Genomic DNA, 53,775 nt, shown 5'->3' on the forward strand with positions numbered 1-53,775 from the left:
ATAGTGCTTCCTCATCTTGCACAATTCACAATATAAATGTTAGAGGAATTGTGAAGGAATGGACAGTTGTAGAATGGGGTGAGCCACAAAAGATGTTGTATCAAGCGAAATTGCCAGCAAAACTTTTCTTTCCGTTGCCTCTGCAATCTTCCAGCCCTGACTACGTCACTGCTTCTTATCGTCTGTACCTTAAAGCTAAAAATAAATTTTTAAAAATGGGCGTTTCCATATTTTACCAGTGACCTGAAGGGTATGACACCAAAATTAGTATCTAACACCCCCCAATCAATGCTTAAATCCGCCCCTTTTAATAAACTACAAAATCGATGCCACACAATGTCTACCCCACCGCCAATACGGAAAGTTAAACTATAACACACATTAATGAATTTTGTTATAAAAATTGGTTTTGCAATATTCAAATTAAGTTATGAGCCTTTGCACTTTAGAACTAACCAGGGACTGCAGGGACGATATTGTGCCGAATGTGAGTCGAAGAATTTGCCCTGCGGAGGAGAATTTGTTTGAAAAAATTTGGGAGGGCAACGGAACTAGAGAGGATGAAAAGCGAGGGAAAGAAAATTGCGAACGTGGGAACCATTATAAACAAAATATTGCCTTACAATTCATAGCTATGAAGTGGATGGGAGGATATTGTACTTGTTTAATGGCTGTGCATCATTCGGACTATAGTTTGTTTTATACCGTGGAATTCGCTCGCATGTGAGGAAGATCTTTGATGATGGAGTTGATCGGGCCTTTTGTTTACTTTTGTAATGTCGTTGCTGTAATTCTGTTACAGAACAAATTGTTAGTTTCCGGAGATTTATGATATATTTTGTAGCAGTAATTATTTTGATTCTTGTCAGATGCCTTGACTATTGTGTCTTTAGACGAAGATGCAGGGCAGAGATGTTGATTCCTTTTTTACAAATGATCCTATTCATATGTCAAATATTTTGAAAATATCTGTGAGAAAAGGAAAAGATGGCTACGGATTCGTGCTTTCCAACCAAGCACCGTGTGTTGTGAGCAGTATTACGAAAGGAGGGCCTGCAGATATTGCTAAATTGAGAATTGGGGATGAAATCCTCGAAGTAAACAATCAAAATGTCTCCACCTCATCTCATCAGCAAGTTGTTAGACTCATCCTAAGGCGAAACTACAATTTACTGGCTCTGACAATTCGTCGACTTTCAGAAACACACACAGCATTAAAAAGTGCTGGAGACCTCCACAGTGAAAAAGAGGATTTTCATAAAAGTGTGCTTGAAACTGTTCATAAAGTTGTTGGGGATCTGACATCAGGGAATCATTTCAAGGATAATGAGGACTACAGGGAGAAGAAACCTCATTATCAGAAGCGAAGATCAAAACCTCATCTACATGAACTCCTCTTTGAGGACCATGTTCCAAGGCTCCCTTTTGAATTTTCAAAAACAGAAATGTCTTTAAGGGAGCACAGATTGGCAGGTGATCACACAAAGAAGAGCCAAGATTTTAGCTCACCTTTGTCAAATGACTTTGCTCAAGAGACCCCTCTTTCAGATTATAGAGTTGTTGTTGGGTATCTGAGGACAGTTGAACTTCCTGACTCAAAAAATTTATCATTGGCAAGTCAAAATGCTCTGAGTAGTTGTAAACGGTCATTGCATGTTACATCTAAGAAAGTAACTAAGCACTTTTTAATGACCATATCAAGAAATGGAATAAAATTGAGCAGTTCACACTCAGAAAACTATGCAACATATCCACTGAAACTCATTAGCTATACTTGTTCCTGTCCAGAAGATGATAAATTATTTGGCATTGTTACAAGAAAGGAACTAAACTATGACAATTTATCATCTAGTCCTTATGAATCTAGGAACAAAGGGCAAATGTATGGAGATGTGTGCTCATGTCATATTTTTATGCTTGATCCGATGCTAAGTTCTCATTCTGCACATAAGACTGAAGCTAAGAAATTTGGATTTTCCTGTCACCAGATAACCAGAGATGGATTATGTGAAGAATTCCCTTTAAATTCATTGATCATTCTGGAGGAAATAAATTCATTATTTCAAGAGATGTCTTTTGATGATGTTTCATATGACTCACCAGATACGCTTTCCCCTGTCCAAATGAAATCTAACATCAATGAGGATTTTAATGGACTTGAAGGTCTTACATTAAATGAAGACTTGCCGCAATGGAGTCCTAAGTATATTGAGCATAACATGGAAATAAAGCATTTTGCAAGATCGCCATTTAGACAAAGAAAACCAATTTCAGAAAATCTTTTTGACAATCCAATGGAGCAAATTTGTGTAAAGGCAGATAGAGAGTTTCATTCAGGACCAGATTCCTTGGCATCTGTAAGTATATGTTTTAATAACTCCTTTTTAAGTTTTTTAATAGCAACTCAAGATGAAGGGTCATACTGCATCAGGTTTGGCAATAAAAATTTCAACAGGGGAGCAGAAAACAGCTCTTCTAGTCATTTCAAGGTGAGTTATTGGAAGGTAAATATGAATAGAAACAAAGGACAATTTATTTCAAGGAGAGCAAATTAGGAGAGCAAAGAGGGAGGTGCTTTTGTTTTGCAAATAGTGAATGTAGCATTATTGAAGGTTACATCCCTGGACCCATATAACCAGGAATTAAATGAAGAATGTGGACAGATGACAACAAGGAATGGGCAAATGTTAAATAACAAAAGTATATAATGCTAGCTAGTGATACTCTGCTAAAAGCCTCAACTTGGAAAACTAAATGCATTTGGTGTCTGGTAAATGTCCAGCTTTGGTAGTTAGATAAACCATGATTCTGATAAACTTTGAGCCAGGTATTTTGATACTGTGTTTTTTGATACAGAAATTGGGAGATGGCACAAAATAGTGGAAATAATGATCGAATAATAACCAAAATTGACCTCAGACATAATGACCGAAAGCAAGCAGAAAATTTCTATCCAGATGTGGATTGAAAACAATGTGAACATGGAAGAGAGACTACTTAAGACAGAAAGAGTTCTTTTTTCTCTTAGACTTTTCATCTAGGTGAGAAGTTAGGGGTCAGTACTTGGTGAAAAACTAAAAGAACCAACCAACCGATCTCACTGGGGGATTGTTAATAACACAGGGGATTTGTTGAGCCAAGAATTTTTTCTATGCTTCTCTGATATTACAATATAATTTAATACAGTGTTGTCCCCATTTAAATCTTCTCATTCAGTACACTGTTATGAAGGAAATGTGCTACAGTTTGACAATTTTTGGGGGACTCCAGCCTCCACCTGTAATAAAAATGATAAAATATTTTGATATAATATTATAAAAAATAATCATGTTATTAAATTTAATATAATATAAAATATTATAATAAATATAGTATAATATAATATAATATTATATAATATAATTAATATAATATAATATAATATAATATAATATAATATAATATAATATAATATAATATAATATAATATAATGTAATGTAATGTAATGTAATGTAATGTAATGTAATGTAATGTAATGTAATGTAATGTAATGTAATGTAATGTAATGTAATATAATGTAATATAATATAATATAATATAACGTTATAAAATAATGTAATATGATATATGATAATATGCTTGTTCTGGAACATGTACAAAATATTCCTTGCAGTCATTTTCTTGAAGTCGTTAAAACATTAATACTTGCTATTAGTATTTAGACCCCCCAGACCTCGGGGCCCTGGGGAATAAGCCTCCCTGGCCCCCTTCTCGGCGGCGTTGCGTATCATATGATATAATGCCATATCCAACAATATCATATAATTTCATATCTATAATTTCAAACCGTGAAGTATAATTCAACGACACTGTACAACGCCTTATTTTTTTTTTAAAATCAACGACACTGTACCAGGGGTGGGTGGTCTTTACAATGCGAGCAAGAATGCGAATTCAGCTAAATCTAAGAGAAAAAGAATAAAACAAAGATGAAAAATGAACAGTTAAAGGATGACCGAGCGACAACAAAACGAATTTTAAAAGTGGAATTATCCGACATGATTTAATGATGATCTACTTGAGGCTTGATAACTTACTACTAATTAAATTCTAGTGTGGAGTTCACACCTACAGTATGTTTGGTCAATAAAACCAGCCATAAGTTCAAATGTCTTCAGGGAAAAGATTTATGGTCTCAAACTAGAGCTTAATTTCATTTGTTTCTCCAAAGGAAAGGCAGTATGTGGTGGAAGTTGTGTTGTTAGTTCGTTTTTGTGTTTTTTTTGTAAAGCTTCTTGATGCAGCAGTGTAAATATGGATATCAAAACATTTATCTCATCTGCTTTGTGTGCTTAGTGGGAATGCTGGTAGAAGTACGGTTGTTGTTTTAGTAGGGTCCGGCCACTTGTGACTGAAACCTCGTGAAATCTGAATGCAAGTGATATAGGAAGTCACCTGTCCCATAAAATCAAGCTTCATTCCTGGCTTTGAAGCACTTTATGGGTAACATCGAGGATGCCTTGGCCGAGGTAAGGTTGCGTCATTTGCCAACGACAGGAAAACTTGGGATATGCCTTTGAAGGTTTTGTCTTAGAGCTCGCACACAACCCAACTTGCATTTTACTTCTCGTTCCAAGGTTGGCAATATATTTTCTGATTCTCTTGGTAATCATTTTAATCGCATACTATGAGGCATTGATGCTATCAATCTTCTATTCGTTAATACATGTTCCAATTTTTATTCAGATCGCAACAGTTCCAAATATATCGTTTACAGACTGATTCTGCTAAAAACTAGAAATCAATGTAATCTATTCAATGTCTATATGAACCTGTAAACTTTTTGAAGACATCATATCTGCTTAGCAGCCATCCTTTGGCATCAACCCTTTATCAGCAGAAAGATGAAGAATATGAACTGTGAAATTACACTTCTGTTTGGAAATTAGGCAAATAAATAAAAAATGGAAACTGGTGTTCAGTACCCAATATTGCTTGCACTAGCACCCGAATTTATGCCACACCCCCCCCCCAACACAATAACCTATCTTCTTAGATTTTATTAACCCTGATGGCACTATTAAAACAACTCCTAAGCACGTTGTGTTAAAATTGCTACTCATAGTTCTTCCAAAAAATTGCTACTCATAGTTCTTCCAAAAATTTATCTTGCTTATTCAAATAATCTTATTTAAAACCATAAATATACTATATTGCGTGCGGTACAATATAAAGCTATGATAACGATCAATGTAAATAAATTGTACCAGGAAAATTTTTTTAAATAAATTTTATTTAAACAAGTTTTCCTGGTACAATTTACTTACATTGGTCGTTATTATTTAAAACCACACGACACACGAGTTTAGATTGAAGAAAGTTTTGACTGTTGAAAGAGATTTTCAGCGTTGGTTGATAAAGTTGTTTCCTAGAAGACAAATTCAAGTGTTAGAATGAAGTTGTTATGCAGAAAAATTTCTACCTGTTTGAAAGAGAGATTCCAGCGTTGGGTGATGGTGTTATGAAGAAAGTTTCGCCTACATAGTTTGTGAGGATTCTGGTTGATCGAAAAATATGGCACGTTTTGTTGCGGAAAATTTTAAAGTTTAGAGAGAATCATAACTCCTTGATTCCAGAAATCTACATTCAGTTTTGTTTAGAGCTTAAGCAGAATTAGATCCTTAGTTTGTAATCTTTGTATATTGAGTCCTGATTTCTCCATGCAGAAGAATTTCGAAAACTTGAGGAAAATTTGAAGAAAAAGAATGTTTAGACGAATAAGTCAAGAACTTGGATGTTTGATACTTAGATTGGACAATTCTCTTTTATGGAGATCTTACGGATTACAAGTATTGTTTGAAAAGTTTGTAGAGTGACCAGGGTATGAGAACCCATCCGACCATGCGACCGGGTGGTCGCAGGAAATCATTCATGACTAAAGTTCTGCAGAAAATCTTTTTAAAAATATACCTTTTTGCAAGAAGCACCTTCGTTTCTTTCGTATTCTTATGCATGATTTTGGTCCGGTTGCAGGAAGGATAGGTTTTTTAATGCCCTGTTGTAGACATTAAATTTGCAGAACCTTCATAGTTAGATATTCGCTAAAATTGTGAAGGAAGCTGTGTCTTAGGCCGCTGGAAAGAAAACCAATGCAGTTCAATGTTTTCATGCGGTGTATTGCATCTCGTGCTAATCGGCTGATCTCCACAGGGAATAACGCTCAAATGGACTGAGGTACAACAGCGACCGGGGGCGGCCTAGGGCTAATCACTCCTAATCCAACAACGCTGTTCAGGTCATTTAACTGAAAATCTGAATAAATTAGGTATAATTTGTATAACGAGTGCAAAAGACAACTTTTCAGGATACCCGCGAATAGACTCCTAGCTTTTGCTATCCACTATTCTAACTTGTAATCTGCCTAATTGTCTGTCCAAAAATATTTCTCCTTTAGAGTTCAAGTTGAGGCAGATGGTGAGCAGTTTAATTTTCGTGTCTAAAATTCTAAAACATGGGCTGCACCAGAGGGCTTCAGCCCTCCACTCTTTTGCAGAAAGTTTTCTTGAGAAACTAAAAAGGAAAGTGAAAGAAAAGGAATAGAAGTAAAAACTAATGCGATCCTGTAATTGCTTAATTTCCAAGGCCTAAGAGGTCTATGGGGCATTTATGAAGTAATGAATTTCATTTTAAGACTGGAAGTAATGAAACGTACTAAAAGCATGCCTTGAAAATAGCAAATGTTTTAAACAATTGCAAGAAAATGACTTCTGAAATATTCTGAAATGTATTTTAAGCTTATCTAAAGAGCATGGCCGCGAGGAAGCCTCTTCTTCCAGAAATACCTAGGTCCCGAAAATATCTCGCCGACCCTTCCAATGTATTGCAAGCATAACGATCGCCCCATAAAATCAAAGGCATATAAAATATTGTGAGCGGATCCGTTTGGGTTCGTTCCCAAACTGGTACGGATAAGCCTTCCGTGTACACGAGAAAACTTCTATACGAGCTAGTCTGGGTCTGTTATCCGTACCAGTGGAAAAGTTCGTTGGTACATGGTGTTTTGGTGCCTCTTTCTTCAAAGTGCTAACCAATATCGTCATTTCAATTTGCTGCTAACTGTTCTTAGCGCTACCTGTCAGCTGAACTGTTCTTAGTGCTGCACAGTGACTGCTGTTTTAGAATGGATGCACACTAGACAATGCATGTTGTAAAGTCATGTCAGTCTGCTCCTTCTCATTCAACTCCATCTTCTAGATCAAAGGTTGATCTAGGTGAGCAGCGATAGTCAGTAGTCTAGAAATATTGGCGGTGTCACAGCAAACCACTGTGACAATACTTCACCATATTAAAAATCAGATCAACGGATCAGATAAAAGGATCAGAATTATAGCATACTAATGTTCCTCATAGTATAATCGTCGGATTGGTAAATGGTGGAACATTTTTGCATAACCATCTATCAACCTGCCTTAGCGAATTTGAACGTTAAAATCATGGAAGTAAAGGCCATTGATCATTGTAAGCCTTCTTTCGAAAATTCTTGCAAATGACAAAAGTTACGTTACCGGGAACGTGAAAGATACTCGTTCAGAAAAATACTGAAAAATTTCGACATTCAAATTTCCAAATTGACGATACCACGTGATAATTGAGATGGAAAGGGAAGCAAAATTGAATAAAAATTACATTTCGGTTAAGCAGGCTGCTAGATGGTAATGCAAAATTATCTTGGCACATTTTATCTATCTGGTTTTGCACTTTAGTTTTCCCTGGAAAATTAAGGCATAGATATTCGTGGTTCTTTTCTTTTAATATGAATTTTTAGTAGAAGAACACAATATGTGTTGGCAGTCAGTGTGCCATGTTTTCATATCAAATTTGGATGCTGTTTACATCACGTGTTTTGCTTTGAAACCTCGACTTGAAGACGAGATCCATATTTGGTGCCTAATGTACCAGCGGCTATTACAATGTTCTTTCAGCATTTTTGTATGTGTCGAGTCGATGTTGAGTGCCCCTCAGTCCTTGTTGAATGGTGTTTGATCGTGATAGAAAAGTCACTGGGTTGTTCTAGGCCATGTTGAGCGTTCAATTTATGCTGGGTTCGAGTGGCCACCAACGTTAAGCGCATGCGTCTTGTCGATTTAGCACCATACAGTACCGTTTTGTATTTTGATCCCGTTGACGCCAAAATTTAACTTTAGGACCCTGCTGGAGCAACACCAAACACCATTAGACAAAAATATCCTGTGTTGTATGCTGCTCAGTCGATAGCGCAATTAACAATTCTACCTGTGGGCAGAGACCGTTAATTGGCATCAAGATGTTTCCACCTCCGCTTCTTCGGCCTAAGAGAACAGCCCTCTTGTATTCTTTACTATGCTCTTGTACTAACAACCTTTGTTGAGGTTCGTTCCTGATTATATTTCCTACACAAATCACCCTCGGAAACTCCATTTTCACCTCCTCCGTGTCTGCCATTAGGTTTCTTTCAAGACAACACTTATCTAGTATATTGTCGTATTTGGCTCTTATCTTTTCCCAGTCGCCACCATTCCAGAAGGTTTCAAGGTGTATGCAGCAGTAAAGCGTATTTCTTTCCTTTTCTGCATTTTGGAGCAACTCCCATTTTGCTCGGTATATCAGTTTCTCAGCTTCCAAGTCTCTAGTATGGTGTGAACGGTCTTCCTTTCTGGCAGAGGTCTCCACAACGTGCTGCGGCGATCGCTGTTCGGGATAGGGCAAATTTATTCATATTTCATATTTGATTCTTTTAAGGGGCTGTCCTTTCAGCATATGCTGATTTTCAAGGGTCCGCCGATTAAATCATTAACTACAATACGATCTGTAAAAATAAATAGACGATCTATAAACAAAAATAAATATTTATAAAAAAAGAATTTCTGTAACCGAGACACAGGAGAACATACAACATTATCATATTATAAAGCCCTCTACGATCTTCCATGCCAACCCGTCAATTAGAGGTCTGCCCGGGTTTGTAGTTTTTGCAACCGCTTTATTTCAGTTAAACCAGCACAGCTCCAGAAAGAGCAGCAGTATCGACAATACCTGTATAGAGAGTTTACCGAGTTTGTTTGTAGTTTATTCTCTTCCAATGTTTATTTGGTAGATAAGACTTTGGAAGAAGGCATGCTATAGAAACCCGTAAACAGACCCTCAACCACTTAACATTGACCTAGGCCATTCTATTTTCATGCTTTCAAAATTATAAAAAATGTACCCCATCAACAGTTGTTTGCATAACTTTTCCCTCAGCTTTGAAGGGGCCTTACTGAATCATTGCCTTCCGTGTGAATCGGTTAGTAAGCATTCTAAGGCTGGTATTTGAACGTTTTTTGAGCCGTATCAATTCCTTTTTATGCAGCTTTCTGCCTTGGTAAATAACAGAGCAAAAAATTCGTCTATATATCTAGAATAGAGTTCTGTTGGTGATATCTCCTCTACCACTATGTGGGAGTGTTATATTTCCTTTTCTATTTACAGAGCAAACAATTATCTGTATTCTTAAAAAAGAGTTCTTTTTGTGATGACCTTTTCACCTCTACGTGGGTACGTAATACAATCTTTTGTAAATCACGGGACAATTCCTCTGTATATCTAGCCATATCATTTAGCAGGGAGTTTTTTTGTGATTGCTCGGCTATTTATATGTGGGTGTGTTGATATATCATTTATAAATGATAGTGTTTACCCACCAGACACATGTTTCTCAAGCCTCAATGCCGATAGAAAACTTTCAAGATCAAACAAGAGAACTAGTTCTCCTATTTATCTTGATACTTTTTATAGCTACCAAAAATCTGATAATGTTGAATATTCTCGAGTCTCGGTTACAGAAATTCTTTTTTTAAGAATATTCATTTTTGGGACTCTGGCACCCAGGGTATTTTTAAGTAAATACCAGCCAAAAACTAGCGCATTTGAGAATTGATTTGAACTTATTTGCTTGCTTTCAATGTCTTAAAAAACTATGCAGAACCTGTTTGGTTGATTTCCATTTAGAAAAAGTCCTTATATGTAATTTTTTTGCCAAAAACATTGTCGCACCTTAAGCTAAAGTCGAAAAAGAATCAGGCCTTGCTTGAGCAACGAGAGCGTATTTTCTAAGGGTAGATTGAACCCGGTACCGGTTCATTCATTATTTACGCGACACTTAACCTAGGCTCGCGACCTGATGCTTACAACAAGCCCTGCCAATTTGCCATCTTTGAAAACAAGGGATAGCCCTCTTCTTGATTAGCCTCAGAACTGAGAGAGCTCCTCCTTAAAAAAGTCCCCTGCACACAGGGGGTGCCGGAAGCATGGGGGCAGCAACTCAAAAAGGGCAGATTATCAATGACTAATAATAAAATTTATAATAGAATCATCGTCATCAACCCGTGGTCTCACGACCGTAAGGGCATATAGATGCTTTCCTCACAACCAGCCTCCACTGCTTTCTATCTCTGGCTTTCTTCATAATTTCACCAATATCCAGCACTGTCCACTCTTTTCTGTTATTTATCCACTGTTTCTCTGGTCTGCCTCTTCTTCTTTTTCCTTTTACCATACAATATAACATGAAATTAAATACAATAGAATTTATATTAAACCAGAACAGAAATATGACATAACTTAATACTTTGGTTCGGATAAAGCGTTTCATTTCAAAGGTCTACAATTGTCGAAGATATTCTTGTCGTCATTCGGATCTTGCAAAGAATCCACTTTCAGCTTTCTCTGTACAAATACCGTCCATACGGTCGTTGTGTAAACATTGTTTTTTAAGCTGTTGCCTGTCAAGTTTGACCTCAACCATGACTTAACACGCTACATTGTGCTAAAGGCACGACCTGTAGTTGGAGATGAAAGTGCAAAAGAATAATACAATTGTAATAATTTGTGTGGCTCTAGCAGGCATTCTTTATCGCCCTCCTCGAAGCCACGATTAAACAAAACCTTGTTACCTTTCTTATTGTTTCTACCTTTGTTACCTTTCTTATTGGTTTAGCAACCTCTTTATTACCAATTTTTATGTATGTGGGTAGCTCTTTTAGTTCTTCTGTCAAAGTAGGCAGTTCGATGAGGTTGGATATACAGGCCAACTTGTCCTTGATGGCCCTTGATATTCTATACGGCTTTTCAAGCAATCATGCACTTTTTTATGTTGATAATATTTCTAACATCTTCCTGGTCAATGCAGTTCTTGGCTTACTTGGCTTATCGCATCGACCACTTCATAAAATTTTGTGGGAAAAGCATTCAGTTCACCGTAATTTGACACAAAGTCTACAAGGCAATTTGGTGCTGTTCGCTTTCTCTTAGCAGCGCTCGCTTTGTCGAGACCTTTTACAACTGGTAAAAATGTGCATTTTTTTCACCTGACGGCAAAATTCTTCATCTGAGCGAACTTCATGCTTATCAATGCTGACAAGGGCTTGTTCTGCTGTCAGGGCTTAGCTCTGGAATGACTTAGAGTTATTTTCAAGCAGCTGGGCCAATTCTTGCGTAGCTACAAGGAAGAACATTTCTGAACATGATTGTGTTTTTGCTAGCAGTCTTTGATTTGCAAACAGCTCTCATCTTTTCAGTGAACGCTGACCTTTCTGAAGCTCAATGTGAATTTTGAAAGTAACAATTGCTGCTGCTTCTCTGGTGGTCCACCAAGATCAAGCAATGAGATGAATACAGTATGACTCAATTCTAAACTAAATTGTACAAAGAAACATTCTTGATATGAAAATCTGTTTATTCGCTTCAAACATGTCATAGTTTGGTTTCATAGACAAGAGCCATAAAACACTTCAAAGGATTAAAGAAGAACATAACAAGCCCCCGAATTTTCATATTTATTTGTTCAAATATGTCACAGCTCATTTTATAGTAATTTCCTTCATTTGCATATTTGCTGATGAATCCATAAAAGAGGCACCCAAGGATTATTTTTGTTCGTAACAGCAACATTGTTTTATTCTACTCGCATAAATACAGTGAAATTTTCACAAGGGTACAATGCTGCCCCCGCGGCCGCCACTGCCCCCCGCTGCCCCCGTGCTTCCGGCGCCCCTGCCTGCACACCAAAGCCTTCAGCGAGTCTCATTTTGAAAGTTTTTTATTATGCCATTTTTGATAGACTGATGTGGCTTGTTTGCTTGTATCGCTTTTTGCTTGTTATTCCATGTTTTTGCCATGGTTCACGTGTTAATATAAAAAGAACCCATAATTCTATATTTAACATAAAAAGAAAATTCTAAAACTAGCCCCTCCTATTACCAAATACCTATGAATTATTTTCGATTGTAACCTTTCATGTCATGTAGAAGAAAAACCATGCTGCTCGGGAGATGGCAGTTGCCCCTCCAACCCCAGTTACCTTTCATTGTTTGAAGGAATAGGCTATGATCCTCCTCTTTATTAAATAAAGGCTGCCCCAGCTGATTTCCTTTTTTTTAAATTCCGTTTGTTCATCGGTATTCATTTCTGTAACTAGATGAGGAAATTCGCTATTCTGCCCTCACAAAGCTCTGTCTTTGCACGACCTTCTTTCTATGCACACCTGGTTTCATTTAGCACAAAGGATATCTAACCGTTTTTCGTATTATCTCTAGACGCTTGATCGAATCGTTTTGTATTTTCGATTGTTAAGCTGCTCCCAATGACAATCTTCTTGTTTTCTTTCAGCCAACCATTGAAAATCCGTTTGAGGGTAAGCCTAGTTTTGTTTTTTGTTTCCTTGTCGTTGTAAATTCATTCGGTGTCATCTCGCACCACAACCAGCAGTTTTAAATGTGCAAAGCAATACAGTACCAGTGAGGGTCTCGTTCTGATCAAACACGCGACCGTAACATAAACATGTGGGTCCGTAACATTAAAAATTTGAAATATTCCACCGCTGACAGTTGTCAAAAATATCCATGATTTGATGCAGAGTGAACATTTATAAATGGCCTTCGATTTTAATAACAAGGGATTGTGGAAAGTTGGTAAGTTGAACTTTGTTTACCACAAGTTTTTCGTGACATCGTATTATTTAAGTGTCTAGGCCATTGGTTTCTATTCTCGAAACTTTTCCTATACAACCTGCGTCTGTTTCTGTTTTAACCTTGAGCGCCTGGCGCCAATTCCTTTGATATCCTGGTCCTAAGAATTACCATGTTATTAAAAGAGAGCGAAACAGTCATACTTCGGATAACTGTCACTTGTTTGGCCTACTTATCTTGCGAATTCAGAATGTTTTTGTCATTTGTTTTGCTAGTGATTTTTGCCATTTCAAATCATTTAGTTTTAGAAGATTTTCATAACCCGTTTTCAAAGTCTATGTTTGTTTTGTAAATGTCTGACATTTTTCAAAAGTAATTTCCAGCTGGTCCCTAAATTGTTGGATATTTGCTCGTGAATTCCCGATTATTTAACAAGGTCGTTTTGAATTTCGATACTGTATTATTCTCCAGAAACCCGGAAATCAATAGCGCTTATCACATGTCCCATCACAAAATGCCGGGTTGAATGCATATTTTTATCGGAAAGAATGCATTTTGGAAATGAAACAAATTATGAACGAAATATATGCAAATCGGTTATTTATTGTGAGAATAATTATCTCATTAGGGAAGAATTTGTTTTGTGACAACTGTGTGACTTTAAGGGACGCATGGCCTAAAAGGCTGGCCTGGGAAAAAAAGATATAATTACCAATGCAATATGATATATTACCAGTGCTCTAGAGAGAAATAACGCGGACAGAGATGGGCAACACCGAGGGGCGATTCACTCTTGCTGGGGATTTTCGGAAAAGGATTTCTGGGGATTTTCAGAAAAAACAATAGGATTTTCCCAAAAGCTGTACGAGATTTTCTTAGAGTGATTTGCCCCTCGGGCAACACTGCTCCCTGGCAGCAAATAGGAAAACTGATCAGGAAAAAAAAACAGGAAAGCAACTTTTGGGGGTGGGGGAAGGACTCTAGGCAAATTGGTAAACTTTTATGGTATTTTTTCACCATTATCTTTGATATCACACTTCAGCAAAAAATGCGGGGACTACAGCCCCAGCCCCCCTTTCACCGGCTCCGACGTGCCTTGAAAGGACGCTGCATATAAGCTACAGCAAGACTGGAAGAGATGAAGGAAAATGGCACCAAAGTTTGAGCAACAACAACCTTATCACGAGCTATCAAACTGTACACAACATTTTGAATCAATGTTTTCACTCAAAAGCCTACTTTCAATGGGTCTTAAAGTGTCTGTTTCAGTGTTATTGAACTCAGGTATCTCGATTGTCTTCCATCTTTGCATCAAAGCTGTTTTGTCACGTGATCAGTCTACGACCCTTTGGTTTTTTTCTGTCTTGTATCCGCTATTTGCCTTCAAACAACGTTCAGATTTCACATGGCAAGATGGTATCGCGGGCATTCAAGGTATCCATTGGATACCCTAAGATTTTCAGGGAAAAATTTAAAATATATTATAAAATTGCAATTATTATATTGTTATAGGAATCGTTGATTATTGGTGTCATATTAATTCAAAATAACACTAAATTAATGCCGAGGCTCGAACTACTTCATGAGGGTTGAAGGTCGGTCACGAAGACGCAGTGAATACCCTGCAGGCTATTTCCACCAATTAAAATGCTTCTTTTCATGCATAATTTCCCTCGTTAATGAGCGAAAATAATGATCAGGTACCCTGTGCAGCATCCAGCCTCTGAATTGCTTTCATGCGAGTCTCGTTTTGAGGTCAAGCAAAAACATTGGAGCTGTTGCAGCGATAAAGCCCCATGAAATAGACAGATAGGCTTGCATTATTTTAACGATGGTTTCTGCAGTTTCTCTTTCTTTTGTATGAGCGTGTGAAGTGATTGTGTTCCTAGTTAGTTCTTCTTTACGTCAGAACATGAGCTAGGCAATCCAAAAAAAGCTTTCACGTTTAGGTGAATGCTTTGTTTGTGAAAAGCCCTTTAAAACTTTTTACCCAGCATTTTCTCTCCAAGCCACATCCAGCCTTACCTTACTCTTTCGACGAGCATACCGAGATGAAAAATTCACACGATGCCATTGAACCACATAAACAAGGTTTGTAGGAAGATTTGAGCCAAAATTAAGAAATTTTGCTTATGAAAAAACAAGGAAAAATTAATCACTACTAATACAAAGAACCATTAAATTATGTCAACTGTATGCAGGTGGTGAGGTTCAATTTCTGAAATAATGAAAGAAGAAAAATACTGTCGATAAAGGGGAAGAAGAAATTCTATGAGGAATTATTTATAGCGGACAGAAAAACTGTCATTAGAAGTGCAGCGATAACCACAGAACAGATATTCTGCACAAGGCAGAAATTTTCACAAATGCTTAGGATTGAAATGGACGAACAGACGTATCAAAATATTAGAATCAGGGGTTGGAAGTAAAGTGAAATTATGATTGGCTCTTGGTATGAAACCCTTCCTTCCTCGTATGATTGATATGTATAGAAGAGTGGTTTGGTTAAAAAAATTGAGTTATCCCAAGGACCACCAAAGAAACATCAAGAAAACATGATGGTTTTACTAGTGCGATACTCCATATCCAAAGCAAAATTAGATTGCAAAAACGTGGCTTATTAAATTGGAAGTGAAAACGCAAGATAGAAGCTACTGAATGGCTCTTTTGAGGAAAAAAACTGTGAAGGATGAGGTAATATCATTTACTTCAGAAACCAATACCAAATGAAAAATAGTAATTAAGACATAGCTACGAACAAGGAACAACGAGCTATTGTCAGCTGTGCGAAGTACACGCAACCGAGGCTGTGTGATAGAATGTGACACGTTTCGATCGTAGCAAATTACTTCGATGAAGTTGCTGTGGCGCAGAACTGGTTGCTTGTAGCTTAAGGGTAATGGAAGTACATGTTTTGGTTGCCGTAAATTTAGCAGTGCAAAATTAAGCTCATAGCAATAATTTTACTCCCAGAATGTTACTTTTAAATACACATGTAAAGGAAAATAGATAACGTTTTATAAAGATTTCAAAGCCAGGTTAAGGCCTAATACATATGTAAAATCAAGTAAATGATATGAAGATCCAAATTTTGACAGAATACCTTCCTGCTGTTTTCAATAATTTTACTTTTCGTTTCAAGAAAGCAGTTTAGGGGCACAGATTTCAGGTTTTGAGGAAGGTCAACAACTTTCCGAGACTCTGACATGGGCCATGAAAATTATTTCTACACGTTAATGTGAGTTGTTCGTGAATTACATCGTTTGACCAAGTACAGGCGTGTTTAGGCGAAGCAACGTTGATTTTTTGCAGCGCCTTGAATATTAATTTGATTAATCATTGTTTAAAACGGGTGTTACAGTGCCGAGGTCGCGCCACACCATAAACCGCAATGCATTCGATAAGATACTGCGGACTTTTGTCTCGGCTTTGAGGAGGACGCTGAAAAGTTTAGAAGAGGCGCAACATGCTCAAAACCATGATAAAGATGATTCCGGTACGGTTCTAACTATATTTTTCGAATTTTTGGGGTGCTAAGCCCCCTCAGCTCCTCCCTCCGCTTCTGTGGTCTCTAGTGCTGATAGATAAATGTAATAAACGTGATGAACACCGTACAAGACTGCTCTAACGTGCAACTAATATATTTTGAGTTATCTTAAAGGAAATTTTTATAGCTGATTTGTCGTTCGTAACTAGGCCGTAGTTGCAACGCGGGTTCTATTTCTATGGGGTATAAACAACTCAGCAGTTGGATTTCGCAGCTGCGCAGGTGACCATCACCTGGTTGATGATATAAGAATCAAAGTGTAGAAATGATAAGAGGCTTGGCGGAAACGAGGTTAACAGGAAACTGTCCCGATCTAAATACGATGCTTGTGACAGGATCGCACACCATCTTTTTCTTTTCTCAAGGCTGCATTAGACGTTGTTTTGTTTCCATAAAGTATGTTCTGGCAATGTTAAATGCCTCAATGTTTGTAAATGACATACATTTGCGTACTAGTAAAGTTTCGTAGAACTGCTTCACTTCCTCTATATACATCATAAATAATCATATTCAGTCTATAAGGTACACAGCGCTGCTGGTACAAATCTTTAAAATCGTGCGCCGAGCACGTTACCAACAGTACTGTTCACACTTCTCTCTCAATTGACTAGTTAATTTTTCTGCACCGCATTGATCCTTCTTAGAAACACTAAAACATTGTTTTGCTATATCTTTGTCACGCTTTTGAAGCATATAAACTAGCTAAGCAGATTTTATTCCAATTAATTTGTTTATGGGAAACCTTTATACGCAGTCCTGTATTATCAATACCTTTTCACATACGGTGAAATGCATTGGAGAGCGAATGCTTTTGTATGGCAGGAAGTTAAAATGCTCTCCCTTTATCTCTATTTTCACCAGCAAATTTACAATTGTGAGTTTAAAAGATTTGTGATGTCGATAGCTTTGAATGAAGACAGCTTTTCCTTCATTGCAGATTATTTAAATAAGGTAAAGTTAATAGTTAAATACAATAATAGTTTTTCAAAACTGCTCTGCTCAGAGAAAAATTAACTCTAAAATATGCAATGCAAATAAAAATTTCAGGGAGTAGAATGATTTCCTGGAATCAAAAAACGGCTCGTTCATGCTGTCGAGTTTCAAGACAGAATTTCAATTCTTTGAAGGTGTTCATTGGCTTTGATTTACATCGAGGCCATTCCATATTTTCGCCTCACTAAAAGAAAATCATTTTCTGACACATGTTCAATAATTGTGACTGACCTCGTGATTGTCTTCTGATTTTCACATTTCATTTTTAATTTTCAAAGCATAGATATATTTCATCTAGTTTGATTTAAATGGCTGCCTTTGCTGTTAGAGAACTTTTATCCCTTTCTTCAAATGAGCCGCTGTAAGAAACATTATCATAATACGCGCTGGCGAGGTTGGGTAGCAGGTGAAAACCTTTGCATAAATACCTCAGATTCACCTGTTGGATTTAGTTCTGTGGTGTCGCAAGTCATGGCCGAGATTTATTGAAATAAATGAGCTAGTTTCTGTTCACGGTTCAAATCGCTTCAAGTTGCTCGTCAGCAAAAGCCATACAGGGTAAGAGTTGCAAATAGTTGTTAGGAGATGTCTTCTTAGAGCGAACAAGATATTTTTATGCTAAATAAACAAACTATGGAGAAATAATATCTTTAAAACATATAGAAATTGCTATCTAGTGTTATTTCTTTTATGCTTTTTCCGTCATCTGTTGCGTTATTTTAAACGACCTGCTATTGCACAATCCTTGATATAATACTAAAATTGAACATGCCTGCCCTTCTCTTCACTTTTTTCTGTGAGCGCATTGGCCAACCAGCGCATTGTTTGTTATTCTATATTTTCGAAATCTTATTGTGCTCTTTGCTCTGCCATTTAAATTTATATCTTAACTCTAATAAAAGTAATAGCAATTTTACTTGTCAAAGGTTGTAGCCCATTTATTAATGCTGATTTGCAAGGGCTCGCCTCACTATTTTTCAAATGACACCTTTAATTTTTTCGCTGTTGATATGATCTCAGCTAATCGGTCAGGTGCTTAGTTCTTTTCAGATGACACTGTTATTTTTCCATCAGTTTAACGAACTTGGGAGCTTGCTTTCATACCTTGCTGAACTATCAACCACACTGAACAAACCGAAGCTAGCAAGTGATTCTGTGCAAAAAAGCATGCTCCCACCAGCAAAGTCTTCATTGCTAATTCCAAAGTCCTTTCATTGATTGATACAGAGAACTTTGTCAATTCGAACCTTCTCTGAGATCGTAAATAAGTTCGAATCGCAAAATTTTCGGATTATGCATGTCTTTCTAGGTTTTGCCTCACTAATCCCGAATCCTTGTTTTGTACTCTCTATCTACATTATCTGAGCCGCAGAACAGATATTTCTTATCTCATTTCGCTGCCATTTTTGAGAAACAGGTTGGGCTGATGCAGGATTTCAACTGCCCGTGCAAGTTTCGATGATTGCAGTACTGATTGAATGACTTAAAAATAGCTGAAAACTACAAAACAGGTTTAGGCAAAATTTGATAAAAAACGCAATTGAGTCATCGGTTTTAATGGGAGAGGCTTTTTCTCAGTCAAGTCTTGTTCAATAACAGAAAGCTCGACTCGATAGATATTCGAATTATAGAGGTTTGTAAAAGGTTTTATTCGGAGATTTTCAGTATAAGCGTTGACTTTGCAACAAACCCAGGCTCGTAAACTCAAACTGTGCGTTTTCTATCGAAGTCTGGCTTTTAACTAACCCGGATTCGGACAGAAACGTGTCCGGTTTGGACCGGTTTACGGCGCAAGCGTTGAAAATACTTGTAGTATTTAATTCCGCATAATTACAGGAGTTGTTTAAGTCATCATTGCAGTTAATTTACTAGAGAGTTTTTTGCTTGTTTCAATTAGGAAAATGATGAAAAAATGGGCAAGATCGTGACATCATTTGAAGTGTTGATGTGGCGCTGCAAAATATTAGATGTTTCGAAATATTAGACGCTTCAAAATATAAGACGCTTCAAAATATTAGATGTTTCAAAAAATTAGCTGTTTCAAAATATTAGATGCTTAAAATATACTAGACGCTACAAAATATTAGACGCTTCAAAATATTAGATGTTTCAAAATATTAGCTGTTTCAAGATATTAGATGCTTAAAATATACTAGACGCTACAAAATATAAGACGCTTCAAAATATTAGATGTTTCACAATATTAGCTGTTTCAAAATACTAGATGCTTAAAATATACTAGACGCTACAAAATATTAGACGCTTCAAAATATTAGATGTTTCAAAATATTAGCTGTTTCAAAATATTAGATGCTTAAAATATACTAGACTTTACAAAATATTAGACGCTTCAAAATATTAGGCGCTTCAAAATATTGGACGCTTCAAAATAATAGTAGCTTCAAAATATTTGACGCTTAAAAATATTAGACGCTTCAATATATTTGACGCTGCAAAATGCTTCTTTGTTTGATGCAAAATTGCCATTAAAGAAATGTTATATCGATCAAGTTTATGCATCGGATATAAGCATCTTCTAAGCTGGAAATAAATAGCTTGAAAAAAATTGAATTCTTGAAGAAAATAACCGTTAACAGTGCTCGATGCCATATAAAGAGTGTTGTGCAGGCTTTTGTGTATAGAAGAGAGCAGCTCCGAGTTTCACGGTTAACGCGATCATCGAAATCCTTAAACATGATAAATTTCTTGCATATTGTCAATGTTGTTTTTATGAAGTTGGATGTAGCACACCAATCTGACTGAATTGATCCAGATTAAAGAGTTTTCCAAAAATGCTGGATTCGACAGTTTTGTTTTTTCGTTGATTTTCAATATGAAAGGAAGACCTTTTTATTTTGGTTTCGAGATGAGCTTCCTTTTCTAGATAAGAAAAAAGGGGGAGTAATGTAGTACTTTCTGAGCACTTCTTGCCAAGTTATACGATGTAAAAATATTTTACTTTTTAGGAGGAGTTGTATGCGTGCTCCGCCCACATGCATTCTGTCTGGTACATGAGTGCCATAAGATAATCCTTGTTTATTCGGTTTCTTCGCCATTTATTAATCAACCATTGGCAAGGCGCCAGTTTGGTGGTTTTGGTTGTTTTGGCGCAGAGATCAGTTAAAAATAAGCCTGCGGTGGGTGCTATGCCGGTTCGAATGTTTTTCGATTTTGTTATTTAAACTGATCTCTGTATTGAAAACTGATAGGGAAATTTCATTGGTGATGCTCAAAGAGACCTGAACAGAAGCAGCCTGTAAGGTTCCTAGACGTATTCAACCATGCAAATTCATTCATATAAATTTATCTGCCTTGTCTTAAAATTTCAAGGTCGTGTTCATATCAGAGAAAAAGGAAAGTAAACGGCCTATTGTCATTTTTAGCCTTCATAGCGTCATGATATAACATCTTTTTGGCGGACGAGAAGCAGTAAAATGATTTGGTATGACATTGTCATACCTTAGCTTATGAAAAACTTTTTCACGGAATAGAAAATACGATGGTTATGTAGAATGTCTTAGGGGATGAGCCTTGCCAAGTATTGGGTCGAGGTGTTTCAAAGTTATTGTGCAACAGATACCTTGCCAGTCTGGATATTTTGTTTCTTGGCAATGAAGAGGCCGGCAGCGCAAGAATGAAGAATGCCTGCACACGAACGGTTTTCTGGACCTTCTTATGCCCTGTGTAAAATTTGTCGTCACTATTTTGGTAACCTGTATCTAAGTATAAAAGCTACTTGTGACCTTCGGTGGACTCTAGGGGCAAAGGGGTGCGGTTGGTGGTTGCACACAACAGCTGGGTGAATTTGGGTTTAGTAAATGGAAAAACCAAATGTTTATGTTAATCTCAAATTTTTCTAATAATTCACAAGCTGTATCTTTTACCCTCACGTTCATGGTTGTGTTTGTTTCAATACGCCCCCTTTTTCAGTTGTTGTTGTTTTTGTCTTAATTCTTGATGTTTTGTGGCTATATTTGAGTCACTTCTGTTTTTTAGTCGTGCAAGATCCTATTGCCGTCATGCTGCCACACAGTGCCAACGAAAGCAGCGGAGGGAATGACAAAGGGAAAGAGACAGAACCGTCGTTAGAGCTGTTGCTGAAGTGTCCTGCCGGTCTGCAGAGTTTTGAAGTAAGATATTTCCTACATCGGTCACTTACTAAAGAGTCTTCTTTTGTAAATTTTCATGTTGTCTCTTTTAAGTAAAACTGCAATGAGCCGGACAATATATTGGACCGAAGTATCAGCTCGCTATATGGAGATGTCCGTTATCGGGTGTCCAGTTTTTAGTTGTCTTAATGCTGGTTGGAGGTGCCGGTTAATGGAGATTTTACTATAATGCCTTACTTTGCATTCACATGTTTTACCTGCACAGAAATGCAACACTTTACCCGCTCCCATTTTCCCAGTTTCATGTTACGAAAACAGATTTATGACTTCATTATGTAGTAGGTACAGAACCTAGAACACGAATTAGTAGTGCTCTCATTGCACTGCTAAGTCTCATTTTCTTCGAAAATCTCTAGCAGTATAGTTTCCTAAAAAGTACAAAACATAAAATTTTATTAATTAACTGTTAACAACTAACCACTAACAAAATTGTGCATAATACCCATTATTGGGTCTTTGTACATTATCCGTTAGATGTATAGATAGAGGAATCCAATACCTATAGAACAAATCCTTGCAAAAGAAAGAAGTTCCGCAGAACCTGTATACATTTTAAGATAGATTTCTTCTCATGATTTTAGAAAATCTGTCATTGTTGTGTAGCAAAAATATAATCTCTTTCTTCGACCTGTTACTTGTTCTATTCCCTCTCTCACTCTCGACTCCCAACACACAACCACGTTTTCGCATAATCTGTTTTTAAATTGATTTTGAAACATATCAACTTGCTCTTTTTAACTTGACAGTGAATACCTTTTGTTATATTTTAAGGATTTTCTAAAAAAAGAACACAGTGAAGAGAATATTATGTTTTGGAAAGATGTTGAAAATTTTCGGCTCATTGATGATTCAGGAAAGGTACACTTCTTCATGTTTACTTTCTTCGATCCTTCTTCATAAAAAGAAAAACTATCATCACGTCTATTATTTATATTTTCTACTTTGCTTTCCAGGTATTTGGCAGCTGATAGATACGAAGAGCTTATTTTTGATCAATGAAATTTCAAGAAGTTTTTAAAACTCTTCCCTAGTCAATCATTGTGCTCAATAATTGTGCTCATTTCAAGTAACCATGCTTGATTCTACCTGCTGTCCAGTGGCCCCTCGTTCATTTTATAGATATCTTTAAAACCCTTGCCAAATTATGTCTTTAAGGATTAACCATTTTTATGTCAAAAACCTCGTTTCTCTTTCTCAAAAAGATTTTCTCTATACCTTGAAGTAGGGTTTTTCTCAGTTTGGGCGCAGTAACCGTAAGGATAATTTTTTGCAGATTTTTTATTTCCACTCAGCCATTCAGCTCAGCAGTCCTTCATATAGAATGCATACCGTATTTTCTCTTAGCCAAAATCGATATTGTCTGTTGATCCGTCAGAAAAAGGTTTTGAGAGTTGTGAGAATAGAACACTGAAGTATAGAAACCAAAACGATTTCTTTAACTCTTGTTAGTCCTCCAATCTCATCTAGAAAAGGTTCTTGCTTTTCAGAAAAATCTTGTCAGGGTGTTGTCAGGGTGTTGTCAGAGTGTAGTCCTCGTGTATCATTCGTAGCATTTTGATTAAATCTGATATCTCATTTTTTGATAGCTGCGAAGGCGTGCTAATGAGATCTATCACACTTACCTTGCTGGAGGAGCACCAGGTCTTGTCAATGTTGATCAAAAAGCCGTGAAAAAGGCGGAAGAAAAGCTGATTAACCCGGACGCAAATATGTTCGATTTGCAGCAACAGCAGGTTAGAAATACGATTTGCCTCGTTATGAAATCCCCTATTTTCATCGAATTCGTAGTTAGTCTCGTTCTTGATCAGTTCGAGATAATTTTGTTTTTCGTAGCTATCTACACAAACGGAGGACATGGTAGGCCAACAATTGTTACCTGAATGTGCTCAAAATAATTAGGTTTCATTCTGCTATTCTACTTAATTATTCTTAAACTCTTAATCTCATCAAATTCTTAATTTATTATTCTAAAACTTGAAAATGGCTTTGAAAAAAGCAAACATTCAAAGCCATTTTCAAGTTATGTACCGCCAAAAAATTGTTCATATTCTAAAATTTGTAAGAATTGAGAAGCAATTAGGTGTGAGGATGGCTCAGTTGTTAGAGGCGCTGACTACAGACCCAAGGGTCCGTGTTTCGAGTCTCTGGCATGATTAAACCTTCACCCAGAGTAAGGAGAGTGGCCAGCTCGCTGAAATTCCAGGCAAAGGAATTACGAGGTGTGGTCACATCGAGAGGAAGGACCAGGACACTGCTCGATAAGCATAAGCCTCTCAGTGTCCTAAAAACTACCTTCGGATGTTAGTTAGAAACAAATACAAATACGTTTAATTATTATTTGATGTTTATCAGCAAAACGAAAACTCGCTTCTTTTTTATTTGTGATTTAAACAGCTGCCGTTTTCGCAACTTGCCATTGCTTTGCTTTTGTATTACACTACTGTGAATGAGTCTATTGTGATTGCTTGCAGATTTTCATGTTGATGAAATACGATTGCTTTCCGCGCTTCCTCAAATCAGAATTTTACAAGCGAACGCCATTAATACCAAATTTCCAAGAACTTGACGAAGATATGGAAAATAAGGATAACAGAAAACGGAAGGTAGGCCTTTTTCAGTAAAGATTCTGTGTAGACCTCCTCTACAAGTAATAAAAATTGTGAATCTTAAGAAACCCTTCGTTCATTGATTCTAGATATTTCTACCACAAAACCTTGCCTTTTTGGGCTGGAAAAAGTGCCCAAAAACAGCACTTATCAAAAATGTACAAAAGAATATAACAAGGAAATGACTTGATTTATTGAAAATGAATATAGCACGTAAATAATTTAGTATTACTAAATTCAAAATATTAAAAGTATAACTAATGCATTTGCCTTTTTAATCTATCTTTATTTTTGTTTCAAGATAAGAAAAGCTAGCAAAAGGCTTTTTAATCAAATATTTTACTTAGACCAATTGCTGAATCACTTTGTTTTGTCAAGAGCTCTATCTGCAGCTGACGTGTTTCGTAATTCAAACTTTCAAAGAACCCAGGATATACTGATGATTAACGTATCCATCTTTCTCTCTTATATCTATATGTCTGACTCTTAACGGTAGCCGACAGATACTAAACAATATATTGATATATAATATATAATAAACAATGCTGACGCCATCTGTCAACCAGTTTTAACCAATCAAAAAGCATGTGAATGATAAAACGCCCACTGATTGGCCAATTATTGATTTGCTGATGAATTAAGCCAGTTTAGGATCTATCGATTGCATTTAACAACTTCTTTCAGTCAGCTTTCTTTATTTATCTCGGTATTAATAACTGCCTGACACTTTTCCTCTCTACTATTTTAATATATTTTGATCAGAGATTTCATTTCAACGCCTTTCTTTTTATTGACCTTGCTGTATTCTCGACAGAATTTTCTGCAAATGTTTTATGTTTGATGCGAATGTTTTATGCAACGCTATATTTGCTTGTTTTGTTTTTGTGTTCGAATTAATCCTCTTTCAAAAGCCCCATTGTCATCTCACTTTCGTCAAGCATAAACCACATACCCAAACAGCCACTGCCCAGAACCAATATCTGGAAAAAAGTCTGGAACGGCTGTCTGGAATCGTAATAGCGGTTTTGATCCTGTTTTAGCCTAGATGTTATTGAAGGGCTGCTTATAAGGAGCAGGGGCGTCGAAAGGCAGCTCGGGCCCAGGGGTGATCCACAAAGCTGGACCCCCGCAAGAAAGTTTCTGTGACCACGCCCTTCAGTCTCCCAGAGAAAATGGAAAAGGCCCTTTTTAGCTACAATTGTTGAACAAGTTTTTTACGGATTTTTACAAGAATGTGCAAAAACATTTTATATAAATCAAGGACATGTGAACTTTTCTTTGCAATAAACTTACAGGCGTTAGTTACATTTAAGTACTGAAATAGTAGTTATTTTGCATTTTAAATAGGTCTTGCCACCATATTACGGGCCCCATCGGAGCACGGGTCCCGGACCTTTTGCCCCTCCTAACCCCCCTCTCGACGTCCCTGATAAGGAGTTAGGGTAACCCCACAGCTTTGCAATAGTGCCTATGAATGCTTAATTGCCTTTTCATAAAATAATGCAAAGAGGCAAGTTTAAGTTGACTAGTGGATGTTGTCTCTTTTGTTTGGGCTGCAATGGTAACCCTACCTCTCAACAAGAGAACCTCTTTACTTAGCTTTACCCTGGAATGCTTGTAAACGTGATAATGAAATTTTGTAAACGCGATGAAAATGTATGAACCTGGTTCTACTAAAGTTACATTTCTGCTAGGTTGGCCTATGCAATAGGGTTGCCCTATCTCCTTGTAAACAGGCCCTACAATTTACACAAGGACAGCCTCTATCATTTTGCTGATTTCAGTTATGAAATCTGAACTCCAAATTTATTTTGTGTAACAAGCAAGTGATTGTGTAACAAGCATTCCCTTAATTTCATAAAAAAGTCTTTAAAAACGATTCAACTTTAAATACCACACGTCAGGGGTATTTTCAAAATACTGTCCGACCATTTATGTGAAGATTTATTTTTGTTTAACAAGCTCAAAGAGTCCCTTAAGTTAAAGAAACCTCAATTTTTCTTTGCCATCACTTGCATACTTGTTTTTTTCTAATCGCCGACTTTAGGTTAGACCTTCAGGAAATTTTGCCCCTATAAGAATATCAGAAACCATAGTATTTGTCATAGCCTCCTGTAGCACCCGAGTTTATAAAACGTTAGTGCTAGACAGGATTTAAAACTATTTCTGGCCGCTGCCTTGTATTAGTTAAACAGACGTTAAACCCAGTCAAAATCCATTAGCAGAAGCTGAAAACCAATTAGATTTACCATACGTGGGAATTTGTCTAAGAATTCAGGTGACATTCATATGAATATTTTGTAAGTCCACGTGGGGGTGTTTCAAAATTTGCCCATATACGTTTTAATTAAATCTGTTCATGTGCTCAAAAATTAAGATTAGGATCGATAAAGACGGAAAATCAGTTTAAGTTCAGCTTTTTAGAAAGATCCTGAAAGCTATGTCTGCCGAATTTAGGCTCCTTTATAAATACTATTTCAGCTTCAGTTTGACAAATGTATCTCGCATAGAATCACAACAGCTTCGCAATTGTTGGGGATTACGCAGCCCATCGTTGACAAATCCTCTTCACCCAAAATGCGTTTTGAAACTCGCTTAGGTTGCGTAACAAGTTACATTGTTGATACTTTCTTGTCTTATTGAATTTCTACGTTTATTTCAATTTCTGTACTTACAGTCCCAATGGTACTTGAAGATAATGAGTTCGTCAAGGGATTCTGGGATAAAAAACAAAAACGAGGCTGACGCTTCTGAACAAACTGAAAAGAAGAAAACTCTACTTGGCCTTTGGTCGAAAGGTATTAAGATATGGTTTACTTTTTGGCTTATTTCCCTGTTCGAAGTCTTCGCTTCATTTTATTTTTTAGCTTCACAAAAGGATAACTCCATAGATTCATTCTTCTTATAAACTCGATATATCTTTTTCAGGGAAAGGGCCTAAGGTTGACGGAAAGTCACGTGGTGAGTGGTTTTTGTTTTTTCGTGAATCGTGTTACTTTTCTCAGGTTAGTGGAAGTAAGATCTGGTGTGCTTCCCTTATAATCTTATGGGCTTCACAAAGGGTGTCGAAGCAGAGATACTCCGTTAGAAATATTTTATTGCTTACAAACACTAAACACTTAAGGGCAGTTTTAGTTCATAGAACTTTGTTAAGGGTCAGCAAAGTTATAATCTTAATCAAAGATACTTTATTTTTGATGCTCTGAATATAAATTCGAAAATACTTCAGGAAGCTAATTCGGTCGTGAAAATGTTGTTTTAAAGCAAGAAATAGATGCTTCTATTGCTCACACCTCCAGTAAAAAAGAGTGACTTTTGGAAGGTTTCAGCTGGTTTACTGAATAGCTGAAATTCATAAAAATTTGATTTTTCTGAGAAAACCTACCCATTCTATCAATGGAAAAATTATATGTAATTGGTTTTTATGATGGTTAGACTTGTTGACTTTCATCCTCGTACTTAGATTCCAGTCCAACTTTTCAAGCTTTGAGTGTGAGAATTGCTTTGGGTTGGGGTCATGGACTACAAATCCAAGATTTGAGGTTAAGTCCCTGCCAGAAGAAAGGCCAGGACACTGCTCGATAAGCAAAGCTTCTCAGTGTCGTAAAACTACATTCGGAAGTCAAGTAGTAACATGTACAAATACAAAACCTTTCCCTGCTTTTTTAAATCACTTGTCTAGCTAGTCTTCAAGTCGGCCAATCGCCACCTGTTGAAGCTCCACTGTCTGTTGGACCTTATTTATAGAATGATTCTTTCGAATCGTAGATAAACCTGGAAAGCTTGGAAAATTAAGAGGTATGATCAGCTAATCACATGAATTTATGCATTTTATTTTATAAACCAGTTTTCATTTTCCATTCTTTTATTTTCTGAATGTCATATTATAACCTGGACCTTGTTTCTGTTTCACAGCTCGTCATGATTCGCAGAGCTCCTTAAGCGACGGTAGCAGCAAACCTACCACGCCCAATTTTACTGAAGATCGAAAAAGATTTGACCTTCCGAAGTCGGTGAGTAAATTTAAATAAAAAGACCTCGTTTGAGATTTCTGTTTATTTCCTGATGTCACAATCTAATTTGATGTAAAGTTGAAGTTAATATATTTTTTTGTCCATTGGCAGAAAATCATTAATTGAATCACCCAAACTTCATTTCATTTTGAAAATGTTTATTAAAGAAACAGGTTTCTTTGAAGCTTTTAAGATTTCAAATCCATTAAAATATATACGTATTTTTGATTAATTTTGTGAATTAGTTTTTGAATGCCGTTGTCAATAATTCTTCCTAAGCCTTAAACTAAGTTATAGCAGAAGAATTCGTTAAGATGAACAGTAGAGATTAAGAAAGATTGATTAAAGGTCTTTATGTATTTCGTAATAAATAATTGCGCAAATCTTTAGGTCTGGTCAATGACCTCCTTCTGACGATGCTTCTTCTTTGACTGTGTATATCTGCAAACTGTTCACAAGTGCAATTAATTTAAGATTTTGACCCAGCAGGAAACCGATTTGTTCTCATTATTCTCCCTGTTACAATCTCAGTTTGAAGCATGGCATATTTCCCACATGTTTTGCAATGTGATTTGAATATTCCAAACACGTGGAAAATTCTGCTCTGGTCCAATTTGTTAGGATTACGTTTTCTCTGCAGCTCGGTTTGATTCATAATGCCATGCGTTTTCGTCTTCGTTGCAAATAGACTAAATTATATTTGGGAGAATCAATCAGTCCTTTCGACAAAGGTGTTCATTTAAATATATACTTAAGCTTTTCGTCTGACACTTTTCATGGTATGAAACATCAGAACATGTGAATATGAATACCCAGTTATGTTTGAAATGAAAAATTAACTATAACAACATAGCCAATATATTCATCAATTTATATTTTTCCCTTTGATGATACGAACGTCTTACAGTTAACACCAATATTGCTCAATTTTATGCAGGTGTAATAAGAAAAACACGTGAAATATCTTCGTACCTTTTATATCAAGTTATCATTATAAATGAAGCCGTTTTTTGGCTTCGTTCAAGACATTGTTTTGTAATAAAAATTCATCGCTTTATCTTTGCGTTTTTTTGTTTGACTTTATATAATTGTCGATTTGTGTGCCTTAGCCAAAAACAATAATTTCAATAAGGTTTGTGATTTTTGCTGGAGGCAGAGACGAACTCGATGTCCGATTCTGCGTTTGTCAATATCATACCAATTTTCCAGTACAAATATTCCCTACAATGTATTTCAAAACATTTTTGATTGATATAGAACTTTTTTAGTGATTACTGATGTGTTTTGTCGTCTCTATAGCCGAGTGAGATCAAAGAACTTGTTGGCTCGGAAGCGCCATTTTGCCGTGTGATCTTACCAAATGGCTCGTCAAATGTTGTCGTACTGGAATCAGGTCATCCGATTAAACACGTGCTCCAAACGTGCTGTACCAGGCAAAAGCTACAGCTTTCGTCTTATGATATTTTCGCAGGGGACGAAAGGAAGGTAATAAAGAGAAAGTTTTTATGATAATCAAAACTATGATGATTCACTTAGATGCTTTTGTGAGTTTTGAGCTTACCAAAACACCTCAGAGAACGTGTGAATTCAAACAAGGAATACGATATTGCAATTCATAACCATGAAATTAAAAATACCCATTCAAATGTCAATTCTTCATTAAGGCATCCGCTATTCGGCAACATGGCCTAAAGGAAGTCCCATCTTGATGATGAGAACCATAGAATAAATATCCATCAACACAAATATTAATATGCAGGGCATCAGCTTTGTTTTGATAATTGTTTTACCTTTTTTCTTAGATCGTTATTGCTAATTACACTTTCTAACTGTTGTCATGAGGTACTTTTGTCGTCCTTGTAAAGTCATCATTGCCTATGTTTTGTTTTTCAGTCAGTTGATTTGCAGAAAGACGCAATGTTCTTTGCTGGCGAAGTTTTTCAATTGGAAAGAAAGATTCAATTCAGGTTCTTGTCAAAACTTTTTCAGTTATCTAGATGTGTTGTATTTGGCGTATAAGGCATTTTCTATTAGTTACCCACCCCACTTCCTCCTAAATCAATAATTGACATATTTTTTACGATTATAAGAAACATCTGATGCAAAATGCATCTATGAAAACGCCACATCCATTTTAGCGATGGTCGGTTTTTCGCTTCATTTTCTTCGTATCGTTTAATTTAAGGCTATAAAAAATTAGCACTTAATCTTTTGAAGTCATTTTTGCATTTTTTTTACGTCAAAGAACATTGATGGAGCAACTAAAAGAATGAGGATTTGAAAAATTTGCCATGAGTCAGAATTTTGAACCACAGTTTTTAGCTTTTGCTAATTCGTATAAATTCGACCTTTCATAACTGCACACGTCGAGTAGCTTTATACGGGCAAACTGAATAATTCTGCTAAATAAACAACTACTTTTGCATTTGTATAAGTATAGTCAAAGACAAATCCCTTGTCTTGCAATTCATTGTCCTCCCTCTTTCTTTTCCACGTGACCTTGAAGAAAATGATTGTTACAATCTTATGACCATAATAAGTGGACCACGTGTGTTTATGGGAATCCTCCAGGAAATTCACCAATCACGTTGCTAGTATCTGGCCTCGGAGGCCAGGTTTGAGGCATATAACGACATCAGTCATGCACATTTTTTACGCTTGTTTTTGCATCAATGTTTACCGACTTTTAATTTCATTTTGTAGGTTTGATTTGCCAAACAAGCGATCGGTGGCCGTTATGGATAGCCCGAGCAAAACTTTGTACGATGTAATTGAGCCAATTATGAGAAAAAATGGATATGAAATCGACAGATATATCATACACATTGTAAGAAAAACCTTTTTAAAAATTTTCAATGCTTTCAATTACATTATCATGTGGGAATTTCGCACCATTATCGTATGCAAAGCTTGATCTTTTCATTTTTTTTGCTTTTTCTTCGTGATCAAACGTTGTCCCAGTTTGTGTTCTACGTGAGAGATTGAACAGCAACCAAGATTCTGTTGACAGAATTGTTATCCTAACTCACAGACAAATATGAACCGTTTCTCGAAGTACTTGGTTTTGACATTAGTGCTCTAATCTTTCTTAAATTCCAAGCCCTTTTTTCCTTTTCTCTCTTGTTTTGTGTCATAATTTTATTTCCATGTGTTGATATATTCACAAAAGTAATTTGTTTTAAATTTTTTCAAATCATTAGTTATATTTTAATTTGAATTGGAACGTAAACTTGGCCTAAAGGTGATAGTGTTGAGAATTCCATTCGTCAAGTACACTTAAAGATATAGATTAAACGATATTATGATCTAGATATAGGTAAAAGTCATAAGCTTTAAGTAATTGTTAAGTTTTTCACAGATGCCAGATGATTTTAAAGCTTCCCTTCATCTGAAATTTCCTGTTCATATTGGATAATGAACTTTGTTTCCTCAGCATAACACTAATTTCGTCCTATTGCATTCGTTATTTAATTTCAAATTTAAATTCAATTGCTTACTTTCTGTGAAAAATGTCACGTAAGTCAAATTTATTTTCATAAATGCATTTGTTAATAGAGTGCCCGAATGATGACGTCATAAAAATATATTTTAACAACTTTTTGATTTTAAACATATAACCTACGAGAACATCAGAAAATTCCTCTTAATGTTTAACAGTGGATTTTCTGAATGCCTGTTACAGATTGTCTGAGAATTGCCGACACGAGTACAGACATTTCCCCCTTAAGCCCTGGTCAAACGATCCAACATTTCATCCATCATTTCACCCAACATTTTCACGCGCAGATCGAAAAAGGACTGGGTAGAAGTTCGCGCTGAAGGCTGCACAGTTTAACGACATTTCAATCCGAAAAAACGCAAGGCAATCACTGCCGTCTCTTTTTATTTTCTCTTCAAATATTTTCACTGTCATCGCCGTCTTTCAGGATGAGCTTTGCATCCCCTATCAAGGCCGTGGCCTAAATTCGTCCCCCTGCGCTTTCTTGTAGGTTCCCTGTGCTACAGGCTTTTCATTGACGCTTGATGCCTCTTCTTTCGCACAGAATTCGCTAAATTTCGTTATATTGTCCATAATTAAAGTGTAACTGATTGTAAGCAAACGCAATTGTTGAAACGAACGAAACCAGGCCAAGAAAACAACAACGATGTTTAACCGAAGAAAGGTTAAAAACAATTATTTGACTATGTATTGCTTTCGTATAACAAAAATTAATTGAACACCGAGATGCTCAAACGAACTTTAATGGCACTGATTTACGTATTTCATATTCTAGTTGATTAATCAACAAATTTCGGAAGTTAAATTCTTTATGCTGGGTAAAGATTTTAATCTAAATTAATTAATAGACTGTCTCTTAAAAGCCAATCTGCAAGAATTACTAGTCACTGAAATAGATGAATAAGGAAATAAACAAACTACTTGAAATTCGTGAATATAAAGAAGGAAATTATCACTACGAATCTCCTTCGAAAACGATTCCATCCAAAGTCAATTACTTTTTAGACCAACAACAACATTCAGCTTCCCCTGCAGACTGGTATTGCAGCCATTGAGAACAAGCATCTTGTCACTAAAGAGAAATCACAAGGTTTGTATAGCAAAACCAATGCTGTATTCTTAAATGCGAATATTCGTAACGGCATTTTATTATCTCATACATTTAATTAGGCCAATTTCAAAGCTTTAAAGTTGTGTGATGCTAGATTCTTCCGCACCCATATAATATAAGGAGATGATGAAAATTACTGTTTACCGCTCTCTCATATAATGTTCGATGCCGTATCGGCGGAGCTGTACACGCTGTTGGTGTAAAAAATAGGACGGTTCTAAGTTACTACTCGAGTTTCACGCCAAATGCGTGATCATCAGGTCATCATTAAGGATGTACTTTTTTCGTAAGAATGGGAGATGTACATTCATAACAGGCATGACGCCCAAGCAGTTTGTTAATTGTTGTAATTTTATTCCTTTCTACGTTATCGAAGTCCATGTTATGCTACTACATCAAAGCTCGTTGTGTTCTGTTGTACTAAGACCAACTTTATTATTTGTTTCCTATTGGTGCATACTGTACCAATGCTGTCTAAATCCTGACTGTATCCTACTATCTCCACGCTTACTGCATGCTGCTGTACCGAACTTAACCCTTTTTTTTCCAAAATGTTTTATCCTATTGTACCAAAGCCTATTCTTTCCTATGATAACCAATATTGCAACACATCCAACTGTATCAATTCCTCTTTTATTTTGCCTAATCAAAACATAGTATATCTCAATGTTTCCTACAATATTATTCTGTGCCAATATTGTATCGTAGACAACTGTATATACCCCTATTGTACCCTGCTGTATCAAAACATGGTACATCTTGAAGTTTCTTAACCGTATTTTATTCTACCAATAGCCAACTGTATCAAGCCCTTATGTTTCCACGTATATAAACACATACTAGATTCTATTGTTTCCTATTTTTGCCAAATAGTACCAGTTCTGTACCAACAGCCAACCGTATCAAGCCCTTATGTTTCCACGTATATAAACACATGCTAGATTCTATTGTTTCCTATTTTGCCAAATAGTACCAGTTCTGTACCAATAGCCAACTGTAACAAGCCCTTATGTTTCCACGTATATAAACACATACTAGATTCTATTGTTTCCTATTTTGCCAAATAGTACCAGTTCTGTACCAACAGCCAACCGTATCAAGCCCTTATGTTTCCACGTATATAAACACATGCTAGATTCTATTGTTTCCTATTTTGCCAAATAGTACCAGTTCTGTACCAATAGCCAACTGTAACAAGCCCTTATGTTTCCACGTATATAAACACATACTAGATTCTATTGTTTCCTATTTTACCAAATAGTACCAGTTCTGTACCAATAGCCAACCGTATCAAGCCCTTATGTTTCCACGTATATAAACACATGCTAGATTCTATTTTTTCCTATTTTGCCAAATAGTACCAGTTCTGTACCAACAGCCAACTGTAACAAGCCCTTATGTTTCCACGTATATAAACACATACTAGATTCTATTGTTTCCTATTTTACCAAATAGTACCAGTTCTGTACCAATAGCCAACCGTATCAAGCCCTTATGTTTCTACGTATATAAACACATACTATGTTCTATTGTTTCCTATTGTACCAAATAGTACCAGTTCTGTACCAATAGCCAACCGTATCAAGCCCTTATGTTTCTACGTATATAAACACATACCATGTTCTATTGTTTCCTATTTTGCCAAATAGTACCAGTTCTGTACCAATAGCCAACCGTATCAAGCCCTTATGTTTCCACGTATATAAACACATGCTAGATTCTATTGTTTCCTATTTTGCCAAATAGTACCAGTTCTGTACCAATAGCCAACTGTATCAAGCCCTTATGTTTCTACGTATATAAACACATACTATGTTCTATTGTTTCCTATTTTACAAAATAGTACCAGTTCTGTACCAATAGCCAACCGTATCAAGCCCTTATGTTTCTACGTATATAAACACATACTATGTTCTATTGTTTCCTATTGTACCAAATAGTACCAGTTCTGTATCAAAGCAAACTTTGCCAAACGCAAATTTATCCTCTTGTATCAAATCCTACTTTATACCACTGCATCGAAATCTTCTTTATCCTAAGTTTCCTACATCCTGAAAGATTTTATCTAGAAATCTACAGAGGCTTGCATTGTTTCGTTTAACGGCCTGTGTTTTCTTAGCAATATGTTTGCTCAAAAATTGCTCACAGAAAAGCTTCTATGTTTTTGTTTGTTGTTTATATTCAAAGAGGCCAGCATTTATCGGAAAATCGAACAGCATTCATCAGTACAGGTCAAGGTATCAAATGCTAGCTCGTTTACTTCAACACACGGCATTAAATTTCATAAAATGATTTCGCAGGTGTTCACAACATTTCTGATTGCTTCAGTCTGGGCGTGGTAGTGACTGCACAGTTGTGATCGTTGCCTCGTGTTTTTAAGTTAGATAAATCTTTAAATAGTGTCTCATTCATCCGATTAAACTGCTCATCCCATGCTGTATCTTAATTAAAATGTGTGTTCCTGCTGTTATTTTTGACACTCAAGTTGCTCAGTATCGGTAAAAAATGATATTTTCAGCATTATTTAGAAATGCTTTTCAAATCACTAGTAGGTTTTTTTGGCGCATGATTTCCACATCTCTTGTGCGTTTTGGAATAGTTATTCCAAAGGTTATGGGTACGCTTTACTTTAGCCAACCACCACTTTCTACGTCAGTGTAATTGTTGGCCTACCTTGAAAGTGTCTGAGGTCTTGCACTTTCTCAATCTTTTATACAAGACAGACTGACAGAAGATCCGTGAAAAGCTCTCAAGTATGCCTCCCTTTTCTATTTGAACTGCACGAACTGATTTCATTCCTTATCTTATTTTTTATTCTTTCTTCTTCATTCTTTGTTACTTTGCTTGTTATTTTATTGCGCAAAACGGGATTTTGTTTCAAGCTTCAGCTGGTAGGCTAATTGTCTTCGTTTGTTAGTGAAAATAGTCAGGCACAGTATTTTAATGTTTTGAAACAATCGTAAGTTTGTTCATTCCGTTTTAGAAAATGTTTCGTGGAAACCTCCCGTGGGTAACGCAGCTGACCTAAGGACGTCATTTAGAAGATTACGGCAGTCAAGTAAAGATGATAGCTCACTGATGATTCGGTCACGAAATGAAGCAAAACCCGCAAGAACGCAGGAACGACGCGGGTCTTTGGAAGGGCGCCGATCATACTTCACCAGGCTAAAACAGGGGATCAAAAACAATACAAATATGCGATCAAAAAGCATTGATCAAACTACTTTTGCTCTTAATGGTAAGAAAAATCCTCTTCATTTGTCAAATCTTAGCTGCTATCTATCGAGTCTGTGGTCGATTTTTGGGCTTAATTTGTTTCACTTATTTCTTTTTAACCATGACTTCATCTCTACCAAAAAGTTGAAAGGAATGGATTCCTTGATCCTAAAACAAAAAGGCAAGAAATGTTTTGAAATTAAACTCTCACCCTATGTCTCTCGAGCAACCGGCATGTTTTGCACTAGCTGTTATTTTATGCGAGACGAAATGGGCTGTGTTTTGTATTTTCATGCATTATGATATTAGGCCGCTTTTGACAATATAATCGCAAAGCATGCCGGTTGCACAAGAGCTTTTTAGCCCTCTTCGTTCGCGATTTTCAGAGCGTTCTGGATAATGGCCAAGAAAACAGAAATCAGATGCGGACCGAGAGTACTCTCCGCAAGTTTGTTATATTTAATGAGATATTGTTGTTCTTTATCCAGTTCATTCTGGATAGTTGCTAGAATTTTATTCTTAACGATTTTTGTTGTCCCTGTATTTAGAACAGCAACGAGACCTTTTTTAATCGTTTTTCAGCAGTAAAACAACAGCAAGATGGTGAACAGGACCAATCCAAGAAGAATCAACCTATTCCTTCACACAGTAGACAGCACTCCGCCCCTCTATACGATCGACCGTATGACGCTTCCGATACAGGCAGCTCTTCATTTTTAGATGACCTTCTGTCCGCCGGTGTGTATGATAAAAATGGCCATGAATCAGACCCTCATAAGTTCAGGCCAGCTTCTGAAGTAATCTTTGCTCAAAATGAAGAGAAAGAATTTTTTGATCGAAGAGCCAGTGTCCCCTTGGCTAGAATCGTACGAGATGACGGGGAACTAAAAGATTTCTCCCGGAAAGGTGTTTCCAATTCAGATATTTCTGCACTTTCCACACATCTACATCCACGTTCCAAATTCGTTAAAAACATGCACGCCACTTTGAATGCTGCTGTGAGTGACCCAGAACTGGCAGTACGACGAGGCAGGGCTAAAAACGTTAAAGCATTAAAAGAAGATGTAGGGCGACGTGGCAGCGATGCATCGAATAACTCGAATTCGCCGTCAAACAGTGCGCGCAAATATAGCGAGCGGAGGCCGCGAAGTGACGCTGAGATAGGTCAAAACCGCCGGTTGTCGAAAAATTTACTTTCTTGGCGATCCCGGCAGAATTCATCGGATTCTGTAACGAGCACAGCAACTGAAGAAACGGATGCTGGGAAATCGCGGAAGTTGAAGCGGGATGACGTCAAACGATATTCATCTCCTGAGCCTGTTATTCTTAAAAATTATCCCCGAAGCCCACGTAACAAACAAAAGAAGCTCGAAATGGCGGATGCCGAAATTGCTATTGCGAATTCACCCGTGTATCTTGTTGAAGTTGGAAGTCGGCCTAATGGCCAAAAGGATCGGCCACAACCAATTTCTGTCGCGGACGAATCCGATATTCTTCGCGGACTTGACTTGGAGGAAAGTTACGATAACGTATCAACTCCTTCTTCGGCAAAAACTGAAGAAAGTACAAATTCGCTGGACGATTCTTTTGAAAATGTACTCGACACAATGAATTGGAAAGATAACGCTACAGATGAAAGAAAAAATGGAGATCCTTCCTTAAAATTACACGAACAAGGCGGCAATTTAAACCGGACAGACACATTAAATGATACTGGAAGCAAAAGTAATGTCGCTGTTGTTGTCGATGTTGTAGATAGTGCAGGTACAGCCGAGGACGTTAATCTTCCTGATCCTGATTATGAGCACAATGCGACCGTGACAGGGTCGGTTAATGACGAGACACTGATAATGGAAGACAAGGATACTGGCCTAGATCTCTCTGGATTAATGGACATGACAAATGTGAAAAGGAACCGCAAAGGAGTAAAACCAAAGGGAGAGAAGGAACAGAAAGTAAAAGAAACAGCTATAACATTTGTGTAGTAACTAATTTATCTGTACAGATATTCTCAAGCGAGAAATAGTTGGTCCTAAGTGGGCTGTAGGGGTAAGACCTTGAATGGGTTTGTTCTAGGGTTTTCGTGAACGGCACACGATACACTGTGAAACGCTTGTTTGATATGGCTTTCGAATAACCCTTTCTAATTTATTACCTTAATACAGAAAAACTAGAGGAGCTTGGTATTTCTACCGCACAAGTCAGAAATGAGCTTAATTAAAAGCAACTTAATTTTCACCGTAACGTATTTAAATACAGCTTATTTAACAAATATAGAAAGCAATGAGAGAGAAAAGCGATTTTTTACGATTGTTTCATATTTCATCAACTAGTTTTCTCGACTAAAATGGAAACGATGTACTCCTCCTCCTCGCCACGCTCCTCGTTTTCGCCACAGTTCTCGTTTTCGCCACAGTCCTCGTTTTCGCCACAGTCCTCGTTCTGGCAAGTGTCAGTATTTGACCCCATGCTAGAATTCTATCCCTCTTTACTGTTGCACGGATTTTGCAGCTTTCAAAATACGAACAGTTTTTATTTTATGATTGATCTATTTTTCTGTATGCACGGTTTTCTCGTGACTGAAGGTCCTTTCAGTTTACGCAGTTAGCAAGGATCTGATTGACACGTGATCTTGAATTTAGCAAACTGTTTCCCGAAAGATGTTTAAACCTTTCTGAAGCTGTACTCCGAAATATGACTTAGAAAGCTCATTTTGTTTAAGAAGTTTTTTCGAGATTATTTTTCTCGTTCCCACCCCGTTCTCCCATACTGTTCAATCCTCACATTTTGTTCTCATACCCTACTGCCAAGTTCTAAGTTTCAGAACCCTTTTTTAAGTTTTTTACCAATGACGTTGTTCATAAATTTTCTTTTGTCAAAATTTTTTACCTGCGTTTTTTTAATTTCTAACACCTGTTTTAAAGTATTACATTGTATCATTGTAAACATGGTATGTTTTTCAAAAGAATGATTGTTTAATGACTGAGCAGGCTCTTACATTAATATATGAATGCTATAGAGAATAAGACTTTTAGAAGGAGAGCTCATTGTTGATATTCTGCTGTCTGTAGTCACCGAGTTCGTTTTTCACTTCTTTGGAAATTTCTATGGAAGCAATTTCTGTATAGAATGCAGAAGAATAAATAGAACAGGTGCGAGGATGGCTAAGTCGCGGGAAGCGCAGACTTCAGATCCAACGGTCCGAGGTTTGAGTGACATGACCAGACTTTCATTAAGAGTCAACCACATAGGAACCACGAAGTGTCGTCTAATCGAGAAGCAGGACTAGGACCCTGCTCGATAAACACAGCTACACAAAACTAACTTTGGATGCTAGGTAGGAAATACAAGGAAGGATAGATTCACCAAGGTCAGTGCATAGGATGCATGTATGTAGCTATATGCGAAATTAGGAACATGTTCAGAATTGTTTGTTTTCTATTCAATAACATTAACAGACTACCTAAGACATTTCATAAGAACCACTTTATGATACCAAGGTACAATACCAAGATAATGGCAACCCCTAAAATGAAGCCTTTCCTTATAGAATGAAGATCAAATGTATCATAGTTGATACATTTTGATCGTTTTTACGGTGTTTTAGACCTTATGAAGTACCGCAAAAATATGAAGCAGAGCCAGGGTCTACGCCACGATTTTCAGGTGGAGGGGCCAAGTTCTTTAAGTCGAACTTGAATTTAGTGCTTCAAAACAGGGTCTCTTTGAAAATATTTTTGCTTACCAAAAACGCCATGGCCCTATCAGCCTCCCCCCGGTGTCGTGGGCCCTGAGAGTGCAGCATCCTTCAAAGAGTTGTATTCGTCGAAATTGACAGCAAATCGTTCAAGAAGCTTCATGCTCGGACAGAAATTTTTAAGCTCCTAATTGTTGCCCCTCGTACCCTCTTATCTTCAAGACAGCGTCTTTCCTCTTTGGGGATTTTTGACAAAGGCTTTCTGATTTGTAGACTGAAACAATTATAGAGTGCCAAGCCAAGCAGATCCTTCATGTCTATATTTGTTAGAAACGACCAAGGAGTTGGGGGTTCTTGGTTAAATTTTGATTAGAGGTCGGCCACGAGCGTGTCCATAGGGGTACTGTTGACTGGACTAATTTTCACAAAAGGTAACTTTGGCTAGACCAATTTCTACAAAAAATGTATACCCTTGGCTAGATCAATATTGGTGAACGAAACGTTTGGCTAAAAGTAACAATTTGAACAATGTTTTGGCGGTACAGAACTTGAAAATGGCTTTGAAAAAGTCGTCTTTCCATTTAGCAGTTTTTGAATCGATCTACATACAAATAGAAAGCCGTCATTGTGTAAACAGAAGGAGTTCGTTTTCTTTCTTGGACTCCAGTGGTAATTTTTCTTTAGGTACGCAGCACTCATTGGTCAACTATACCGGTCTTGTGCTTGCGTTTTTCTGATTTGCCTATTTCGATCAACAACTGGGTATATATTTTTCATCGTGTTCTTTCGGACCCTTATTCTTGTAAAATGTTTGCTTTTTTCAAAGTAACAATTTCGATAACAATTTCATTTGAAAACGATCTAGTTGCTGAAGAAGTCTGAATATGAAAAATAGCAATAGATGAACTAGTTAGATTGTATCAAACGTTACAGTAAGTGATTCAAAAGAAATATTTGAAGCTATTTTTTGCACAGGATTCACTGCTCTTTATAAAAGACCTCTAGGGTCAGTGGTAGGATACCTTCGATACTGTACAAATTTCGGTATTTGGTGATTGAAACGAGGGTGTTGCCAGTGCGAGGCAAATCTGATTGTCAGTATTTGCTGTTGTGGCCTTGTCTTGATGAATAGAAAATGATAACATGATGGCTTGGCGGCACTTTTTGACTTGTACTGTCAAACATTTCAGGCCCTTGCTTCATGGTTTTACAAATATCAAGCCAGCTAGGTCAATATACTTAAGGCAAGTTTTTCTCGCAAGAAGCATGAGTTCGATAAAAACGAATTTGGATCTTTCCGGAATTTATCCTCCAATTCCTACAAGTTTTAATGAAAATGAAGACATTGATTTTGAGAAGCTGAAGTCAAATTTGGCTAGATGGAACAAGATGCCATTTGCAGGTAAAGTTATTCTTCCATGATGGAACACAAATAAATTTGGCGAATGCTAGTTATCTTGCATATAATAACATACACAGCCACAGGCCTATTATTATTAAGAAAAAAGAAAGGGTTTTCACCAGTGAAAGGTTTTCAGTCTGCCAAACAAATTCATCACAAACTTAGGTTCACTGCCATTTTGCTAATGCAACCAGCATTTTGCTAATGTATCAAGCATTTTGCTAATGCAACCAGAATTCTGATAGCCTATCTTGCAAAAACACATACTGCTAACAACTCTGGTTAGATATTAAACACAATGTAAACCACTTATTAGCTCACTCAATCAGAGGGAGGAACCAGACTTCAAGGTGCAGCATATTCCAAAATTGTACTTGGTATGTCAAACCCGGCAAGAAAATAAGGATTTGTTTTCTTTTAGGATTTGGCAACCGGATTAGTTTGTTTGTTTGTTTGTTTGTGATCTTACTAATAAATCAAATCTAATTTTAAGCTACAACAAAGTAACTTGTCTAGTTTGATTATTTACAAAATATGCAAATTGAATTAACACCTTCTAATTTTTAAATACAAATTTACAATAAAATAATTTAGTCTTTCCTAAGATTCCTGGTTTAGTTTGCCCCATCCCAGTTTTTAATTAACCATGCAGATTTTGTTTCCTGTGGTAATCCATTCCAAATTTGTGGTCCTTGTCCAAGAGACCTGAGGCTGTTTGAACTGAAATTTGTTTGGTTGGGCCTGTAATGCTGCAAGTCTTGTGGACAATGCAAGGATTGATCAAAGGTTGCTAATTCGAAAATATTTTGCAAGAATTCCAGATTCAACTATTTTACAGTAAGAAAATTTCAAGACAGAGGTCCCTTGCCAACTTTGCAAAGCTGATCTCCATAAGATGAATCATGGTCATCCTAAAGAAAACGTAGAGCTTGTTTCTGTATTTTTTAGATCTTCTCCATAGTCTAGCTGGGGAGAAAAACCACACTGAAGGCAGTAGTGAAAGTTAAAGAAGACAAAACTTTGGATCAGTATTTTTTTCTCCTCAAAACCAATGAAAGATTTGAGTCTTTAAAGCACATTTAGCTGGGTTGCTGCCTTTTTACAAAGTTCTGATATGTGAATGTCAAAATTCAGTTTATGATCTATAGTTACACCAAGCAACTTTACTGAAGCTTCAGAATTTATAGTTTTCCCTTGAATAGAAATGCTATGGCCAATGGTATTTGTTTATCCTTTCTGATGAGAAGAGCATGAATTTTTTCTGGGTTAGCGATCATTTCATTCTTATCAAGCCAGGCAATGGTGATGCTTCCCTCTTTTTTCAAGATTTTGATCGAGGCAGGTTTTTGAAAAAAGTGTTGAAGTGTTGTCATCTGCCTACTTTACAAGAGAAGCCTTTATAATGAAATAAAACAGGTCATTGATGTAGAATTTGAAAGGTATAGGGCCAAGGACTGATCCTTGCGGTACCCCTAGTAAAACAGATTGAAAAATGCTGTAAGGATAATTTTTTTGAACTGCTTGTAAGTGCCTTTTTAAATATGAGTAAATAGGGACTGCTCTAACAATGTAACTATTGTCCAATTGGACTTTCCAGTCATCTAGCATTTTAATTAAGACATACTGTGTACTGTAAGTCTTCCTGTAGGCAGCAACGAAATCAGACAAAGTTTTATCGAGATGAGAACTAATCTGATCTTTTATTATTTTTTCGTTTACCTTGGAAAAAATGTTAAGCACATTTACTGGAAGGAATTTTTTTTTACTCTCCGAACATGTTTGCCTTTGTCAAAGGGTGTTACTGCAGCCTGTTTTCGATGTTCTGGAAATCTGCAATTTTTCATGATAGCTCCTTTGCAGCTATACCGACAAGTTTAGTGGGTTATTTTGTCTTCACTGGTCAATATCTTATCATTTGTTGAAAGCAAGAGTTTGAAAAAATCATCTGGTTCAGCTTCATGAAAAGAAAATGTACCAAATGAATTTTTTTTATTTTGAATGATGGATAATATACTAGGGTGATTTGGGTGTTCTTGCAGGATGAGTCTAACTATATGACTATCGTCTTGGAAGGGTGCATTTTGCTCAATGTTAGTGGGTTTTCTTCCAGAAGATTTTTCTACGATATTTACATAATGGTGATTAAAAGCTTCAGCAAGTTCCTTATCTTCAAATATGATTCTATTCTATCTTCTTTAACAAGAGTAATGTCTTTATCATGTAATCAAAGTTTATAAAAATGCGATAATGATAGCTTCTCTTAGTTTCTCTTACGAATCACTCATGCTGGTAGGGTTTTGGTCAGGATTAGTGTACTTGAGGTACCCAGGTGCATTAATGCCAAGCTTTTTATTTGTTTTTTGCTTTCTTAGAGACCAGTCTCCAGAATATGACAGCTGCACCAAAAAGGCCCAAATTTGAAATCGCACCCCAAATATACAGTAGCATTATTCTAGAAAACTTCTGTTTGCGTGCCATTTGAGAGGTAAATAAAATTTTGCACACTGAGAAGATCCATACTTTCCAAATTACAGAGTATGCCAATTTCAATAAGATTTTAGGTGAGCCAACAGCCCCCACCCCAGGTTTGGGCATACAGAATAATGAAAAATGCCAGTTGTGCCTTAGTTTCATAGATCTAGTTTTAAGCTCACCCTCAGCATTGCCATGTCTGCTTTCTGAATACCATGCCTGCTTTCTGAATACCATGCCCTGCATGCTGGCAAACTTCGCAGACTGGATTAGGGGTCATCCAAAATTATCTTATGATCAGTAAGCCACACTAAGCCAATGGATCAGTGGCAGTTTTGGGGACAACAGGATCAGGGCTGCAAACATCTGTACGGCCTTGTTCTTTACAATTTTTTTCTTAGGTCCAGGCTCTATCTGGCTACCATGAGAGCAGGGCATGAGACCATGGCCCCCCTGGACCCCCTAAAACTGCCATTGCTCTGTATTATTCCATCTTGCATGCTGTGTATAAATATTGTCCTCAAAAGACATCAGTCGCTGCTCATTCTTCATATCAAATGGGACATCTTCAAGTATTCTGGCTTGGCAAAAAGTTACTAAAAACCAATTTTTTTATATATGCAATCAAACTGTAATTTCCAAAGTTCAACAAATGATCAAATAACAGATTTTAAGGAAACTCCTCCTCCTTCAAGGAAATTCCGCCTACGTGCTACTTACTAACTGCAAATGATTTTTGGATGACATCTTTTCATTCTAAAGTTTTCTCTGTAGCTTAAAATTAAATTTGCTTTTGAGAAAAATAAAAAAATATGTTCAAATGATGTCATTTATATTAAATATGAATTATTGTTTCCTTTCAAGGATATGTGGTTCAAGGCTCAAATGGTGAATATGTTTACTTATCAAACAAAGAAAGAGTGGATATGATTGAATTTGTGAGAAAAGAAGTCCCTAAAGATAAATTGGTCATAGCTGGATCTGGCTGTGAAGGTATGTTTGGGATATTCCATGCATTCTGTCAGTAACTACTACCAGGCCACAACAGCCCCTTTCTAACAGTGTTTTACACCAATGAAAGTTTCATTTCACAAACATGGATTTGATGCAAATAATTCAAGGAAATGGTTTCAGTTATTCTTGGAAGAGGCTCCATGAATTAGGTTGTAAAGATAAAGGAAAAGAAGGGAGGTTTCAGGGTCAGTGCCAAGGGGTGGACTAGGGTGGACATGTCCACCCCACTTTTTTTAAGATCGACTTTCTAATTTTTCCAAAACTGGAATAAAATTTCTTTGCTTAGATCAGAATTTTTTTAATTTTGATGGTCGCTTCGCTTTCTTATGTATAAAAAGTAACCTTAATCTTGTGGAGGTTCATGCTGTTTTCCTTTGGCTAAACAACTCAAAACAAATTTGAAAAACACCTCCTTGTAATAACCACCTCCCTATCTCAATTATTTTCTATTTTTGGTGGTTTTATTAGAGTGAGCATTTTTCTATGTTTTTGCTTGCTTCAATACTTGCTGTATCTTGAACCTGAAATAACTGCAATATTTCTGTGTTCAGGAACTAGAGAAACAATACAACTGACAAATGAAATGGCAGCTGCTGGCGCCGATGCTGTTCTTGTCACTACTCCTTGCTTCTACAAAAACAGAATGAATGTTCAGGCTATGAATAAACATTATACTCAGGTTTGTGTGGTTTTTAGTTTAAACTGAGATTTATTGAAAAGGAGAACAAAATACAAGATACAGAAGATACAAAGTACACTCTTATTTCCCAAAATGCCCTTATTTGCTTAGTATGGTCAAAAGATGGTATTTGTCAATACTTTCTGTGATTAATTAAAATTTCTTATGAATGTCTAAAGATTTACATGTATATGAATAGATGTTACAACTTGTGACGAATTAAATTTAGTCATGATATCAATTTCATTCTTAATCAACCCACTCTTGCTTGCCTACCCTTTATCTCGCACTTTTCTTTATCTCGAACTGTATTCCGTTCACGAACGGTTAGACATTTCTGATCACTGCAACACAATTTGCTTTTCTTACCTCAACCTTCTTTGTTATACTTTAATTTAAGAAGTCAAATTATTATCAACAGAACGAATGAGCTCTTCCAAAGATATAGGGATTAAAACCTTTTTGAACGGGCCTAATGGTTGTAATCATAAGTAAAATTTGTTATATATCTTTTCCACACAGAGGAGAAGTCTGTTGCCACTTCTCATGTATGTTTGATATTTTTTCCTCATTTGGAAGCATTTTCTGTCATCTCGAATTCCGTATCCTCAAATTTTCGTATTAAGAATGAAATTGCCTTTCATGGTGGGAACTCCGATGACCTTCGCGTCTATTCCCGTCATGAGGCACAGCAGTTTTGTATTTGTTTGTTTTTCTTTAATTGACGATAAAAAAAGAATTTCCTCAATTTCGAACAAATTTACCGGTTCCTTTGCATTTGGAGATAGAGACTGTATATTTCTTGGTGTATGTTATTACTGCAAGTGATTACGAATCTGTGTGTTTGTTACCGAACAACCTACCAAATAGAATGTAACTAGACATCTAAAGACGCGTTATCTAAATCGTTATTATGCATTTGTTTACTGTTTGAATTTTGCTCCTTGCAGATTGCTGATGCATCCAATGTACCAGTCATTCTATACAATGTGCCAGCAAACACAGGCGTAGAATTTCCACCAGAAAGTATTGCTGAACTTGCGAAGCATCCAAATATTATTGGGCTTAAAGACAGCGGCGGAAATGTAATTAATGCACCCTTTTGATTTTTTATTTTAGGGGAAGGTTTTGGGGTAGGTCAGGGTTTTTATGGAAAGGAGCTGGTAGGGGTAGTGAAGTTTACAGTAAGGGGCCTCTCCAGTTTTCTGTATGTCTAGGTACAAAAGTACCAAGCTATGATCACCGAAATAGAATGAGCTGTAGAACTATTAGTGCCAGAAATTTACTTTTGGATTGTAAAAAAAATCATAAAATGGCTTCAAACTGTTTTCGTGCAGAATCCCCTTAAACTGGTTTAATCTGCTGACATTCAGATAATATAGTTCTTTCTCTTCGTTAATCGATCGTTCTGAAAAATCTCTGATGTTAGATTAACTTAGATTATAAATTAAGTGATATTGTAAATATTATCATATGTAAGTTTTAGAAATTACAAGCATTCTATTGAAACAGTTTTAATCCATATTAAACAATTCTGTTCAAGATAAGAATCTGAACATCTATTTTTTTAGATAACAAATATTGGAGGAATTATTCACGCAACGGCTGGAAATGACTTCCAGATCCTTGCTGGCTCAGCAAGTTTTCTTGTTCCGTATCTCAGCCTTGGTAAGCTAGCCAAACAAGTATTCTTAAAACGATGATGATTATTCTTAAAACTAAAATTGAGAATTGTACTTCAGATTTATGATACTGATTCAGCTTGAGTGATCCTTCATGAACCTATCGGGCCTAGAGCAAAAGGTTTTATTGCTACCGATTTTAACAGTAGAATCCGTTAAAGAACGCATTAGAGAGGCTTCAATCGAGAGATGCTTCTTCATCGTTAACATGATAACCAAGTAACCAAAATTTCAAGAGTTTTTCGAAATTGTAGCTGAAATTAGTATCACTTTGAAAAGTTGTGCTTTGGTATGTACAAATTTTAATTCAGCAAATTTTAATTGAATGCCGATTGGTGATGGGGACGGATGCTTTTGTGGTAAATTCTTGAATAGGGGGATTTGATTGCATTGTAGGACTTCAAAAGCATTGACCTTTGTCTAGTAGAAACACGTATCGTAAGAAATATATTATCATATTAAATATGTTAATGTTTGTGACTATTTTGTGATCACATGAAAACTGTCTACCCAAATAGCTGACATGCCTGCTAAAGCAGTACATAACATACATAACATGAAATTAATCACAATTAAGTAAATAGTTTGGTTTACCCTAGGTGCTGTTGGTGGTGTTTGTGCTTTGGCCAACGTCTTAGGAGAAGAAGTCTGCCAGTTATACCAGCTTTATAAAGACGGCAAGCAGGAGGAAGCGAAAAACCTACAGCTAAAATTAATCAAACCAAATGGAGCGGTTAGTTATTTTATTATTCGTTTCATTCAACCGAAAAAAACAACATTTATTTAGTTGCTTATTTTATTCATTTTTAATCTCCATTCATTTCGTTTATTAAGAGTCTTTCATATAGTTGTACTAGTCATTTTAGCACTTTATAGCAAGTTAGGCCTCTCGAAACGTGTACCTGTTATTCGGCAATCTAGTTGGGAGAATTGTCAAAACCTGCTGTCTTATCAAAATCGACGATTTACATTTCAGTTATCAAATGTCAATTTGCACAGGAAATGTTTTAAATCAACGGAAAATCTTGGAAAACCAATATACTTTTGCCAATCTTTATTCAAACCTGAAAGTGGAACCCTTCTTCAAGTGATTTAATTCTTACTGTACCGTATATGTAAACCCCAACAATAACCGCTTCAAACCTACTGATGCCCTTTTTCTCCCTTGAAAACTAAAATGGGTTTTCCTTTAAGCAAACTTCTTTGCATCGATCATTGTGTCACAACCTTTTCATTAACCTCCTTCTTTTGCATATTACCAAATTATCAATCCGCAGAGTTTGTAAAGCTCTTTTCTTACTTAAACCTCTAAATCGAAAGGCCTTGACGGCATTTTAGCAATAATTCTCAAGACTTGTTCGCCAGAACTGGTCACAATTTTTAACATCTTTTCAAACCCTTTCCCCCGTTGCATATTTCCTTTTCCTGAAAACTAGCCTATTTTTCCTATTCCTAAAAAGCAGGCAACTCTGATCTTTCCTCATCTCCAGTAGAATGGATACCATCATCAATTAAAACTCCTTACCTTCCTTGAAACGAAAAAACTCCTTTCTAATCATGAGATGATCTTCTTACTTATGCTGCTCATGTTTGCTCTTCAGCTCTCCAATCCCCTTGATGAAAACATAATGTTTTCTCTTGATATCTCCAAGCCCTATAGATCTTTTCTGACAAGTATTTTCTTTCATAACTATATGCTTCTGCCCACATTTTTCTTCAGTGGATTTACAGCGTTCTCTCCCATAGGTCAACAGTCATTCAAGTTATGGCTACGTATCTAATCAATCATTGCCAAAAATACTTGGAACACCAAGCAATTTGCGTTGTGTTTCTGTATTTTTCAATTCTTTTCCCGGATACTCCTATTTCTGCACCCCCTTCCCCCCCCCCCTGAAACAATCTTGATAATTTAGAAAAGTATCATAGAAGTCGCAAAAAATGCCTACTTCCTAATTCCGTACGTCGTTTTGTAGTAAACCAACATTGTTTAAAGGGGGGTTGGGGAATGGATGAATTTTCACTTGAAATCTCACGTTTCTGTACCAAGATTTTTTGCAGGCATTGTAATCCTCAGTCAGTTAATGCTGGTGTTCCACTAGTTTCTGTCATTACATCATTTTTATTCATCCGCTTCATTAATGATCTCGTTTCACTTGCATCTATGAAAAACTGACGATCCCAAATAATTTTTGTGTCTTCTTAACAAAACCCAGTTAAAGGCCATTTGCCTAAAACCCAATGCTTATCTTACAAAGTCTCTCAAACTTTTTCCTCTTTAGTTTTGTGTTGCTAACATTACATTCAAGAGATTGGATATATCCCTGGTCTCCCTGAGATAAACCAGGATTTTTTAGTGCTCACCTTTTCCAAGTCTTTTTGCCAATTTTCAAACTCTGCCAACACCTCATTTTTCCTTCCTAGAACTTACATACCTTTGAATGCTTTGCCAAGCTCTTACTTCCCAGACTCTAATAACCTTCTTTCAGAGCTGAAATCAACAAGCCTAGTCCAGCCCTAGCTTTTCCCTCTTCTCCGTGGCAGAGCTTTGTTATAGGGCCTTCGGGTCTTTGTTATAGGGCCTTCGGGTCCCTAACATAACCAACTAAACTATAAAAGATATACGGATACCTTTTATAAAATAACCTATACGGCTTGGGTATCTTATAAGGATTTCTGCGTTAAAAGACCCCAGATTTGAATCAGTCGTAGAAAAATCGAAATTTTTATAGATGATTTAGATAATTTTAGTAGCATTCAGACAAGGGCGCCACATGGGTATGGGGACCTGCTACAATTTACGGATTCATATGAAATTGCAATTATAGATACAAGGAGACCTATAAATGTAAAATGAACATTTTGACTGTGCGATTTCCTGATGAAAAACTTTGTAGCGTTTTCAGCCATTTCCGAAGATTGCATGAAGATTAGAAACTTGACAAATAAATACAACTTATTGAAATTAATTTGCAACCACTGTGGCAGTTTTCTTTTCAGGTTTTTATGTTATAAGTTTTTTGGTAGGAATTTGTCCACACCATATCCAGCTAGTCCAAGCAGAACCACTTGTACCTTTGCCTATCACATCATTATTCCATTTGTAATAAGCTCAACTGGTAACATGGAATCTTTTCAAACTGAGGAAATCTCGCTCATGTAGCCTTTTCTTTTATTTCGTTGTTTATGCTTTGCTCCTAAACAGTTGTGACTTGTGATGAAATTGTTGATTGACAGGTCACTCGAAAATACAATGTACCCGCAATGAAGCACGCAATGGACCTTTACGGTTTCTATGGCGGACCCTGTCGATCACCAATGACGTCACTACTTAGCAACGAGGCTGCGGAAGTAGAGAAAAGTTTCGTAGAATTTCCAAGAAAATAACCACAGGAAGAGAATCTTTACTGCAAGGTACATCACAACAATGTCTTTTAATGTTAGTAATTTTGTAGGAAAATAATCCCCGTCTAGTCGTAATTATTATCCACGCATGAACTGGAATTTTAGTCGATAGAAATACCGTTTTGAACGCATTGATATAAAAAACCGGGCTCAAACAGATCAAATTGTTTATTTCTGCCTGGTTACTTGAAAGATGCTTTTCATTGGCATTATGTCTCGAAGTATGGAAAAGTTGAAGAAAACACTTTTGGTGAAAAATTTTACAATATTTGTTTGGTTCCTGTCCCTTTTGGATTAATGTCAATAAATTATAAAGAGGACAATGATGGCCCTTTGGAGTGAATGTGATGGACTTCTTCTATTGGAAACTACAAGAAGTTTGATTTAAATGTAGGCGAGTTGAGGTACAGTTATGTTGAACTGATGATTATTATGTTCATATTGCTCTTCGCTGTACAAAAAAAAACCACCACAATCCCACTTTATTAGATTGATAGCTAAAATCCGGGTTGTGACGTCAAAGTTGCAATGTAATACAGACATATTTGTCAGTATTTTGAAATGATACCGAAAAAATATTGTATTCAATTCAGGGAAAAGTAAATTGCAATACTTTGCGACCAGCAACAGGATGAAATCGGTTTGAGTAGGAAAAGTATAATTTGTGAATTTTCTGCTGGGAAGTAGTGGTAGAATTTAACAGTTGTAGGGATAGAAGCTGTTCTCTAGTGTTTTAGTCAATTTCAGAAAAATATGAAGGGGTAGGAAGGTTATGCTAAAAAATCTTTTAAAGATTTTAAGTATTCCTCCTTTAGGAACGAAAAAAGACACCTTACAGCTTACCTCTTTATCATATCTCTCATGTATTAAGTTTCGGCATCAGGTCATTCAGGCTGCATCTGGTATGAATGGGGACAAAAGCAACTAGCAATACCTTGAAAGTATTTGGTAGCTACTTTTGCCTCCGCTCAGTACATAAATCGGCTCTCTTGTCCTTTTTTATCTTCCTTGTCCCGTTGTCCAATCGAATTTATTTTACGTTTTATGGCTACAGTTTTACCATGGTTTCTTTCAGTGGCTTTGTTATTTACCAATGAGATGCGCTGCATTCCCTTTGCAACCTCGTAATGTTTTAGAATCTTGTCTAAAAAGAATTGTATTAAAATTCGTATTTTCACTGGCAAATTGCAATAAAAAGATTAACCAAAGCTTTCATTTTAGAGTATTGAGAATGCGGATGATTTTGCTGTAGTTCCCTTCCGATTTTAAAGGCCATCCAGTATTCCTTATTGTCATCTTTGCGTTAAGACTTGAAAATGGTTGAAGTCCTTGCTACGATAAAAGAATTTGAAATTAGTTAACATCCGGATGATAAATATATTTTAGTGCTCTTACCTTGCTTTGTATAGTGGTGAATGTCCTGGCCATTTCGCTCGGCTTGTATCTTTCTCCAAGTTGCATCTTGGCAAGACTGATCCTTTCCGAGATGTTTCTTGAATGTCTGCAGTGCGGCCTATGTCGCTTTTATCACCCGATATCATTACATCATATGCGACTGCACACATTACTACAAAGATCTGGAATTCGCTTTACGCTTGATCGCAACTTGCGTCTACAGCGTAACGCCCTCTATTGAAATCAGCCATGCGTTTGTTGTTGCGATTTACTTTTGCGATATGCTTAGCTACTACCTAGTGGGTATCAAGTTTCGCGATGTTTTTCGATGATGAGGTAATGCGAGCCGCTTCGTTTGCTTCGTTACGAGACCTGTCTGCCTATGCGCCTCAGCGACTTTGCCTGCCCAGGAATACATCGACACAGGGAAAGTCTATTGCCGCAGTTCTTCAATGCTGCAAGGAAATCCTCTGAAGTACGGCGATATGACTTGATAAGACCACAGTATAGTAATGCTGACTGCTAAATCGGACAAATTAGGCCTTATTTTCATTAATTTGGCTCACAATTCGATTGCTCTCATTGAACATCGTTGCCTCTTGTTCATTTGCTCTATTGACGATTAGACTGGTGGTTTTTCCTGGGGAATTAGAATTCTGCTAAATCTAAGCTTTCTCAGGAAAGAATATTTGAGTTATATTAACCTCTCCAGCTAGAATTGTCTCTTAGAATTTCTATTGTAAAAGTGAAAACCCGTCTTTGGAATGTGTCAACCAGAACAAGGCTTACGGCAAAATTTTTTTTAAATTTCAGGTTTTGTTCGGGCTGCCTATAGTTAACAACACATTTTAGATCATACTGAAAATTTATAACTCTATCTTTGCTAGTAATTTTGAAACAGGCTACAGAATGCAAGGTTAGGTTTTGTTTGGTTTTACGTGGATTCTTTCATCTTCCATTTCATTCATCTTTTAGTTGCAAAAAAGTGGCACAGTTTGGCACTTTTTCAATTCCTTTGCCAAAAGCACATTCGAAACGTGATGATAATTTTATGATTCATTTTTCTTCGGCAAAAGTCAGACTCATTTTTTTTCAAGGGCCAGATTCTGTGCAAAGAAAAACAAACACGTATTTTTTCTTTTTAATGAAGAGTTTAGAAAATATTGAGGCTCAAGCTGCCAAGATTCTTGAAAATAAATTGAGAATAATAGCCAAGCGAAAACTTTGGTGGAAGTTTTTATCTAAATCTATCTGCATTTTTGAACTTCAATAATATTTAAACTAAAAGTTTTACAGCAGAGAACCAACCTTATGATTTGAATGTGTCACTGTTTTGCGGAAGGGGGGGGGGGGTTGCTTTGAACTTCACTTCTCTCGCTCTAAGAGAATTTACCCTGAATCGTTTGAGAATAACTTGGGAAAAATTTAAGGCTCAAAATTGAAGATTTCAAGAATATTAAGGTTCAACCAAAAATGGGCAATAAGTTTATCGTTTAAATGTGTGCATTACAACTGTTATGACAAGACAATGATCGTGCCAAGGCATATGACTTAAAGTTGCAGATATTTGGAACTGAAAATGATTTTATTACACTTTAAGACTAGATGAGCTTACTAAAATCTATGAATTGCTTAAAATTATTTCCTACATGTACATAATAATTCTCCAGGTATAAATTGACTCTCAGACTTTATCGATTTACCCATTTTTATATCCATTTTTAAATGTTCGTTCTGAATCTTAGTCTGTGCGTTCTTAACGGAGAATGTAGCTTAACTGCTTGTTAAACTTTTGTAGATTGTGTCTTTTATGCACTTTTAAGTTCATCTTATGGGCGACATTGAATTGTCCCTAAGCTGGTTGGTTTTTTTATCCCGCGGGGCGTATTGTTTTATCCCACGGGGCGCACGTTTA

General features: G+C 36.6%; 2 protein-coding genes across 5 annotated transcripts; both read left to right on the forward strand.

Annotated features, from left to right (window-relative positions):
- Nucleotides 1-523: 523 nt before the first annotated feature.
- LOC148958506 (regulator of G protein signaling 12-like) lies at nt 524-39,159 on the forward strand. 4 transcript variants are annotated; one of them, XM_089112557.1, is made up of 16 exons: nt 524-2,357; nt 12,665-12,689; nt 21,500-21,633; nt 22,444-22,530; nt 23,259-23,405; nt 24,144-24,275; nt 26,956-27,076; nt 27,207-27,239; nt 28,047-28,076; nt 28,194-28,291; nt 29,591-29,776; nt 30,185-30,258; nt 30,995-31,118; nt 32,796-32,880; nt 35,885-36,139; nt 36,703-39,159. In XM_089112557.1, exons 1-16 carry the CDS (start codon nt 900-902, stop codon nt 38,100-38,102), a joined length of 4,389 nt encoding a protein of 1,462 aa, XP_088968683.1. In that variant the 5' UTR covers nt 524-899; the 3' UTR covers nt 38,103-39,159. The 4 variants fall into 4 exon arrangements, with proteins under 4 accessions (XP_088968683.1, XP_088968682.1, XP_088968684.1 ...); XM_089112556.1 differs by having other exon boundaries at nt 525-2,357; nt 36,700-39,159; XM_089112558.1 differs by lacking the exons at nt 524-2,357; nt 12,665-12,689 and adding an exon at nt 12,703-12,966 and having other exon boundaries at nt 36,700-39,159.
- A 1,742-nt stretch (nt 39,160-40,901) lies between these two features.
- LOC148958507 (4-hydroxy-2-oxoglutarate aldolase, mitochondrial-like) lies at nt 40,902-50,629 on the forward strand. Its single transcript, XM_089112560.1, has 7 exons — nt 40,902-41,216; nt 44,553-44,681; nt 45,254-45,381; nt 46,332-46,466; nt 46,953-47,049; nt 47,663-47,796; nt 50,298-50,629. Exons 1-7 carry the CDS (start codon nt 40,958-40,960, stop codon nt 50,445-50,447), a joined length of 1,032 nt encoding a protein of 343 aa, XP_088968686.1. The 5' UTR covers nt 40,902-40,957; the 3' UTR covers nt 50,448-50,629.
- Nucleotides 50,630-53,775: the final 3,146 nt, after the last annotated feature.

Source organism: Rhopilema esculentum, chromosome 14, assembly GCF_057945365.1.
Source record: "Rhopilema esculentum isolate cy_ngs chromosome 14, ASM5794536v1, whole genome shotgun sequence".
In the NCBI taxonomy this organism is placed as follows: domain Eukaryota; kingdom Metazoa; phylum Cnidaria; class Scyphozoa; order Rhizostomeae; family Rhizostomatidae; genus Rhopilema; species Rhopilema esculentum.

Coding starts and splice junctions, on each gene's coding strand:
- LOC148958507 (XM_089112560.1), top strand. CDS start 40,958: ATGATGGCTTGGCGGCACTTTTTGACTTGTACTGTCAAACATTTCAGG. Junction 41,217..44,552: donor GAACAAGATGCCATTTGCAG/GTAAAGTTATTC, acceptor TTTCCTTTCAAG/GATATGTGGTTCAAGGCTCA. Junction 47,050..47,662: donor TGTTCCGTATCTCAGCCTTG/GTAAGCTAGCCA, acceptor GGTTTACCCTAG/GTGCTGTTGGTGGTGTTTGT.
- LOC148958506 (XM_089112556.1), top strand. CDS start 900: ATGCAGGGCAGAGATGTTGATTCCTTTTTTACAAATGATCCTATTCAT. Junction 21,634..22,443: donor CCGGTCTGCAGAGTTTTGAA/GTAAGATATTTC, acceptor TTATATTTTAAG/GATTTTCTAAAAAAAGAACA. Junction 29,777..30,184: donor TCGCAGGGGACGAAAGGAAG/GTAATAAAGAGA, acceptor TTTGTTTTTCAG/TCAGTTGATTTGCAGAAAGA.